This window comes from Toxorhynchites rutilus, chromosome 3 (assembly GCF_029784135.1).
Source record: "Toxorhynchites rutilus septentrionalis strain SRP chromosome 3, ASM2978413v1, whole genome shotgun sequence".
In the NCBI taxonomy this organism is placed as follows: Eukaryota; Metazoa; Arthropoda; class Insecta; order Diptera; family Culicidae; genus Toxorhynchites; species Toxorhynchites rutilus.
Window position 1 is genome coordinate 253,272,363 of NC_073746.1, and position 63,012 is coordinate 253,335,374.

General features: G+C 41.0%; 2 protein-coding genes and 1 long non-coding RNA gene across 3 annotated transcripts; 1 reads left to right on the forward strand and 2 right to left on the reverse strand.

Annotated features, from left to right (window-relative positions):
- The first annotated feature begins 37,596 nt into the window (after positions 1–37,596).
- On the forward strand, positions 37,597–40,272 carry LOC129776952 (protein claret segregational). The gene is made up of 3 exons (XM_055782918.1): positions 37,597–37,793; positions 37,852–39,386; positions 39,448–40,272. Exons 2-3 carry the CDS (start codon positions 37,857–37,859, stop codon positions 40,090–40,092), a joined length of 2,175 nt encoding a protein of 724 aa, XP_055638893.1. The 5' UTR covers positions 37,597–37,793; positions 37,852–37,856; the 3' UTR covers positions 40,093–40,272.
- Positions 40,273–42,062: 1,790 nt separating this feature from the next.
- On the reverse strand, positions 42,063–59,029 carry LOC129777749 (trafficking protein particle complex subunit 10). Its single transcript, XM_055784212.1, has 4 exons — positions 58,737–59,029; positions 56,920–58,679; positions 43,093–44,482; positions 42,063–42,358 (listed from the first exon to the last, which is right to left on the reverse strand). The coding sequence occupies exons 1-4, from the start codon at positions 58,759–58,761 to the stop codon at positions 42,129–42,131; spliced, it is 3,405 nt and encodes a 1,134-aa protein (XP_055640187.1). The 5' UTR covers positions 58,762–59,029; the 3' UTR covers positions 42,063–42,128.
- Positions 51,168–53,287, reverse strand: LOC129777751 (uncharacterized). Its single transcript, XR_008743287.1, has 3 exons — positions 53,175–53,287; positions 52,999–53,111; positions 51,168–52,931 (listed from the first exon to the last, which is right to left on the reverse strand). It is a non-coding gene; the product is annotated as an uncharacterized LOC129777751 (long non-coding RNA).
- Positions 59,030–63,012: the final 3,983 nt, after the last annotated feature.

Below are 63,012 nucleotides of genomic sequence, written 5' to 3' on the forward strand. Positions count from 1 at the left end.
TATTTCGCTCGGTTTATATCATTAATTCTGATCGTAAATTGAAATATTGGGTCTTATTCCCATATTCACTTCACGGTGAAAACGAAATGAAGTGTATTCGCGATGACAACGATACGGTGTCGACATCTGTATACGAAATCAGTATTTCACTAAAACTAATCATTATAGTATACGAGGGTCACTATTTATATTTCGGGAATAGGAACAAAAACAAATAGTTAAGCTGCGAATATATTTTTATTGTTTTTCAAAGTACTCGCCACGATGATCGATACACTTTTGCATGCGCTTAAACCAATTTTCAAAGCATTTATTTCAATCGACACGAGCCTTTTTTTTTTGAGCGATTGTCAAATTATGTGGGATCCAACGTGAACATAATTTTCGCACAACTAAGTGTTCATGTAAAATCGCATATATGCTGGTGGAACTAATGCTTAGGGATGCCTCAATCTCACATTAGGTTACATGACGATCTTGCTTAATCATTTCGTGCACAGCATCGATGTTTTCTGGCACTACAGTCGATCTTGGACGACCTTTACGAAACTCGTCGGACAGCGAACTACGACCACGATAGAATTCACTATACCAGCGATACACAGTGGTTTTTGATGGAGCTTCATCGCCAAAAGTAAAATTAAGTTGATTGACGCACTCTTGTTGTGATAATCCACGTCGAAAGTCGTAAAAAATCGTCGCACGAAAATGTTCACGATTCAGTTCCATTTTTGACGTAGGACTACGTCTAACCGGAAGATATAGGGGGTGGAATGGAAATCTAGGCACTGAACAAGTAGAAAAAAATGCAAGATTTGGAACGCTTATAACTCGAGCATTTCTCAATAGATCGCAAAGGTTTTTGCATCAATTGATAGGAAATATATCTACGCATCTAGCATAATGAATAACATTTCATTTTTCTTGAGATAAATAATTGAATAATTGTGAAATATCAAGCATTGTCCAAATCCACTATGTGCCCATTTTTGATTGGTCCATTTTGTGCTCCTCAAATCGTACCGACCAAAACGTGCAACCAGAGTAGCAATGAAATAGAATGAAGCACGATTAGAAAGGAAAAAGAAAAAAAATGAACGAAACATTGGTCGCAGTCTCACACATGCGTAATTCTCGAGCCAGCCAGTCAGCTTAAAAATCCTCGCTCCGCTGCCGTAACGATCATTCTTTGTGTGGACACCGACTGGACAACATCGTTGCTGGACGAGCTGGACGGCGAGGGATCGAGTGCCTTTCTCAAGGCAAGAGGGTGGAGGTGGTAGCGCTGGAGTAGAGTAGCGTAGAGTTTTCAAAGGGCCTTTCTCAAGGCTAGAGACGAATGAACTGCAATAGTTTCAAGTCTCTATAATACAATACCTTCCTTCCTTCCGTAACGATCATTCTCATTCAAACCGTACACCACATCGGTTCGCATCACAACACATCAACAAACCAACCCAAGCAACCATGTCTGGACATGGCAAAGGAGGAAAAGTGAAGGGAAAGGCAAAATCCCGCTCGAACCGTGTTGGTCTGGAGTTCCTCGCAAGGGTAGCTAGGCCGAGCGCGTTAGTACCAGTGCACCAGTCCACCTAGCCGGCGTTATATAGTTTCGGCCGCTGAAGTGATCGAGTTAGCGGGCAAAGCTGCTCGTGACGATAAGAAAACCCGCATTCGGAACAGAACACATTCGGTTCGGTGGACATCAAGACAACAGGCAGTTGCAGCGAGTGGCGAGAGGCAAACGCAATCGCAAAACGGCATCAGGTAGCAGAAGAAAAAAGTTTGTTCTTTATACAAACTGCTTTCGTGGAAAATCCAGAACAAGGCGGCATCGAGTGCGTTCGAAATTGTTTTTTTTCAAAACCACGCTGTGGCGAGTGGTAAACGCAATCGCTAAACAGGAAGGTTTAGCCGAACAAGATGGGGATATCGAATGATAGCAAAACAATAAACTCTTTAGATTAAAGATAATTTTATGATCTTGAAAAGGACGCTTTTTAGCCTGCATGTGAATCCAACGAGCGAACAAATCGTAATGAATGTATTTTTTTACGATCGCTGCCTTTTAACGCTCATTCGTTCGTCTCGTTGGACTCGCCCCTTTGGCTGAGTCTGCCGATTTGTCTCTATCCTGTGAGCGTATACCGCTAGAGTACAAAAGGCACGGATCCGCTGAAAAATATATCTTTCTCTTCCAAACCGTAAATCAGTGTGGTTGTATGGCATCGTTCCACATCACATCGCATCAACGGATTGGTGCCGGAGCACCAGTATACCTAATAGCGGTTATAGAATTTCGGCCGCCTGAGTGCTCGAGTTGGCTTGCAAAGCTGCTCACAACAATAAGAAAACCCACCTACAGAACAGAGCACATTCGGTTCGGTGGCAACAACTAGTTTCAGCGAGTGGCAAACGCAATCGCAAAACGGCAGCAGGTAGAAGTAGGAAAAAGTTTGTTTATACAGACTGCTTTGGTGACAAAACCAGCCACCGTAAAACACGGCGCTTTTCAGGGCCATTAAACCTTTCAAAGAAGGGTTATTAAAAGTTTTTCACAATACCAATGCATTCTAAAGTGACATAATATGACATATAATATAAACTGATTTATTTTGTTTATGCTTGTTCTTGAACTTATTGGTGGTTGGGGTCTTTTAAATTGATCATTCAGTTTTCACAAACCCATGCATGGTTTCCGAATTGAAAGTGGCTTCAAATTACAACACATTGTATGCAGGATGGCATTAACGAATTCTCTCGGTAGCAAGAGCTGCTTTCTTTGGTTGATAACTGATGTTGAAAATTGACTGACGTTACATCTGCATTGTATAGAAAATTAACTAAGGAGCAACATGATGAGCTATGTATTTCCTGCTGCTCTGTTCTTATTTCAAAGGACTTTAATCCGAAGGTCATCCGTCCCTGTATTTACTGTTGTTTTTTCAGAATGCTTATAGTTCGTTTTTTCTCGACAGATCGTAGAGTTCGTCTCCAAAACCTCAATTCTTTTTTATTTTTATTTACTTTGTTTGCGGAGACTACAAATCTTACAATTCATTCGTCTCCGAAACACGGAAACAGTTTAAGGTACGGTAATGTGCTCAATAGTGAAATATATGATAGTGAATGAGCTGATGACCACCTATGCATCCCCTATCACAGCCATCATTTTGATTGTACGATATGTGCATACGCCGAAAGATGCCCGGCGTTGAACATTTAATAAGTACAAAGCCTTCGGAAAAAAATCAAGAATCAACTATAAGACAGTGAGAAAAAATAGAGAAAGTTTGTAAAACAAAAACGCAAAAAACACAACACCAAAGGTTCTTTTCAGAACCCCCAACATGTTCATAAAGAGTAAACAGTAAACTAATCCATTTTTCAGGTAGATAGGTAGGTATTCACGTAGGAGAAGAAAATAAAACAATATATTTAAAATATATATTTAGCAAAAGCTGTCCCCTTTGTATAGTCCTACGTCACTCCGGTTATGTCCCCGACATTACCCACCCGTCTTTTTTGCCGAGACCAAACTTTCAACTAAATATAAAATAAACAAATAGCGTCCGTATGACAAAATGTTCTGAGTACGTATATCGTCAAAAATGTCAAACTTTAAGATGGAACCGTCAGTTGGACTCACATGACATCAGTGTTGCCAATTCTCGAAATATAAATAGTGACCCTCGTAATATACCTTCAGATACAATTTTTGTAAGGAATTATTTTATTACATGAAGAAAACAAGGTTTTCCATAATACTAATTTGACACGAAGAAGCTAATTTTCATTCATAATTACTACTTGAATGGTTCATCCTGTCTGAAAACCGATGATCATCTTTGACACTTCTCTAACTCTTAAAACGTAGTTCAGTTGCGTGCAGCTCATTTCGTTTTCACCGTGAGGTGTGTACGGGAATAAGGCCCATTGGTCAAGAATGTCGTAACTTTTCATTAAAAACGGATGGTGCCTGGTACCTCGAATCAACGGCTTAAGATGTAGATTGATTCATTGATAACCAACCGTGTATGAAGTCTTCATATCATCGCGTTAAATTTCCTTCCACAAATTATGTAAAACTACCCTCGACAACCGAACGTCAAAGAGGCAGTAATGTGGCTGATGCCAATCAGAACCCTTGATCCACAGTACTAGCATCATTTTCTTGTGATTTATCCTTCAGTTATTACTACATCAGAACAAGTAGAAGATTTTAATATAAACATAGGGCTCTTAAGCAATATATTCATATCATGCCTTCGAAGAAAAAATTGTGTTATAAAAGTGTAATTACAATTTGCTTACGGTTTATTAGATGTTTTTTTAAGGTTCTGTCTCTGGAGATGTCAAAATGTTAATTTGATTTGATGCTACGTATTTATTTCATTAAACTACTACAACCGTTGGATACAAATTCATATTTAAATATGCTGTTTGCATATGAAGTAACGAAATGTTCACCTGTAGTAGATGTGTTAAAACCAAGTTATTTGATAGCTTTCCAATTTCAGTACATAAAACTGGTGATCAATCTAGAATTTATCTCCGAGATGAAGATAGTTTCAATGTTAATGCTGTATAACTTGTAATAAAGTATTGTGCATTGTTTGTTCTGTTGCATTTTTTAATGTTTATTTACATAGTTGCATTATTTTCCAATCAACCACCCTAACAGAAATATTGAAAGATTGGAACATGATGCAATAATTAAAAAATTGATTGAAAATAAAACTCCGATCACTCCGATGTATATGTTTCTAAGAGACGAATGAACTCCCAGAGTTTCAAGTCTCTTCAATTCGAAACCTGAACCTGTATATGTATATGTAACTACAACGTGAAATTCATTAGTTTATGAGTTCATTCCGTATGTTCTTTCTGATTGTTGTCAATACTACGTGAAAAGTTCGATGGATCAAAATCACGTATGTGACAAGTGACATCAACGTGTAATTTTTTTTGAGTAGATATATAACTCTCCATCTCGGGTTGTAAGATGGGGAGATTTTTAACATAAACAAAATCTGTGACGTCACAGATTTCGATTTTGTTATACCACTTTCCTTAAAATAATCCACTACATAAGAAAAGTATTGTTATTTAAGGTAAAAATAATGGGATAAAAATGAACGAACTATAATTTAAAAAAAAAATATCATAGCATTTAAAATCACAGGAGCCCAGCTGACATTTTATCAGAAACTTAAATTGGGGTGGGGTTGAGGTGTTCTAATCTTATTTACAAGTTAATTTTACTTCTCGTAAAATGTTAAGTTTTTATGATTCTCAATGCTAGAATTATATTATTTGAACTTTTATTCTCATTGAAACAGCCAAAAGAAATCCACAAATAATAGATATTATAAAACTAATTCTGAAATAAGAAGAAATCAAAGAAAAAATAAAACATTTAAGTTTGTGACACGTTCAGTTTTTTTTCAAATAATGAATGTAATGCAAAAAATATTTTCGGCAAATATGTAATTAGTTTTTGTATATCCTTTTTCAACGTTATTTGTTTACTTATTCAATTTTGTACCATTCGAGTAACTGATGGTATGCCTGATATGTGAACTTCCTATCTTCCTGGCTAAAGTTTGATACAACCAGGGATGCAATGTTTGAAGATATGTTTTCAGTTTGAAGACATTTGACTTACTGTGAAGACATTTTGAAGACATTATGAAATAAGCGAAGACATTTCAGTATGATAGCGTATGTGAATTTTGCGGGATATTATTTCCATAAAATTCTATCCATTGGCCGAAATATTATCAAAATAAGTAGGGCTTTTGTCAGAGTGTCATTCGCTCTCTCGTAATATTCACTCAATCAACCGTATATCAAACCATTTATCATTCCTAAACTCATAGAATTTAGATCGCAGTTGCGGAATATATTCTTCGTTCACATTTATTGTTATTTGAAATGTGCTATATAAGAATGCCAGATCTAATAAACATTGAATAAGCTATCAAACTTGGTTCAAAAGCAAGTTATGAATTTGAATTTTCTTCGACATGATTGTGAAGACATTTGAAGACATTTTTTCGTACCATGTGAAGAAAACGTAAACGATCGGTGAGACATCTGGATTCTGTTTTTGAACTAAGAAAATGATGATAAGGTAACCTAAAACTCAAAAACAAATCACGAATATTTTACTTCCGGTATTTCGAAGGTAATTTTCACATGCAGGAACCATGCATTTTTCAAGTTGTTTTTGATTGTTCTGTCGAATTTCCTTTTTTGATTCAACCATTGTCAACATTTATACAATTTTCACTACTGAAAGAGGTAAGAAAATGACATGTTATATATAAAATTGCGCAGAATTAAATTTCTTCCAAACTCATCGCAATCAAATAATCTTTTATGACTATAAAATTGTGATTTATGGAATGAACTACAAACCTTCCATAAACTCACATTTTTCCTATTTTTGGGGGTTCCACCTGGGACCCATTTACTATTTGGTCACTTTTCTTTCCACTATTGAAAAACACTTCTCTTTTGTTTCTATAGAATAACACTTCCGTTTATTTAAGTAGGAAAAGGACTTAGCCCTTTATTAGTTAAAAACTCCACGCGACCGTTCGCGCGAAGTGTGTCTCTAGAACTAACTTAATAATAAACATGAAAGTCTTAAGGTAACCGTTTTTCCAATAATTGGGTAGAGTTCTTTAATTTGTTGGGAGGAGCCAAGGCATAGAGAAATAGCCAATCAATCGAATGCAGTGTTCGATGTGATTGGGGTCAAGAATAAAAAATGTTTACTGCGCGTAAGCGCGCATATCGCCTAGTGCATATCGATTTCATGGGAAATCGTAAAGTGTTACGACTTTGTAAACTGTCGCATATTTCATCGGAACAGAACTAGGTCTGTTTTGGTTTTAAGTTTATCGCCATCAACTGCGCGCGATATGATGTAAGAATGCATTCATACCGCTAGCGCATGTGGCTAGTTTTTATGGGTGATGGATATTTGTGGGAGAAAAGTAATTAACGAAGTTATGCAGTTATGCTTGTGGGAATGGTAAACATTGAAGTGCTTGCGCATGAGTCATTTGTTAGAAAACAATTAACTGCTTATGGGAATGAGTTGACAATGGAATTTGGTATGGGATTTAGAATGGGTTTTGAAATGGGTTAGGAATCGGATTTGAAATCATGCTACACCATCCCTCTATAGGAGAATGATGTAATGCAATGAAATCATTCATGGTATTCAGGTAAATTCATGGTAAATAATTATTCCTTGGCTTCTCTCAACATTACAAAATGTTTGCTTACTACTAAAGGTATATAGTTTTTGAAGTAAACAATGTATTCAAAATGAGAAAGTTTCTGTTGAATATATTTTGGAATGAAATACAAATAAAAAGAATTTTGTTTAGATTTTTATTACTCTATTTTTGTGTACTACTGCTGTATGGTTTGTTCTGGGGTTTAAAATTTTACAGTTTGGATCTAATAATTCTTGAACTATATATGGTCCATCGTAGAAAGGATCTAATTTTCTTCTGTTTTCTACTTTCAGATAAACGTTGTCATTAATATTTAAATGAATTGGGTTACTATTGTTTTCTGAGTTGCTTGCTCTTTGAATTTTCTGCTTAATTAACTTGTCTTTTGCTATTTCGTTAGATCGTTGTATTTTAAATTTTAATTCTTTACTATATTGTTCAAAATTATATATTGGCTTTTTCGAATAATTCATGTGGTAGTTTAGCTTTATTTCCAAAAATAAGTTCATGAGGGGTAAATCCATGATCTGAATGTGGGGTTGTATTATAATTGAAAGAATAGAATTTTAACCATTCGTCCCAATCAGTTTGATGTTCGTTAACGAAAGATCTCAGGTATTCATTTAAACACCTGTGATTTCTCTCCAACGATCCTATCGTCTGAGGGTGATAAGCTGTACTAAATTTTTGTTCGACTTTAAGCATTTTACAGATCTGCTCAAAGACTTCATTATTGTATTCAGTTCCTTGATCAGAGCGTAAAATTAAAAATGTTCCGTAAGTTAAAATAAAATTGTCTACTAACGCCTTAGCAATTACGTTAGCTTCTTTTGTGGGTACCGGAATCAATACGACATATTTTGTCAAATCGCATTGAATACTAACTGCATATCTATTGTTGTTGTGACTTCTAGGCAAAGGTCCAACAGTGTCTATGGAAATAACTTCGAATGGGTAGGATGACGTTGTTGTTACCACTTGTTTTTCCTTGGTATACTTTATGATTTTGTTTCGTTTGCATAATTCACAGGCCTTAATGAATTCTGCAATCGATCTTTTCATATTGCTCCAATTGTACATTTCTCTTACTTGAAGGTATAATCTATGTTGACCAATATGTCCTCCAGTAGGGGTATTATGATAGTTGTATAATATTTTTTGAATATTTTTTGCTAATATTTTAAAGTTTTCAATTGATATCATTTTAAAAATTTCATCTTTAGTTGACAGCGCTAATTTCCTTTGGTTCATTTTAATCATTGATTCTTCGACTTTTAGAAGTGCAGATTCTAATGTCTGACTTCCATTGAAAATTTGTTGCTGCACTAGCGCAAGAATTTTATTATTTTTCTTCAATATAAATTTCATTTCATTTTTGTCAACTTTTGTTTCAAGTTTGATTAATTTGTTGGTTTCTGATGGGTTGTTTGTCATGTACGTAGAGAAGTGATCAAGTTCTCTTGGTACAGAAATCTCTTTATCAGATGATGTTCCTATACTATCGTCGTTTTTTATGTTACGAGTCATTGCTCTCGTGCTTACTCCTAATATGTTTAATTTCTTTAGTTCGTTATTATTCTTGACAAAGCATCGGCTCCTACGTTAGATTTTCCTGATATATATTCAATTGTAAAATCATATTCTTCTAAATCAAGACGCATTCTGGTTAATTTTGACGTTGGGTTTTTCATTCCGAACAGATAAACCAATGGTCTATGATCTGTTCGCACTAAAAATTTTCTACCGTATAGGTAAGGTTTGAAATAATTTATAGCCCAATGTATAGCTGTTAATTCCTTCAGAATAACTGGTTTATTTTTCTCGCCGGGGGTAAAAGTTTTACTTGCAAATGCTATTGGTAAATTTCCGTTTGGTGTTTGTTGTGACAATACAGCTCCACAACCTATGTCTGAAGCATCTGTTGTTAATATAAATTGCTTCGTAAAATCTGGATATTGGAGTAATCTAGGTGACATTAATGAATTTCGTAATATGTTAAATGCATTTTGGCAATTATCTGTCCAAATAAATTTTGAATCCTTTTTCAGAAGTTGGTTAAGAGGATTTGCAATCAATGCAAAATTTGGTACAAATTTTCGATAATAATTACAAAATGCAACGAATCTTCTAACTTCATCTGCATTTTTTGGAATTGGATAATTTTGAATTGCTGAGAATTTAGTATCATCCGGTAACATGCCATATTCTGTTATTTTATGACCTAGGAAGGTAACTTCTGTGCTAAAGAATTTGCATTTTTGAGCGTTGAGCTTCAAATTATAAAATCTTAATCGTTCAAAAACTTGAGTCAAATTTGAAATGTGATGATTAACTGAACATCCCGTGACGATAATGTCGTCGATATAAATGAAAGATATTTCTGGAGTTAAACCGGCCATTGCTATGGTCATCATGCGTTGAAAACTGTTTGGACTTATATTTAATCCAAACGGTAATCTCGTAAATTGATAATGTCCGTTTTGTGTTGAAAATGCTGTAAATTTTCTAGACTCAGTATCCAAAGGTATTTGATGAAATCCTGACATGAGATCTAAAGTTGAAAAATATTTTGCTCTTCCAAGTTGGTCTAAAATATCATCAATTCTTGGTAGAGGAAATTTGTCTGCTAAAATTTTCTTGTTTAATTGTCTGAAGTCGACAACTAAACGCCATTTCTTGTCATTATCACAAGATTTTTTTGGTACTAAAAGAATTAATGAATTATATGGTGAAACCGAGGGTTCGATTATATAACTCTCTAACATTTTATTCACCTGTCTATTTATCTATTTATTTCATTATGTTGAGCATGAATTGTCTTGTAATTAGGAATATATACTGGAACTTTGTCGTTCAGAACGATATTCTGCGAATAGAAATTGTTTTGGGTCACTTCCTCTTCCGGAAGACAAAATATATCTTGATATCTACTAATTAAATTTTTAAACTTGTCTTTAGCATATATGGGAATTTTTCCTGTATCAATGGTTTTGATAATTTCATCGAATCTATTACTATTAAATTTTTTGTTATTACTATTAAGTATTGAGTAATTATTTAAAATACTTAAAGTAGGTTTAAATTCTGAATAGTGAGTGTATATACAAAGGTTTGCTTGTTGTATTTACAAATTTTACATAGGGTTTTGCTGGTGAAATTATAGTATTTCCACAGAAAACTCCTGGATAAATTTCTTCTGAATGAACTACCATATCTTCTATAATATTCAAATACGGTATCCTTCTAACTACTTCACTTCGGCTTGGTAACATGAAGCCTTCTTTTAAATTATCTTCAATTGGTATTGAAATTTGTACATTAGCTATATTAAAGGTAAGTAGCCAATGTTCGTAATCTATTGAGCACTTATAATTTGTTAAAAAATCTCGTCCTAGTATACCGTCTGCTTGTATTGGTAAGTCTGCGGTAACTAGATGAAAATCATGATTTAAAGTTAAAGTATTATTAAAACACATAGCTGTAGTTGTTATTCCTATAGTTTCTACGCTATTTTCCGTAATTCCGGTTAATTTTATTTTATTATTAATATTTACAAGTTGATTTGGGAGAATATTTCGTGCTTTAAACAACGAAATATCTGCACCGGTGTCTATGATCAGATTGCATACTTTGTTTCCAGTCATGTGCACTTTGACCTGAATAAAGTTTGATGCATTTAAATTTATTGTCAAAATCGGTGAGCCTGACCGTAACAATTGCCCAGTTAGTCGACATCTGTGCTCAATTGTTACTGGTTGGCTAAAAAATAATCGGGATTGTAATTTCCTGATTGTGTCGGTTGATTGTTATGGTTATTTGTATTATTGTTGTTGAACGGTATCAAAGCTTGGCAATTATTATCTGATTCGTTCTGTGGATAAAATCGATTATTGCTTGTATGATTATTCAGTCGAGGAATGTCATGCTGATTAGCAACGTACATTCTTGTTGGAATGCTGTTTCTATTGAAAGTTCCGTTAGGGTTTCTATTAATATTTTGGTTGAAATTTCTTTGAGAAGGGTATTGTTGTGAGCCTTGGTTGAAATTTATACTAACGGGATATTGTTGCCAATTACGATTGAAGTTTCTGTTGTTATTTGGATATCTATTCTGATATCTGCCTTGAAAATAATTTCTCTGGTTAAATCTGTCGTTCATCATCGAATTTCTATGGCTAGAATTGCGATTTATATATTTGTTATTATTCTGACCATAATTGTTCGGTTGACTGTTTTTAGTCGAATGCAGTACTACTGCATTTGTGTCTCTATTTTCCGTTTTCTCATTCTCCACCATGACATTGATGGCTTCTTGGAGATTATTAAATTTACCAATCTTCAGCATCATTTTTGTTTCCTTATTTGATGTTTCATTTATAAGGGTCTGAATGGCTGTCTCTTGAGACTTTTTCTTAGCCACATTGTCAGGAATTTGTTCTCTAATATAAGTGTCTTTCAATTTATCTGTTAGAACCTCGAGTTGTTTTGTAAAATTCTCGATTTCATTAACAGATTTCAATTTCAAATTTTTCAGATTAGCTACTGCTAGATCAGAAGTCCATTTTTCTTCACAATTTGATTTTATTCGCGTTGTGATTTCGTCATAATCAGTTGGGGTGGCGGAGAATAAATTTCTCGCTTTACCACTCAATTTCGTCAAGATTATTTGAATAGCTGCAGCCTTATTTTCCTCTGGTACTATTGTACTAGTCAGATTAACTGCATCTATAAAACATCTTACTCCACCTGGACTTCCATCATAGGTGGGTATTAGTGTTGCCAATTCAGCAGCTGTTTTAATGCTTAATGCCATTTTGCTTGGTTTACATGTTTTAAAATACCAAATTAAAATTTTTACTAGTATTTTTAATTTGATTCTCTTTTTAATCAAATTAATTTCGCTTTTTACTCTTAATAATGAGTCTTCAGTGTTTAATTTAAAAGGGTGTAACGAACAACTGGATTTTCCATATGTTTCCGGTTCACTATCGTATTCCCTTTGTATTACTTCTGATTCATCTAAAATCTTTATGGCTTTCTGGTATATTTGCTGCAGTGCCCCATAAGTTTCAACTTCATCATTCCAAACTGATGCTCCAAGTCGATATTCAAACGATTTTAATACAGTTCTATATTTGGCTATATTTTCTTGCAATTGTTGCCTTTTAGATTCTATATTATGCAATGTTCGTGGTCTGTTTTTATTTTTATTTAAATTCTGGTATTCCTTTTTAAGATATGATTCAATTTCCTTCAGTTGGTCCATTTAACACACAATTCCAACAAATTTCATTATACGACTCCAACACAACTCATTATATATTTACTTCGTATAGTATTTGTTCTTTCATAATAATAAAATACAAGATATTGCGATTATAATGCCTTTTCTGTTTATTAACTAGTATTTCTTTTGATTCTTATTTTGTTTGTTAGCTAATCTCTGCTTTCTTCTTTCCTTTTGCCCTGGGAGTTTTAACCAAGTGATTGGATCATCTCCAGGTAATTCATCGATTCTATCTAGTACATCTTCCCATGTATTAGGATTATTGCAGTGTTCAAATACTTGATTATCGGGTTCACTGACCGCTACTCTCGCTTTCGTACGATCCATTGATATTTTATGCTCTGATTTTTGTTTAATTGAATGCATATTCACTTCACGTTGCATACACACAAAGACTCACGCATCTTGGCGATTTTCTTGTCAGTTGTTGTTTTTTTTGTTTTTAAATCACTGCTATTGTCTTTCATTCACTTTTCTTCGGTCTTCAACGCAATTCACTTCGTGCGTCATATGTGTTCTTTAACCTGTCAGCTTTCAACTATTCGGTTAGCGAATTAGCGCACTTGTAGATCAGCGTCTATCACTCACTTTGTTTCATATCTACTTGCTTAGACTTAGACTTTCAACTATTCGGTTAGCGAATTAGAGCACTTGTAGATCAGCGTCTATCACTCACTTTGTTCCATATCTACTTGCTTAGACTTAGACTTTCAGCTATTCGGTTAGCGAATTAGCGCACTTGTTGATCAGCGTCTATCACTCACTTTTAATTTTTCAAAAAATTTTGTTTCATCATTCAATGTATCACGACACCACAGTTCACGTCTACCCGTGTGGATTTGGCTGATTGCTTTGCTCGATGTCACACGGTCGCCATTTCCTATTTTTGGGGGTTCCACCTGGGACCCATTTACTATTTGGTCACTTTTCTTTCCACTATTGAAAAACACTTCTCTTTTGTTTCTATAGAATAACACTTCCGTTTATTTAAGTAGAAAAAGGACTTAGCCCTTTATTAGTTAAAAACTCCACGCGACCGTTCGCGCGAAGTGTGTCTCTAGAACTAACTTAATATTAAACATGAAAGTCTTAAGGTAACCTTTTTTCCAATAATTGGGTAGAGTTCTTTAATTTGTTGGGAGGAGCCAAGGCATAGAGAAATAGCCAATCAATCGAATGCAGTGTTCGATGTGATTGGGGTCAAGAATAAAAAATGCTTACTGCGCGTAAGCGCGCATATCGCCTAGTGCATATCGATTTCATGGGAAATCGTAAAGTGTTACGACTTTGTAAACTGTCGCATATTTCATCGGAACAGAACTAGGTCTGTTTTGGTTTTAAGTTTATCGCCATCAACTGCGCGCGATATGATGTAAGAATGCATTCATACCGCTAGCGCATGTGGCTAGTTTTTATGGGTGATGGATATTTGTGGGAGAAAAGTAATTAACGAAGTTATGCAGTTATGCTTGTGGGAATGGTAAACATTGAAGTGCTTGCGCATGAGTCATTTGTTAGAAAACAATTAACTGCTTATGGGAATGAGTTGACAATGGAATTTGGTATGGGATTTAGAATGGGTTTTGAAATGGGTTAGGAATCGGATTTGAAATCATGCTGTCGCAGGTCGCAGGATCGCCGTGTGGACACCCAGTAGTTTCTTTCGGTTATATGAAAAGACTTTCACGTACGCATTCATACTGAGTCCGCCCAACTGGGTCAGACTCCCTTTTATTCAATTCGTTTATTTCTTACAACTAGCTACAACCTAAATTCTATTATTATGCGTGGTCAGGCGAATTGTAGTAAAACACATAACACATGTGTCCGAAAAGATGTCAACCGGAATCGAAAGCATAAATAGGAAACGTTTGCGCATTTGCGCAAGCATGTGTTTGTCATTAAATTCACGCTAGCGAAGCTAGCGAAGAAGTGCAAAAGTAAACAAAGGAAGTTAATGGTCAGCGCGTCATATTATGCAATAAATAACCATCGGAACCTTGGCCTGAATTTACGACATGGTTCGCATGTTTATTTTGGTTGCACAGCGTGACGCACTTGCTAGAATTTTGTTGCCATAAGGGCATGTGTATCGGGTTGTAGGTGGTCCAGTGATCCTGTTACACCTTCCCTCTTTTTGAGAATGATGTAATCTAATGGAATCATTCGTGTTCAGTAAATTTCGCCTAGAATTCGTCTGACCTTACAATTATTCTGGTTTTTGTATGTATAAACATGTTTGTTTAATATTTGGAATATGTACATTTTTTTTTGTATTCGAGTTAATTAACTAACTAATTACTAACTTGGTAAACTGTTGTAGTATACAATACAACATAGGTATTTGAATAGGTAATATTATAAACTCGTGATCGTCTGGGAATTTAATTTAGTTATGCATTCCCTTCCCCCTAATGGAGATGGGTTGCTCATTAGTTGCATTTTATTATGCGATTTTTATGTATAGTCTGTTTGTTTTTAGTTTTAATGTCTACAATTGTGACATTGGGATGCTCAATTGATATTATTTGGAATGGTCCAAGGTATATTTTATCTAGTTTTCTTCTGTTCTCATTCGTTAACAGGACTGAATCTCCTATTTTTATTTGTATTGGTTTGGCAAGTTCACTTTGTTTATCTGTACGCTTCTTTTTTATTTTATCAATTAACTCTTTAGTAGTCTTTGCTGTAACTTTTAGTTTGAACTGTAGCTCTTTGTGGTAGTCTTCGAGATTGTATATTGGTTCTATATGTGTAGGATTTTGGATATTGAAGGGTAGTATGGCGTTTCTGCCAAAAACGAGTTCGAAAGGTGTGTAGGAAAAGTCTGTGTGAGGAGTCGTGTTGTAACAGAATGTGTAGTAAGGCAGCCAGTCATCCCAATCACTTTGTGTAGGGTTGACAAATTGTCTTACGTATTCATTCAGACAACGGTGATTCCTTTCTAGTCCTCCTATGGATTGGGGGTGATAGGGTGTCGAAAAATTTTGTTTTATCTGTAATAGTCTAGATATGTTCTCGAATAATTCATTCTTGTATTCGGTTCCTTGATCTGTTTGGATAACAGAAGGAGTGCCGTAAACAAGGATGCAGTTTTCGACGAAAGCTCTTGCTATTGTAGATGCTTGTTTGTCGGAGGTTGGTTTTATTATTACATATTTGGAAAGGTTACATTGGATAGTTAGGGCGTATCTGTTTCCGGAATTTGATTTATTGAAGGGGCCAATCGTGTCCATGGATATATGGTCGAAGGGTTTTTGAGGGGTTTTGGTTTGTATATAATTTTCGTTAGATGTCGTTAAGTATTTGTTCTGTTTGCACTGTATGCAATTTCTGACGTAATCATAAATTTCTTGTTTCATTTTTGTCCACGAATAGAGTCTACTGAGTTTTTTGTATAGTCGGCTGGCACCAACGTGTCCGCCTATTGGTGTGTTGTGAAAATTTTTTTAGGATACTTAGTTTTTCTTCACTGCTTTCTATCACACGCTTGGGTGTGTAGAGCACTATTTGCAAGTCTTTTAGTGAGTCGTTACAAGTCTTCTTGAAGAGTTGAACGCTGCATAATTGGAATATTGCGCTCGATAACGCTAGAGCTATCACGCTTATTCTCAGTTTCTTGGTCATATTTTCAATTTTTTGTAATAAGTTTCCTAGGGATTTTTCGTCATTGCTTGCAATTTCAGTGTATGTCGACATTTTTTCTCTATATCCTGTTTTGTTTGTTATTGCGCATTTTATTATTTCAGTTTCATTTTCACAAGTGATTTCATTACTTTCAAATGCGCGTCCGCATTGAAGTTTGGGTAGACTCTCCCATTCTCTAGGTTCGACTGCCTCGTACACTTTAAGTTGATCAGACTCGGTGTTGTCGAGTGCAGTGAAATTCGCTTTTTCGGGGTTATTTTCAATTCTTTGTGTTTTCCTAGTCATGGCTCTAGTTTGCATGGCCATCACTGTTTTCAGTGTTTCAGAGTCAATTTTTATTCTTGATAGGGCATCAGCCGTTACATTTAGTTTTCCTTGTAAGTATTCTACGTCGAAATTAAATTCCTCTAGATCCAGCCTCATTCTAGTGAGTTTTGATGAGGGGTCTTTCATAGAAAATAGGTAAACTAAAGGTCTATGATCTGTCTTCACAGTGAATTTTCTACCATAAAGATAGGGTCTAAAATACGTTATTGCCCAGTGAATTGCAGTCAATTCCTGTTCAATCGTTGATTTATTTGCCTCACCTTTCGTGAAGGCTTTGCTCGCATAGGCTATTGGAAGTTCTATTCCGTCTTGTTCTTGGGTTAATACTGCGCCACATGCCACTTGCGAGGCGTCAGTTATTAGTTTGAATTCTCGTGTAAAATCAGGAAATTGAAGTAACGTTGGTGAAATGAGTTCATTCTTTAATTTATTAAATGCTATTTGACATTCGGGGGTCCAGTCAAATTTTACGTTTTTTCTTAGCAGTTTGTTCAATGGGTGTGCTATTTCTGCGAAATTCGGTATAAACCTTCGATAATAATTACAGAAGGCTACAAAACGCCTGACTTCATCGGGAGTCGAAGGTGTGGGGTAATTTAATATTGCAGAAAATTTTGTTTGGTCGGGCTGTATGCCGACAGCTGAAATATTGTGTCCTAGGTATGTCACGTCGGGTCTAAAAAATAAGCACTTTTGGGGATTTAATTTTAGGTTATACTTTTGTAGTTGTTGAAATACATTTTCTAAATTGTTGAGGTGATGAGTTACAGAACATCCAACAACGATTATGTCGTCAATATAAAGAAATGCACATTGGGGAGGTAGTCCGCTGAGAGCTATGGACATCATTCTCTGGAAACTGTTTGGGGATATATTAAGGCCGAAAGGTAACCTAGTGAATTCGTAGTGGCCGTTAGACGTTGAAAATGCTGTGTATTTTTTTGATTTGTCGTCAAGTTCTATTTGGTGAAAACCTGACATTAAATCTAATGTGGAAAAGTATTTTGCTCTACCTAAATTATCAAGGATTTCGTCTATTCTTGGAAGTGGAAATTTATCTGGTGTAATTTTTTTGTTTAGTTGGCGGAAATCAACCACCAATCGCCATTTCTTATCTTGGTTGTTAGATTTTTTTGGGAACCAGTAATATTGGTGAGTTATATGGTGAGATGGAATGTTGAATTATTTTATTATCGAGCATGTGATTAATTTGTTTATTTATTTCTGTTGTTTGGGCTTCAGGTGTTCTGTAATTTTTTGTATATACTGGAGTTTTGTCTTCTAAACATATTTTTTGCTTGTAGAAATTGTTTGTTGTTAATGTATCTTTTTCCAAAGCGAAAATGTCGTTATAAGTTGTACAAAGTTTGATAAGTTTAGTTTTCGCATTGTCTGGTGTGTTTTCCAGTTTTAATTCTTTGAGTAGTTGGGTAATTCTATTCGGAGAATCCTGATTTATTGTTGTGTTAAGTTGATTAATGGAGTATTCGCTTAAAGGTATTGCTAGTGGTTTGAAATCTGTTGGTATTGTTGTTTCACTTGTATTAGTGTTTATGAGATTAATATATGATGAATTTTTAGAGATTATTGAGTTTGCGCAGAATAGGCCTGGTTTAATTTCTTGTGCTATTATGACGGTATCCTCTTCTATGTTCGGTAAGAAAAATTGTTTTATTAACTGACATCTTGGTGGGATAACGTAATTATTATCCCAGTTATCTTGAATTGGTATCTCTATCTGCGTATTATCATAAAAGAATGTCATTAGCCATGTTTTCAGACATAGGTTACATTCAAATTTGGTTAGAAAGTCTCTACCTAAGATGCCATCAGCTTTTATTGGAAATTTATTGCTGACGATTTGGAATTGATGTGGAATTTCTATGTCATTGAATATAATGTTTGTGCATGTGCTTGCAATTGTTTCTATTTTTCCTTCTGTAACTCCGTTAATAATGCATTTATTGTTGGTGTCTATTATTTGCTTTCCGTTAATTGGGTCTTCTTTGATTATAGAGATGTCCGCACCTGTGTCGATTATTAATGTGCATGGTCTTTTAGTCATTTGCATTTTTAGGGTGACGAACATTGAACAAGTTACGTCACATTTGTAAATGTTTAACATCGGTTTCCTAACTGTTGGTTTCCCTCCAATGACATAACCGGTTCGGACTGGAGGTCGTCCGTCGGAATTTCTTCGTTTCCCGTCAATCGGATGTATTGTACCGGACGGTTAAAATTAGCATTGTGTTGGTTGTTGTGATATCGCTGCGTGTTATTATTTGTAAATTGACCTCGAACTTGGTTCTGTCGGCCCTGGTTGTTATTATTTCTTTGAGGAAAAGTTGAGTTGTTGAAAAATTGTGCGTTTCTGCGTTGTTGATTATTAAAGCTGTGTTGGTTTCTACCTCTGTTGGTAGAATTAAATGGATAACGCTGATAATTGCCCCTGTTAGCAGGGTGGTTGAAATTGTTATTGTATCGATTTGTGTTTCTGTTAATTTGCGAATAGGAGAGAATGTTAACGTTCGAACTTGTGGAATTTTCTTCCAGTGCTTTTGTTGTTGCATCTGAAAATGAGTTGAAAGTACCCGCTCTGATGATTAGAGAGGTTTTTTCGTTTTTCAGTCCGTTAGCTAGGCTTTTTATTCCTTCCTTTGTTGCCAATGATTTAGCAACCTGTGTTGGAACTTCAATTCCGATGTACGCATTTTCTAATTTGTTGACCAGTATTTCGAGATCTTGGCAAAAATTTTCTATATTACCATTTTGTCTCAGACCGGTCATTTTTGCTATTATTTGAGCGGGGGGTGTGGATTTAATTGTCGATTTAAGGGTTTGAATGATTTCTTCCAAAGAAGATGGTGTGTCGGGGAAGGCATTTCTAGCTCTTCCTTCGAGTTTTGTTAAAATAACTGTTATGATAGTCGTTTTATTGTCATTTGTTTCTAGTGTTTTTACTAGGTTCAGTGCGTCCAAAAATGATTTTAGTTTGTCGATTGTTCCGTCAAATTGAGGGACTATGGAGGAAGTGAGTTTAATAGTTTCTGGAAGGTTTGCCATTTTTGATTTTATTTTGTTCAATCCTACTGTAAATAAAACCGCTAGTCCAATCTCTTTTAGGCTACGTCTTTTATACTGTTTATTACTAGTTATAGTTTCTCTAATATTTTGGATAGCTTCTTTAGCTGTTGATATGTAGTGGGTGCAGTCCGATCCCTTAATAGTATTTATATTTAGTTTTAAAATTCGTTTTACTTCGGCATATAATTGCTCTGCTTCTTGTAGTTTAGCCCTCAATGTAGTTTTTCTAAGATTTTTTACTATTTCTTGTTGGATCGTCTTGTTGATTGTTTGTAGTTTTTGGACGTTTTTATGTAACTTAGCTGTAGTTTGATCCATCTGGTTTTATACTAGGTCGGACGCCGCTTGCATTTTACGTGCCGCCTCCACAGCTTGAGCTGTTACCCATGTTTTGTAGGCTTTAAAAAGTTTCATGAGCGTTGTTATGATAATTACGCCTAGAAGAATACAAAGGATTGTTCCTTGGTATTCGTGCATTTGACCATGATTTTCTAAGTGGTTCAATATTTGGACCTGAGGGTCTCCTGTATTTGCTACAGTTTTAGAGCTAAAAAGACCCATGCTGGTCTCAAAACACATTGGGCAACAACTATCTATGTATTTATTTCGTTTTTTTTTTTTTTTTTTTTGGCAGACTTATCTCACTTCTTAACTAGGCGAACCTAGCCAGAATTTTCACCTGCCCCCGGGCTTCTGAATGCCAAAGGGGGACTAGGCTCTGCGGAATGCACGTATCTGCATGCTCGTGCTGTTTTAGTCCTGACCGAGGAATTGTCGGACAATCGCGCAGGTGCTAAGGATGACCGACTTTTGGATGCCGGCCAATTCCTTCTCGATGTTCAACACCTTTAGCGCTTCCAGAAGTGTCTTCGGGATAATTCCAGTTCCAGAGAGAACGACTGGAACAATTCTTGGGACCTCCCTTAGCCCCCACAGTTCCTTGAGCTCCACGGCCAATGGTCGGTACTTGCAGATTTTGCGACCGTGGGTCTCCTCCAGATTCTGGTTCAGTGGAATAGCGACATCGATGATGGTGACTTTGCGGTCGCTCTTGTCGTAAACCATTATATCTGGGCGGTTGTGGTGGATCGAGAGGTCGGTCAGAACAGTGCGATCCCAGTACAGCTTGAAACGGTCATTTTCCAGGACAGGTGCAGGCAGGTACCGGTAGTTTGGTACGTTGTCTTCCAGTAGAGCACATTGGAGCGCCAGTTGTCGATGAACAATACGGGCCACGTTGTTGTGGCGCTCGGTGTAGGCTGCGTTGGCCAAAACGGGACAGCCTCCCATAATGTGTTCTATGTTTTCACCTGGTTGATGGCACATCCGGCAAATGTCATCAACGTCTTGATGCCAGACGTACCGCCTGCAGTTTCTCGTCGGCATTATCCTGTCCTGGATGGCTATCATGTCGGCTTCTACTACTGAAGAGAGTTCACCACGCGTTAGCCACAGATTAGATGCGGCCTTGTCGACGTGTGGCCGGTCCAGTTGATGGGGGTGGGCACCATGCACTGCCTTCTGCTTCCAAGCTGCAATCTTCTCCTCCACTGTCTGCAGATTGCAATTTAGTTGGTACTCCGCTTGCGCCAAGTGCAGAGCGCTGTATCCTCTGTCAGCGGCGCAGACAGCCCGGTATAGCGCGTTTTGGTTGGCGCGTTCTGCGAAGTATTCGCGCAGTTGTCGTACCTGGGCAACACACAGTGCAGAAATATCGACGATTCCAAGTCCCCCTTCTTTGCGTGGTAGTGAAACTCTCTCCAGTGCCGATTGAGGATGGTGCATTCCGGCCTCTTTGAATGCTTTCCTCATCCTCCTCTCAAGGTCCTCTAGGTCAGTTTTGCTCCATTTGACTACACCAAAACTGAAGGTCAGCAGGGGAACCGCGAATGTGTTGATCGCGCGTACCTTGTTCCCCGCGTTGAGGAAAGTCCTCAGGACACAGTTCACTCGACTCAAGAACTTGTCTCGCAGCTCCGTCTTGATGTCGGAGTGGCGAATCCCGGTGAGCTGTCGGAATCCAAGATATTTATAGGATTCGCCACGAACCATGTCTCTTATAAACTCGCCGTCATAGACCTCGTAGCCTCCGGATTCGGTAAGTTGTCCTTTCAGCAGGTGGACACAGCGACACTTGTCGAGGCCGAACTCCATACAGATGTCCCTGCTTATGTCTTCGACAACCCGGATAGCTACACCTAGACGCTGACGTGAATCAGCGTAGACCTTGAGATCGTCCATGTAAAAGGTATGGGTCACTTCTTCGTGGGCGCCGTCGCCATACCTTATTTTATAGCCATGACCGTTTCTATTGAGCGTCCTACTGAGGGGGTTCAGTGCCAGACAAAACCAAAGCGGGCTGAAAGAGTCGCCTTGGAATATCCCCCTCTTTATCTGCAGCGTTCTAGACTGCAACACATTTTCCCCATCACTAAGGTGCAGAGACGTGCTCCACTGCCTCATCGCATGCTGCAGGAACCTAACGACGACGGGATCAATTTTGTAGAGCTCCAATACCCGGACGAGAAACGAGTGAGGTATGGAGTCATAAGCCTTCCTGTAATCGATGTAGGCCATACTTAGGTTCCGCTGGTTATATACCGCCTGGCCGACTATGGCTGCGTCGATGATGGCCTGGTCTTTGCAGCCATGCGTATTTTTCCTGCATCCTTTCTGCTCTTCTGCGATGATGTGATGCTGTTCGCAGTGAGCAGAAACTTTGGCGGTAATTATGCTGCTCAGTATTTTGTACAGACTCGATAGGCACGTTATCGGTCTGTACTTTGATGGGTTCAATGTGTTGCTGTCTTTCGGGAGGAGGAAGGTGACGCCACGGGTGGCGAATTCAGGAAGGTTGTGTGGGTCACGTAGCACCTTGTTGAAGCACTCAGCTATCTTTGGATGTGCGACGGTCAGCTTCTTGTGCCAAAAGTTCTGGACACCATCGGGGCCCGGTGCTGCCCAGTTCCTCAGGTACCGCGAGGCTTCGCGGACATCGTTCTCTTCGACGATGATAGCTGGCATCTCTCCAATTTCACCACAACTCTCCTCCTCCCGTCTTAACCACATTTGCCCGTCGCGATGTTGTACTGGGGTCTCCCAAATACCAGCCCAGAAGTTCGTCACATCGCTAATATCTGGCAAACCTTCGCGGTAGTCGGGCTTCTCGTCGCTAATGTGGTCGTAGAACGCTTTTTCGTTATCTCTGAACATCCGATTTTGTTCCTGGCGCTTTGCAGAGTCAGAGTAACGTTTCAGCCGTTTAGTTAGGACGCTCAATTGCTGTACCAGTGTGTCGAGTTTTTCCGTCAGCTGGTGAGCTCCCAGCTGGCGAAGTTCAGTAGGCCGCACGATCACAGCAACTTGGCGACATAATTTCGCCGATCTGCTGCCTCTTTTGTACGCCATCAGTCTTCCAATTGCGGCGCGCTTGTTTAGGATCCGTTGCTCCAATCTCCTTCGCCATGGAGGCTCACGCCTTTCACGGAGATGTTGGAGCAGTCCGCCTCTTGGCCTAATACGGTATCCTAAACTTTTGGCGGTCGCCACAGCAGCACAGTAAACTTTCAGTTGCAGCTCCTCCATGTTCTCAGCATCAACCAAGTGCAGCGGAAGAACGTGCTCGTTCATGAGCTTTACTGCACTTGTCAGCCTGCGGGAATGCTGCAACTTCGGGATCCTGGGGCGCGACAATGGGTCTGTGTCGCGGAACTGTGAGATCGCCTCGTCGTAGTGGAAGACCAGATCGCGTAGTAGTTGTTGATCTGGCTGTGGGTCTTCCGGCTCAGGGGGTTGTAGTACTGTGGCCTCCACTGGTGCTGATTCGCGTGCCCCACTCGCGAATGAATTGCTCAGCCGTACTGAACTTCGTCTCGACACATCGCTTGCTCTATTGTTCCTGGAGCTTATTTCTCTCTGCACCTGCTGCTTGATCTCGTCGATTTGCGTTTGGGAGAGCATGTTGTTGCGTACTATCGCTCTACGCCTCGCGTTCATCGCGTTCTGATCAAGCCTCCCGACGAACTCTGGATACGCTTCCTCGAACATTGTTAGTATTCGAGGGCGACCGCTCATGTCCGTCTCCAAAGCAGTGCAGATGTAATAGGCGCGGATCACGAATTCGTTCATTTCGTGTGTCCACATGATCCGGCGCCTAGTTGTACCCACAAGTGTGGACGACTGTCGTCTGGCAGTCGCAACACGTCTCGTAGGCGCAGCGTTTCTTGGGTGATGTCGATGGCTGCTGTTTCCGTGTGGCGGTAGCTCTTCGGGTTGAACCCGGCTGGTGGCCCGCTCTTGCACATCGCCCTCCAGCCGCTGGCCGCTCGCTCTTACGCCCGTTCCAGGACCAGCTCCAGTTCGGGGACCCTCCTCGGGCGATCGCATTCTAAGTATTCTTCGTGAACGTAGCTCCATTTTCTGGGTGTATCTCCTTTGCCCGGGAGACAGCGGGTATGCAAGGCCTCCATGACCCGGGAGGCCTTCCCCGGGAGAGATATAGCGCTCTGACTCGCTCGCACCCCCTCACTTAGCCACTTTCGACACCCGTTCTCGGAGCCAAGACCAGGTGTGTGTTTCCAGTTCACGCCCGATCTAAAAATGTCGTCATATGATCTTCGTGGAGGCGTGAGATAGGAACATTTGAGACCAACGGGCAGGCTCCTACCCTAGTGTTGATCCCCATTTGAGAACCTTTTTTGAGAACACAACAACAGATTTGAGAACATTTTTTTTTTTTTGGCAGACTTATCTCACTTCTTAACTAGGCGAACCTAGCCAGAATTTTCACCTGCCCCCGGGCTTCTGAATGCCAAAGGGGGACTAGGCTCTGCGGAATGCACGTATCTGCATGCTCGTGCTGTTTCAGTCCTGACCGAGAAATTGTCGGACAATCGCGCAGGTGCTAAGGATGACCGACTTTTGGATGCCGGCCAATTCCTTCTCCATATTCAACACCTTTAGCGCTTCCAGAAGTGTCTTCGGGACAATTCCAGTTCCAGAGAGAACGACTGGAACAATTCTTGGGACCTCCCTTAGCCCCCACAGTTCCTTGAGCTCCACGGCCAATGGTCGGTACTTGCAGATTTTGCGACCGTGGGTCTCCTCCAGATTCTGGTTCAGTGGAATAGCGACATCGATGATGGTGACTTTGCGGTCGCTCTTGTCGTAAACCATTATATCTGGCCGGTTGTGGTGGATCGAGAGGTCGGTCAGAACAGTGCGATCCCAGTACAGCTTGAAACGGTCATTTTCCAGGACAGGTGCAGGCAGGTACCGGTAGTTTGGTACGTTGTCTTCCAGTAGAGCACATTGGAGCGCCAGTTGTCGATGAACAATACGGGCCACGTTGTTGTGGCGCTCGGTGTAGGCTGCGTTGGCCAAAACGGGACAGCCTCCCATAATGTGCTCTATGTTTTCACCTGGTTGATGACACATCCGGCAAATGTCATCAACGTCTTGATGCCAGACGTACCGCCTGCAGTTTCTCGTCGGCATTATCCTGTCCTGGATGGCTATCATGTCGGCTTCTACTACTGAAGAGAGTTCACCACGCGTTAGCCACAGATTAGATGCGGCCTTGTCGACGTGTGGCCGGTCCAGTTGATGGGGGTGGGCACCATGCACTGCCTTCTGCTTCCAAGCTGCAATCTTCTCCTCCACTGTCTGCAGATTGCAGTTGAGTTGGTACTCCGCTTGCGCCAAGTGCAGAGCGCTGTATCCTCTGTCGGCGGCGCAGACAGCCCGGTATAGCGCGTTTTGGTTGGCGCGTTCTGCGAAGTACTCGCGCAGTTGTCGTACCTGGGCAACACACAGTGCAGATATGTCGACTATTCCAAGTCCCCCTTCTTTGCGTGGCAGTGAAACTCTCTCCAGTGCCGATTGAGGATGGTGCATTCCGGCCTCTTTAAATGCTTTCCTCATCCTCCTCTCAAGGTCCTCTAGGTCAGTTTTGCTCCATTTGACTACACCAAAACTGAAGGTCAGCAGGGGAACCGCGAATGTGTTGATCGCGCGTACCTTGTTCCCCGCGTTGAGGAAAGTCCTCAGGACACAGTTCACTCGACTCAAGAACTTGTCTCGCAGCTCCGTCTTGATGTCGGAGTGGCGAATCCCGGTGAGCTGTCGGAATCCAAGATATTTATAGGATTCGCCACGAACCATGTCTCTTATGAACTCGCCGTCATAGACCTCGTAACCTCCGGATTCGGTAAGCTGCCCTTTCAGCAGATGGACACAGCGGCACTTGTCGAGGCCGAACTCCATGCAAATGTCCCTGCTTATGTCTTCGACAACCCGGATAGCTACACCTAGACGCTGACGTGAATCAGCGTAGACCTTGAGATCATCCATGTAGAAGGTATGGGTCACTTCTTCGTGGGCGCCGTCGCCATACCTTATTTTATAGCCATGACCGTTTCTATTGAGCGTCCTACTGAGGGGGTTCAATGCCAGACAAAACCAAAGCGGGCTGAAAGAGTCGCCTTGGAATATCCCCCTCTTTATCTGCAGCGTTCTAGACTGCAACACATTTTCCCCATCACTGAGGTGCAGAGACGTACTCCACTGCCTCATCGCATGCTGCAGGAACCTAACGACGAAGGGATCAATTTTGTAGAGCTCCAATACCCGGACGAGAAACGAGTGAGGTATGGAGTCATAAGCCTTCCTGTAATCGATATAGGCCATGCTTAGGTTCCGCTGGTTATAAACCGCCTGGCCGACTATGGCTGCGTCGATGATGGCCTGGTCTTTGCAGCCATGCGTATTTTTCCTGCATCCTTTCTGCTCTTCTGCGATGATGTGATGCTGTTCGCAGTGAGCAGAAACTTTGGCGGTAATTATGCTGCTCAGTATTTTGTACAGACTCGATAGGCACGTTATCGGTCTGTACTTTGATGGGTTCAATGTGTTGCTGTCTTTCGGGAGGAGGAAGGTGACGCCACGGGTGGCGAATTCAGGAAGGTTGTGTGGGTCACGTAGCACCTTGTTGAAGCACTCAGCTATCTTTGGATGTGCGACGGTCAGCTTCTTGTGCCAGAAGTTCTGAACACCATCGGGACCCGGTGCTGCCCAGTTCCTCAGGTACCGCGAGGCTTCGCGGACATCGTTCTCTCCGACGATGATAGCTGGCATCTCTCCAATTTCACCACAACTCTCCTCCTCCCGTCTTAACCACATTTGCCCGTCGCGATGTTCTACTGGGGTCTCCCAAATACCAGCCCAGAAGTTCGTCACATCGCTAATATCTGGCAAACCTTCGCGGTAGTCGGGCTTCTCGTCGCTAATGTGGTCGTAGAACGCTTTCTCGTTATCTCTGAACATCCGATTTTGTTCCTGGCGCTTTGCAGAGTCAGAGTAACGTTTCAGCCGTTTTGTAAGGACGCTCAATTGCTGTACCAGTGTGTCGAGTTTTTCCGTCAGCTGGTGAGCTCCCAGCTGGCGAAGTTCAGTAGGCCGCACGATCACAGCAACTTGGCGACATAATTTCACCGATCTGCTGCCTCTTTTGTACGCCATCAGTCTTCCAATTGCGGCGCGCTTGTTTAGGATCCGTTGCTCCAATCTCCTTCGCCATGGAGGCTCACGCCTTTCACGGAGATGTTGGAGCAGTCCGCCTCTTGGCCTAATACGGTATCCTAAACTTTTGGCGGTCGCCACAGCAGCGCAGTAAACTTTCAGTTGCAGCTCCTCCATGTTCTCAGCATCAACCAAGTGCAGCGGAAGAACGTGCTCGTTCATGAGCTTTACTGCACTTGTCAGCCTGCGGGAATGCTGCAACTTCGGGATCCTGGGGCGCGACAATGGGTCTGTGTCGCGGAACTGTGAGATCGCCTCGTCGTAGTGGAAGACCAGATCGCGTAGTAGTTGTTGATCTGGCTGTGGGTCTTCCGGCTCAGGGGGTTGTTGTACTGTGGCCTCCACTGGTGCTGATTCGCGTGCCCCACTCGCGAATGAATTGCTCAGCCGTACTGAACTTCGTCTCGACACATCGCTTGCTCTGTTGTTCCTGGAGCTTATTTCTCTCTGCACCTGCTGCTTGATCTCGTCGATTTGCGTTTGGGAGAGCATGTTGTTGCGTACTATCGCTCTACGCCTCGCGTTCATCGCGTTCTGATCAAGCCTCCCAACGAACTCTGGATACGCTTCCTCGAACATTGTTAGTATTCGAGGGCGACCACTCATGTCCGTCTCCAAAGCAGTGCAGATGTAATAGGCGCGGATCACGAATTCATTCATTTCGTGTGTCCACATGATCCGGCGCCTAGTGGTACCCACGAGTGTGGACGACTGCCGTCTGGCAGTCACAACACGCCTCGTAGGCGCAGCGTTTCTTGGGTGATGTCGATGGCTGCTGTTTCCGTGTGGCGGTAGCTCTTCGGGTTGAACCCGGCTGGTGGCCCGCTCTTGCACATCGCCCTCCAGCCGCTGGCCGCTCGCTCTTACGCCCGTTCCAGGACCAGCTCCAGTTCGGGGACCCTCCTCGGGTGATCGCATTCTAATTATTCTTCGTGATCGTAGCTCCATTTTATTGGGTGTATCTCCTTTGCCCGGGAGACAGCGGGTTGGCAAGGCCTCCATGACCCGGGAGGCCTTCCCCGGGAGAGATATAGCGCTCTGACTCGCTCGCACCCCCTCACTTAGCCACTTTCGACACCCGTTCTCGGAGCCAAGACCAGGTGTGTGTTTCCAGTTCACGCCCGATCTAAAAATGTCGTCATATGATCTTCGTGGAGGCGTGAGATAGGAACATTTGAGACCAACAGGCAGGCTCCTACCCTATGTTGATCCCCATTTGAGAACCTTTTTTTGGCAGACTTATCTCACTTCTTAACTAGGCGAACCTAGCCAGAATTTTCACCTGCCCCCGGGCTACTGAATGCCAAAGGGGGACTAGGCTCTGCGGAATGCACGTATCTGCATGCTCGTGCTGTTTTAGTCCTGACCGAGGAATTGTCGGACAATCGCGCAGGTGCTAAGGATGACCGACTTTTGGATGCCGGCCAATTCCTTCTCCATGTTCAACACCTTTAGCGCTTCCAGAAGTGTCTTCGGGATAATTCCAGTTCCAGAGAGAACGACTGGAACAATTCTTGGGACCTCCCTTAGCCCCCACAGTTCCTTGAGCTCCACGGCCAATGGTCGGTACTTGCAGATTTTGCGACCGTGGGTCTCCTCCAGATTCTGGTTCAGTGGAATAGCGACATCGATGATGGTGACTTTGCGGTCGCTCTTGTCGTAAACCATTATATCTGGGCGGTTGTGGTGGATCGAGAGGTCGGTCAGAACAGTGCGATCCCAGTACAGCTTGAAACGGTCATTTTCCAGGACAGGTGCAGGCAGGTACCGGTAGTTTGGTACGTTGTCTTCCAGTAGAGCACATTGGAGCGCCAGTTGTCGATGAACAATACGGGCCACGTTGTTGTGGCGCTCGGTGTAGGCTGCGTTGGCCAAAACGGGACAGCCTCCCATAATGTGCTCTATGTTTTCACCTGGTTGATGGCACATCCGGCAAATGTCATCAACGTCTTGATGCCAGACGTACCGCCTGCAGTTTCTCGTCGGCATTATCCTGTCCTGGATGGCTATCATGTCGGCTTCTACTACTGAAGAGAGTTCACCACGCGTTAGCCACAGATTAGATGCGGCCTTGTCGACGTGTGGCCGGTCCAGTTGATGGGGGTGGGCACCATGCACTGCCTTCTGCTTCCAAGCTGCAATCTTCTCCTCCACTGTCTGCAGATTGCAGTTGAGTTGGTACTCCGCTTGCGCCAAGTGCAGAGCGCTGTATCCTCTGTCGGCGGCGCAGACAGCCCGGTATAGCGCGTTTTGGTTGGCGCGTTCTGCGAAGTACTCGCGCAGTTGTCGTACCTGGGCAACACACAGTGCAGATATGTCGACTATTCCAAGTCCCCCTTCTTTGCGTGGCAGTGAAACTCTCTCCAGTGCCGATTGAGGATGGTGCATTCCGGCCTCTTTGAATGCTTTCCTCATCCTCCTCTCAAGGTCCTCTAGGTCAGTTTTGCTCCATTTGACTACACCAAAACTGAAGGTCAGCAGGGGAACCGCGAATGTGTTGATCGCGCGTACCTTGTTCCCCGCGTTGAGGAAAGTCCTCAGGACACAGTTCACTCGACTCAAGAACTTGTCTCGCAGCTCCGTCTTGATGTCGGAGTGGCGAATCCCGGTGAGCTGTCGGAATCCAAGATATTTATAGGATTCGCCACGAACCATGTCTCTTATGAACTCGCCGTCATAGACCTCGTAACCTCCGGATTCGGTAAGCTGCCCTTTCAGCAGATGGACACAGCGGCACTTGTCGAGGCCGAACTCCATGCAGATGTCCCTGCTTATGTCTTCGACAACCCGGATAGCTACACCTAGACGCTGACGTGAATCAGCGTAGACCTTGAGATCATCCATGTAGAAGGTATGGGTCACTTCTTCGTGGGCGCCGTCGCCATACCTTATTTTATAGCCATGACCGTTTCTATTGAGCGTCCTACTGAGGGGGTTCAGTGCCAGACAAAACCAAAGCGGGCTGAAAGAGTCGCCTTGGAATATCCCCCTCTTTATCTGCAGCGTTCTAGACTGCAACACATTTTCCCCATCACTGAGGTGCAGAGACGTGCTCCACTGCCTCATCGCATGCTGCAGGAACCTAACGACGACGGGATCAATCTTGTATAGCCCCAATACCCGGACGAGAAACGAGTGAGGTATGGAGTCATAAGCCTTCCTGTAATCGATGTAGGCCATACTTAGGTTCCGCTGGTTATATACCGCCTGGCCGACTATGGCTGCGTCGATGATGGCCTGGTCTTTGCAGCCATGCGTATTTTTCCTGCATCCTTTCTGCTCTTCTGCGATGATGTGATGCTGTTCGCAGTGAGCAGAAACTTTGGCGGTAATTATGCTGCTCAGTATTTTGTACAGACTCGATAGGCACGTTATCGGTCTGTACTTTGATGGGTTCAATGTGTTGCTGTCTTTCGGGAGGAGGAAGGTGACGCCACGGGTGGCGAATTCAGGAAGGTTGTGTGGGTCACGTAGCACCTTGTTGAAGCACTCAGCTATCTTTGGATGTGCGACGGTCAGCTTCTTGTGCCAAAAGTTCTGGACACCATCGGGGCCCGGTGCTGCCCAGTTCCTCAGGTACCGCGAGGCTTCGCGGACATCGTTCTCTCCGACGATGATAGCTGGCATCTCTCCAATTTCACCACAACTCTCCTCCTCCCGTCTTAACCACATTTGCCCGTCGCGATGTTCTACTGGGGTCTCCCAAATACCAGCCCAGAAGTTCGTCACATCGCTAATATCTGGCAAACCTTCGCGGTAGTCGGGCTTCTCGTCGCTAATGTGGTCGTAGAACGCTTTTTCGTTATCTCTGAACATCCGATTTTGTTCCTGGCGCTTTGCAGAGTCAGAGTAACGTTTCAGCCGTTTAGTTAGGACGCTCAATTGCTGTACCAGTGTGTCGAGTTTTTCCGTCAGCTGGTGAGCTCCCAGCTGGCGAAGTTCAGTAGGCCGCACGATCACAGCAACTTGGCGACATAATTTCGCCGATCTGCTGCCTCTTTTGTACGCCATCAGTCTTCCAATTGCGGCGCGCTTGTTTAGGATCCGTTGCTCCAATCTCCTTCGCCATGGAGGCTCACGCCTTTCACGGAGATGTTGGAGCAGTCCGCCTCTTGGCCTAATACGGTATCCTAAACTTTTGGCGGTCGCCACAGCAGCACAGTACACTTTCAGTTGCAGCTCCTCCATGTTCTCAGCATCAACCAAGTGCAGCGGAAGAACGTGCTCGTTCATGAGCTTTACTGCACTTGTCAGCCTGCGGGAATGCTGCAACTTCGGGATCCTGGGGCGCGACAATGGGTCTGTGTCGCGGAACTGTGAGATCGCCTCGTCGTAGTGGAAGACCAGATCGCGTAGTAGTTGTTGATCTGGCTGTGGGTCTTCCGGCTCAGGGGGTTGTTGTACTGTGGCCTCCACTGGTGCTGATTCGCGTGCCCCACTCGCGAATGAATTGCTCAGCCGTACTGAACTTCGTCTCGACACATCGCTTGCTCTGTTGTTCCTGGAGCTTATTTCTCTCTGCACCTGCTGCTTGATCTCGTCGATTTGCGTTTGGGAGAGCATGTTGTTGCGTACTATCGCTCTACGCCTCGCGTTCATCGCGTTCTGATCAAGCCTCCCGACGAACTCTGGATACGCTTCCTCGAACATTGTTAGTATTCGAGGGCGACCGCTCATGTCCGTCTCCAAAGCAGTGCAGATGTAATAGGCGCGGATCACGAATTCATTCATTTCGTGTGTCCACATGATCCGGCGCCTAGTGGTACCCACAAGTGTGGACGACTGTCGTCTGGCAGTCGCAACACGTCTCGTAGGCGCAGCGTTTCTTGGGTGATGTCGATGGCTGCTGTTTCCGTGTGGCGGTAGCTCTTCGGGTTGAACCCGGCTGGTGGCCCGCTCTTGCACATCGCCCTCCAGCCGCTGGCCGCTCGCTCTTACGCCCGTTCCAGGACCAGCTCCAGTTCGGGGACCCTCCTCGGGTGATCGTATTCTAATTATTCTTCGTGATCGTAGCTCCATTTTATTGGGTGTATCTCCTTTGCCCGGGAGACAGCGGGTTGGCAAGGCCTCCATGACCCGGGAGGCCTTCCCCGGGAGAGATATAGCGCTCTGACTCGCTCGCACCCCCTCACTTAGCCACTTTCGACACCCGTTCTCGGAGCCAAGACCAGGTGTGTGTTTCCAGTTCACGCCCGATCTAAAAATGTCGTCATATGATCTTCGTGGAGGCGTGAGATAGGAACATTTGAGACCAACAGGCAGGCTCCTACCCTATGTTGATCCCCATTTGAGAACCGGCTTTTTTTTTTTTTTTTTTTTTTTTTTTTTTTTTACGAACTGCTTATATATATAATGATTTCAGGAGCTCACCCGCCTTGCTTTTCCATCCGGCACCTCTGCATGTGATGGCTGCTTCCTGTCTGACTTAGTTGATTTCCTTCTATGTTGACGAGGGGGTAACACTTAGCGATGCTGTGGTGAAGTAACGCTACTGCTGCAGGTGGTACCAGTACGATTGCAAGTACCAACGGAATCACTGTATTGCGGGAACGCCTCTTTAAATGGGAATGCCTTGCTGACCGTTGAGGCTACCCAGTGGTGTGTTTTAGCGTCATGCCCTCGCGCACCTGTTTTGCTGCTTTCAATATCGATTCGCTGATTCTGTCATGCGTCTCATTTATCAGCACTCACAAATCACAAATCACTCTCTTTTTTTTTTTCACCAGCACCAGCTAAAATAATTTTTTTGTCTTTTTGTCTCGCGCTGGGCCCCGACGGCTCGGTGGTTCTGATGTAAGGATAGGTTTGTTCAGTTAATGACTCTTTAAGGATTAGAGCACTTGCAGTTCAACGTAAACATCGATCGTGAATCAAACTTCTCAGCAGACAACGATGGCACAAACAAATGAGCTTCTCCAACCGACTCCGTGCAGGAATCATTTTCCTTCAACATGCTTTCCACTTTGCTGTATATGCTCGACAGCATGTCTTTATTGTTCAATCAATCCGGAACAAGCGATTCATTGTCGGAATTTTCTTCTTCTTTCACTACAATCTTTGACCAACGTCTATCACTCACTTTATTCTTTCGAGAGAAATAAATTTGTAGATCACTGTTTGCACCTTAATTTGCTTAATTGGTTTCTGTTCAGTCGCACAACAACACTTTCCGGCTCACCCTTAGTACCGCACAGATCACACTAGTCCTGTCACGGTCGCCATGTCGCAGGTCGCAGGATCGCCGTGTGGACACCCAGTAGTTTCTTTCGGTTATATGAAAAGACTTTCACGTACGCGTTCATACTGAGTCCGCCCAACTGGGTCAGACTCCCTTTTATTCAATTCGTTTATTTCTTACAACTAGCTACAACCTAAATTCTATTATTATGCGTGGTCAGGCGAATTGTAGTAAAACACATAACACATGTGTCCGAAAAGATGTCAACCGGAATCGAAAGCATAAATAGGAAACGTTTGCGCATTTGCGCAAGCATGTGTTTGTCATTAAATTCACGCTAGCGAAGCTAGCGAAGAAGTGCAAAAGTAAACAAAGGAAGTTAATGGTCAGCGCGTCATATTATGCAATAAATAACCATCGGAACCTTGGCCTGAATTTACGACATGGTTCGCATGTTTATTTTGGTTGCACAGCGTGACGCACTTGCTAGAATTTTGTTGCCATAAGGGCATGTGTATCGGGTTGTAGGTGGTCCAGTGATCCTGTTACAATGCTACACATTGCAAAATTCAAAACCATCATCACTTTTACCGCAGCGCCGCCTAGGTGTAGATTTGTATGTTAGATCGTCAATATTGGCAATTGAGGAATTTACGTTATATTTACAACCAGATGGCACAGCGAGTAAAGTGTTACAGCGGATGGGCATCTGATTCTAGTGCGTTGTTCAACCCTGTAGAATAGTCGCCGCAGGACGGAAACGTTGTCTGACTTCCGGACCACGACTATCGAGTTAGGAAGGGCAGCATATGCAACTGGTCTCTTTGGACAATACACTGGACGGACGTCGGGCTTCAGGTAGAGTTTAACCTTCGCTTTGGTGCACCGGCCTAGTGTACTCTGGAACACTTCAGGAAACTTCGTACGCAGGTTTTGCTCAGTGTCTTCCGGTTTATGATGGATAGCATTAACCAGCGAGCTGAATGGAATTGACCACAGATCGAATAGGTCGATTGTTTCAATTCCGAGGACATCCAAATCGGAGCTAGATGACACGTAGACAATGCCTGCTTTCGTCACGCTTTGGAAGGTTAATTCAGCAAGGAACTCAAAAGTCATGTCGATCTTATTTCCGGAAGCGCTGATGGCGGTGATTTCGGTTTCGCTGATGGCTGGTTTTCCGATCGCCTTCCAGGTTTGCGTAGAAATGATCGTGATATCGGAAGCGCAATCCAACTGGAGAACAGAATCGTTGCCATTGATTCCGACGGTAACGTATTTCCTCTTCCCTTGGAGATCGATGCGTTTCACCGAAATTCCTTTAGACTTCACATATTCCTTGGATTTCGGTTTTTCGAATTTCTTTGCAGACTTCGGTTTTGATTCCACGGATGAGCAGTAACCTTCTTTATGCCCCTTCCGTTTGCATTTGCTACAGCTGTGGTCTTGATAGGGGCATTCCTTCACAAAGTGTAAATCACCGCAGAACCAGCACGGAGATTTCGGTTGCTTCTTCTTAGCAGGCTTGGTAGAAACGGCGTTGACGACGGATTTTTCCGGAACGGGCTTCTCTACCATCTTGGTGTCCTTCAGATTGTTAAACCGATGGCACTCCTCGACGAGATTTTCCAGTGTGAGCTTCGCGCCGTCTGCTGGCGGAGCATGCTCTTCAGCTTCTAACTTACCGATCAATCGAGTTCGGATGTCTGCATCGCGGGGAGATTGTAGACCGCAAACAAAACGTAGTGCCTTCAATTGGTCGTCGGTGAGCTTGGTCAGCTGGAATGCTTCGCAGTGCTTGTTCACAGAGGCAGCGTAACTTGAAAAATCGTCTGCTTCGTTCTTGACATATTGTAGACAACGGTAGCGATCGTTAAACAGCGAGGTTTGGCGGCCAAAAAGCTTCTTAAGTTTCTTCACCGTGTCGTCTAGGCTGAAATCGCGGGGATGCTTTGGCAGGATACAGTTTACGTACCGCTCATGGAACTTGGTGCCGATCTTCCTCAAGAGTAGCCTCACCTTCGTCGGATCGTCCAGATTCTTGCCGTCAACCTTGAAGATATCCTCGTAGCGCGCGAACCATGCATGGAAAAACACTCCACCGTCAGGATCGCAGTAGAAGTCTTCAATTCCCGTGGCCAACGATTCGATGATTTTCTCACTTCCCGGTTGGTTGGCTTGACCGGTTCGGTTGAGAAGTTGAATCTGCTCTTGTTGGCTAGCTACCAGTTCAGTGAGCCGGAGAATTGCGTTCCTCAAATCCTGGTCGGACATCTTTCAAGTGCTTGATCTGGATCGTCTTGAAGTGGGTTGAAATGACCTCGTCGCCAAAAATTGTTCCAGACTCGAGCAAATGGAAAGACCTGTTTGTTAGTATGTCTGTATTCTTCGGAGGTTGGAACAATACTCCGTAATGAAAATTATCCTGTCAACCAGCTTGATTTTTCATGGGCTTCTAGGATGATCGTCTAATGTGGTTTCTAATGGAACATAAAGTGATGATGTTTTGTTTTTTTTTATATGTAATTCGTTTGAATTTGTTAGAAAAATCCGAATTTTCCTTCAAATTTCCCGGATTCAAGTATTCTTTCCACGCTGAAAAGGTTAGAAAATCATTATTTTACAATGTGGTATGTATATTACGAGGAATGGCTTGTTATAAGTATTGTAACTTTGATTTTTTTCTACTAAGTAAACGATGAGTAGCGTGTTTTGCGCTAAAAATACTGCAAATCCTTCTCGTATCGGCCTTTGCATAATCAATGATATCAGCCAATTTGAGATGATATTCATTTCATCGCAATTATCCATAGTATCAATAACCGGTATGCATTATCAAATTTAAAATTTTTGAAGATTATCTATGACTTTGGTCAAATCGTGTGTTGAAACCATCCTAAATATGCAAAACTCCAACTTACTTACCATATACTAATGACATTTAATGGCTGAAATGAATTTAAATTGAAATAAAATGAATGATCACAACCGAATTTTGCTTTTCAGTGCGTAAAATAAACAAACACCCTCACTATTGTGGTTCTGAGCTTTAATGTAGATCAAGATGTTGAACTATAGGTGTTTCGTTCTTGACACTTTCAGGACATGACGTGAGACGAGTAGCGAGACGTAACTTTCAGAATTATTTACTTTTTGTTTGGGTGTGTGGTTATGATTTCAATGTCAACTCGCTAAGGAAAATAATTGAAGGAAAAAATAAGCAAATATATATTCGTGGAATATAGTGCAAAACCTCCTTTTGCTCTAGCCAATTACTTGTAACGGCCCTTTCCGGATGTTCTTCCCGGTATATGCACAGCATTCTCCTCCTCCCTGAGCGAAATCAGTGGAGCCACAATCAGCGTTATTTTTTGTCACCATCGCCGTAAGCTGAAAGTACTCTTTTCCCCGCCGATGGGAGCCAAACAGAAGTACAGTAATCGCTCACTAACTGGTCCTGGTTTAACCGGTCTGCTTTTTAACAGGGCGAACGTTAACTGGTCCTTGGACCAGTTAAAAAGCCGAATTTCGTAAACAATTGACGCCATTTTCAAATGGAAGATTTGCTGTGAGGGGCTTCGAATGTAATTTGGAATGTTATGAAAATTGACATTATTTTCGCATGACAAAAACATTGATTAAATTACAGTAAAATCATTTCTTCAAATTATATTTCATATCTGTTGTCGCACTCATCTTCCATTGAAATGTCGCGAATCTTCCATTGAAATCCTTTTGTTTATCCAATTTCATGATTAACGCGAATCAAACAATTCATTGAAGTTCCCCTCGATTTTATTTGACGTTTTACACGCCGGACCAGTTAAAACGCGAATGTCGATAACTGGTCTTCCCTTTTCGCCCAGTTACCGAATGTTTACTGTACATTTTGCGTGGAAAGAAAGGCGAAAAGATATACTAAAACATCCTTCTGCACTGTTATGATTCGACAATAAAGCGCGAGCAGCTATTTTGCCAACGAATGCATTTGTAACCAAAAGATACGACTTGTTTTGTAAATAAATTTGTTTTTTCACGAGCAATGGCCGAACAGCAATTTTGACATTGCGATCCACCTATAGTACAACGCCTTGATGTAGATGTCGCATGAGCTGATTCAGCTTTGCGTAAATTCGTCACATCTGGCACCTCTGTCGCAATCCGAGTTCCAGCTTGCGCTGCTCACCGCTAGCTGTGCTAACATATTATTATGACGGTTGAACAGTGAGTGACTCGAGTGTTGAATTTTGATTTTTGCACTCCCCGCTTGCGAGCAAAGAAAACGGTTGTTCGCGAAATAAAACGGTCAGGCGTCGACAGCTTGTTATAAACAGTAGGCGCGAAATAGAAATAAAAACAGATTATTCTCAATACAATTGAATGAAAATAAAAGATACATTAGTGGGAGTCCTAGTTAACGGTATTTTCTTGTAAAGTATGTTTATTTGAATATAGATGGATGTATCAGTGTACTAAATAAAAAACATTTTTAGGTAACATGGAGTCAAAAATACCCAAACCATCGTTTTTGAAGAAGCCTACGGGAATGGCCAGTTTGCCTGGTAATGCTCGATTGCCTTTGACAGAATTGCAAAATGCACCGATGGAATTGGATTTTCATGGGAAACGTGTTGCTTCTCCAGAACTTGTGAATGTGGCTATACTGAATCGACACAAATTGCGTCGGAGCCGCTCAGCCACCGATCTCAGTAGGCCTAATTTTCACAGGCAAAAGTTTGTGCCTAATTTGGAATCAATTCCTTCCACAAAGACAAATTTCAATCAGGCGAGCATTTCTCAAATGGTGAAAAATAATTTAGTGAAACAGGTGCAAAAATCCACGAACCTACGAAGGAGCCTTTCGACGGGCGACATCCGGAAAGAATCTACTGCGAATTCCAGTACCAGTTCCAATCCAGCACAGCTCAAACGACAACTGACAGCGACTAGCAATATTATACCACAGAAAACTTCTAAGTCGAGCGGAGGAACAACTGCTACTGGCAAAGTATTTGGAACAACAAAACACATTTCTGCCCCGGTTGCTGCTAAAAAACCAGTTATGAAAATCAAACCCAAAGCCGTCGTAACAAAATCATCGATAGCAAACTCTAGTGTTTCCAGCGAAAAATCTACATCCTCTAGTGGGGGAGCTGCAAAAAAAATCATCAACAAAAGAATCCCGCCGTATGATTACAAGGCGCGCTTCGCCGATCTCACAGAAAAACATCAAGTTCTTAAAGAAAAATATGAGAATCTTCGACAGGCCAATGCCGACTTGGAGTCGCTTCCTCAAAAGTACGAAGAGTGCCTCAACCAGTTAAATAAACTCAAAGAAGAGCACTCGTGTCTACAAGAGGATCATCGGTCTGCGATGCTTGACAATAGTAATCTCAAGGTGAAAAATTCTGCACTGACCGCCAGTCTTAGTGAAATCGAGGCTGAGTTACGTTTACTTAAAAAGCAATACACGGAGGCTGATAACGAACGGTTACAGTTGCGTGAACTCGTTAAGGCTCTTCAGGAGAAATCCTCCAGTCTGGAACAACGCAATGCTTCTCTGCTTCAAGATAACGAAAAGAAAGCCGAAATGCTTTTTAAGGCAAACCTCGAGAGGAAAGATCTGCACAATGCTGTCATGGATTTACGTGGTAACATTCGCGTCTTCTGTCGTGTCCGTCCTCCTCTTGAGTCAGAATTGGACCGACTGCAATGTGGATGGAAATATCTGGATGAGCAATCGGTGGAAATTTATGCAGCGGATGCCAACAGCAAGCGAATGGAGTTCAGCTTCGATCACGTTTTTCACTCGAAAACAAGACAAGAAGATATCTATGAAAATGTGGCCCCTCTGATACAATCCGCGCTTGATGGGTACAATGTGTGCATTTTCGCTTATGGTCAAACCGGAAGTGGTAAAACTTACACGATGGATGGCGTGGCTGAAAACATTGGTGTTATTCCGCGGACAGTGGATCTTATTTTTAATTCTATCGATGATTACAAGCGGCTGGGCTGGAACTATGAGGTGACTTTACTTAAGTGTGTGTGCTAGTCCATTCACATTAATGATATTTCTTCACTCACAGATCCGAGTCACCTTCTTAGAAATCTACAATGAAATTTTGTACGATTTGCTAGACTCCTCGGGGACAACAAAGGAGTTGGAAATTCGCATGGCTAATGCAAAAAACAAAACCGAGGTGTATGTTTCGAACATAATCGAAGAGACGGTAGAATCGAAGGACCAATTGCGCTTACTGATGGATATCGCGAAATCTAACCGAGCTACGGCGGCCACCGCTGGGAACGAGCGTTCGTCGCGATCACATGCAGTCACCAAAATTCAGCTCATCGGGACGCATCAAGAGAAAAGCGAGATCAGCGTGGGCTCAATCAATTTGGTCGACTTAGCGGGTTCGGAAAGCCCGAAAACGAGCACTCGAATGGATGAGACGAAGAACATCAATCGATCACTCAGTGAACTGAGCAACGTGATTCTAGCCTTGGTCCAGAAGAACGAACACATCCCGTATCGGAATTCAAAGCTCACACATCTGCTAATGCCCAGTCTGGGTGGAAATTCGAAAACACTTATGTTTGTAAATGTTTCCCCCTTCCAGGACTGTTTCAACGAAACGATAAAATCCCTACGGTTCGCTTCACAGGTGAACTCATGCAAGCTCCAGAAAGTGCGTAAGAACAAGATTCTGAACAATTCTAATCTATTTTAAAAGCAATATGCAATGTTTTCATCCAGCGGTTCGAGGCATTTTCATGATATATTATTGTTTGAGTTTTAAGATAAATTTATGTATCCTTAAGTTATTCAAACCACATTATCTTCTGACTTTGTAGCGAAACCAAAATTGCAAGACTCGTTTAAATCGTTTAATAAACATGTGTTATGTATACATTTCCTTGTGCAGTTCTATTATTGGAACAGTTTGATTTTTGCAAGTCTCTGGACGTCTTATTTTCACTGACCGGACAATTCACATCTCGCTAAAGAAAAAAAAACGATATTTCTCAGAACATTTCGAAAATAATAGATAAATGGAATACGTTCAAAACGGCTGTCTGTGAAGAATAGCGGCCCAGAAAGGTTTTCCGACGCTCGGTAACATACCAGTACAGTAAACATTCACTAACTGGGCGAAAAGGGAAGACCAGTTATCGACATTCGCGTTTTAACTGGTCCGGCATGTGAAACGTCAAATAAATTCGAGGGGAACTTCAATGAATTGTTTGATTCGCGTTGATCATGAAATTGGATAAACAAAAGGATTTCAATGGAAGTTTGAGTGTAACAACAGATATGAACTATAATTTGTGGAAATTATTTTTCTGTAATTTAATCAATGTTTTTGTCATGCGAAAATAATGTCAATTATCATAACCACCCTTATTCTTGTTTACGGCCGTATCTGACTTTCGTTCGAAAGACTTGATTCGAACAATTTGAAAAATACTTTCTTGTTTTCGTACGAATCCGTTCGAACAAGACCTTTTTCGAACATAAACATTAGATGCAAGATTTTATCAAAGCAACGGTGAAAGTGTCGCCCATACAGTGATCGTTCGTTAATTTTGCCGGAAAATCAACCCAATTATTGAATTTTACTAACTGGACTGCAAAACAGCAAAAACAATAATAAAAAGTATACAAAGAAATGAAATATTAATAATGTTCATGAATCATATTCATAATCCTCAATGACTTAATTCCTTCTATAATAGATTGAACAGCAGAATCAGTACGACTTAAGCTCAAATTATCCGAAAAACATGAATATGTACTGATTTAACAATCGAACGGAATTCGCAAGAAAAAAGTGACGTTTAGAAACCACGTGAAAAATACACATTCGTACGAAAACTAGAATGGCCGATTCGTGCGAATTGTTCAATTTTCGAAAGTTCGAATGAATGGATTTGATTCGTACGAAAACAAGAATACAAATGGTACATTCTTTCGAACGATTTCTTATCGTTCGAAAACAAGAATGAGGGTGAGCATTTCAAATTACATTCGAATGCCCCTCACAGCAAATATTCCATTTGAAAATGGCGTCGATTGTTTACGAAATTCTGCTTTTTAACTGGTCCAAGGACCAGTTAGCGTTCGTCCAGTTAAAACGCCAGTTAGCGAACGATTACCGTAATAAGAACAAAAGCTCGGAAATTCTACCTATAATGGAGTTTAAATTTTCTGATAGTTTAATATTCCCTACTTTTTTTCATACAGAAACAGGTAGGAATAATCGTTAAGATATGTTCTACATGCGATTTTTACATCAAAAGGGTGTTTTTATTACTATTTCATGTTATGAAAATTTTCTATCGTGTTATAAATTTCGTAAGCCGCATAGAGTTTTGATCACCAGTCAACTAATCTGCTAAAAACATTATAATTGGTAACTTTGAAACCAATACCGTTTGACCAATTTTTGAAGTATCTTCAAAAATTTGTCACAAATCGCCTGAAAATGGCAAATAAGCCTGTATTAGCGTAAATAACGACGACGGTAGCTTTCCCATTATTAATGGTACACCCACGATTACTGGTGCATCTACCCTAGTACTTATCTCAACTTGGAATTGTACATGGAATGGTCTTGTTGATTGAGTATTTTTATAACTACAAATTTCTCAATATTAAATTTCTTTGCTAGGAAAAAAACAATTTTTACATTTACGTCTCGATAATATATTTTATACTGGTACATATAACATAATTACTTGATAAATATAACGGAACAAGAACAAGTTAAGCATCTGTATTGCTGCTAGCAAGCACATGAATTTGCATACTTTTTGTTGAGTTGTAAATCTGGCCCGGTGGAAACGGTTGCAGTCGGGGATGGACATCCGCCTTCGATTTGCTGGTGGAAATGTATTTCGACAGCCGTATGTTGGGCAGTGGCAGAAAACCCGCCGAAAGGGGCAAAACGTCCAACGTAATGCTGTGACTTTCGACATCCTCCATTGAGATAACACCTAAAAGAAAAAGTTTTCAAAGTTGAATTATAAAGTAAACGATCGCAAAATTCATGAGTACTCATGAGTCAAAAACAGTGAGATGTCTCAAGCATGTTAGTACAGGCAAACCTTTTTTTGTGCGGGGGATATGGACCGCACAAAAAAAGTCGCATAAAAAAAATCGTGCAAAACGTCACCTGCGGCTTTAAAAAATCGTGTTCGATACACATTTTGAAAAAAACTTTTTTTGTGCGGTAGATAGGGACCGCATAAAAAAAGTTTCCCCCAAGAAAATAACTCAAATCCACGCCATTCACCGTTCAATTTCCGTTTGATTCCCTACTTTACGATTGGACACTTTGCCTTTTCGGTTGCGCGTGGCTGTTTTGTGCTTTTAGTTGCATGTCGAAACGAGATGCTGTTAGATATCTTGTCATGCAAAAACTTAGAAAAACTTAGAGCATTTGATGAGAGAAGGGGAGTGATTTCAGAAGTGGATAATTGAGACGCAAATATGCTTTTTTCGCACTGAAATGCATATAAAACATCGGAAAAAACTAAATGGAGGATAACTTCGTCGAATATGCTTCTTTTCAAACACCGCACAAAAAAAAACCGCTCAAAAACAGTTTTTACTGTAGTCGTTTTCGCTTACAAATCTGGTAGAAAATTCTTGATCTGGCAAGAATCTGCGATCACCGTTTGAAAAACAACTATTTGTGACGAAACGAATGAGAAAAAACAGAACTAACCTGCTGTTCGTCCAACAACCACCCACATGTTTTGGTCTGCAAGTACCTCGTACATAAGGTCGGTGAATGGATTCTCGTGCACCTTCGTTATTCGCAAATTGAGATGACAAACTGAGTTGACCCTGCATAGCTCGGACGGTTCTACCTTTGCGCAAATTGTGAACAGCGTAGTGTAATCCATCACATCGAATGTCACCACGTAAGGAATGTAATATCGTTTATTTTCGGGCATGCTTACATCAGCAAACTCCATTTTGTAGTCAACATGAATTACCGGTAGCTCCCGTTCCGCCTTCAGCGCTTCCACTTGTATCTCATAAAGATATGATATTGATAAGGCTTTACTCATGGTGATCTCATTTTGGGACTTTGGATTGATATCAATAATTGTCACACCTTCCGCAGCACATACCATATGTGCATTTCTGAGGATAAGCTTGTGCTCACTGACTCCTTTGAGGATGACCTGGAGAAATTTTTTCGATCCTGAAGAGTGTAAGCGACAGGAAGCCGTCAGTGCTGGAAGGAAGTGCAGGGGAATCTGAATCTCATTTCGACTCCACGGCACTTGTAATGTAACCTTGTGTTCCATCGGTTTCTCCTCCCGTCTTCCTGGAAGGTCACAGAGAGCCTCCAATTCTATAGTTCGCTCTTCGAATGATTGGAAATTATGGAGATTAACCAACAGTTCACGATCGAATGCTGTTTGTTGACCATTGTCGTTAGCCAAAATTCTCATCCGCAGATTTTTTGAGCATTTGAGCACAATTTGGGCATCTTTTGGAAAGCGGAAGCTACCACCGGAAACTATGAGTTTGACCGGCTGTTCAACACCCGCTATGAGATTCATAAAGTTCAGAACAGCTGACGAAGCTTTCGTAATGATTTCAAAGCTGGGTACTCCTGGTGGAATACTTTCCGAGAGAAATTCAATACTGTCTACCTGAACGGATAGTTGCTTGAAGGACCAGGAACCTACGCGTTTGGCTTTCGTTTTCAGCTCCAGCACATTCATTCCAGGTTGCATCAGCAGATTTTCGCAAGCCACACGGTTAGTGAAATCCGAACGCTGCGTCGGAGAAATTTTCCGACGGGTGCTGCTGGTTCTCCTGACCGGTTGTTTAGCTTTGTTATCGCATGCAACCGACGCGCAGCTTAGTGTCCGATCTTGCTTGTAATCGAGATGCAGAGTTATCGGGAGCAGACCCAGTGGTTCCGTGGTGGCCACTTGTGATGGGACTGAATCGGCGCTTGATTTCGGATCCATTTCGTATGAGAGCAACAACTGTTGACATAGTATTTCTCGCGGAAAATTGCTTTCGATTCTCAGAACAACCGATACCATATCATCCTGGATGACGAAAGTGTTTGCCACATTTATATCCACGATCTGCAAAGAGAAAATAAAATATTGTGTGGACTACAGATCTGTTTTCTTTCATTTTGTAGTTTAGTTGAGAATAGGGTGAGCATCTGTCCTGATTTAGCAGGACATGTCCTGATTTTGAGATCTATTCGGGACGTCCTGATTTATTTTTCACAATTTAGCCTTTGTCCTGATTTTTATGAGAAATTCAATTTTGTTGTGGAATCAGGATTATTTTCAGTGTACACCAAGGTTTTTTTACGCGGGGATACGTACCTCGTAAAAAAACGCGTTAATTGGAAAATCCGCGTTAATTCGAAAATCCGCGTAAAAAACCGCGTTGATTGGAAAATCCGCGTAAAAAACCATATCAAAACCATATATGATAGATATGAAATGGGACTATCTTTACATAGAACGGGAGTAAAAAGTTGAGCATTGCTCGCTTCCGAAAACCCGTAGTTTTTTTCCTGTAATTTCGTTGGTTACTGGTAGCTATAGTTCGGTTTTCCTCACGAATGAGGCCACCTGCTGTTGCTAGAGGATTTCCTAGTAATTTGTACACTCTTTTGCCGATGCACGTGTAGTACCACTGTTAGACCATACAGAGCTAAGTAGCCAGGGAAATACATTCACGAATCGCTGCCCGTAAAAACCCCGTCCCGTTGTACCGCCCGGCGAGCTCCCCGTTACCCAACACCTAAAACCCACCTAAGAATCCACCTAAGGTGCGGCACTAAGCGCTAAGCTCCGTTACAAGCGCTAGTTACCATAATTTGCCCTGAGAAAACATGAGAGAAAAATGTAAGCTGGGGGGGAGATGTGATATTGCACTGGTCTGGACCGCGTTAATTGGAAAATCCACGTAAAAAAACCGCGTTAATTGGAAAATCCGCGTAAAAAAAACCTCGTAAAAAAGTCACAGAAGGGTTGTGTCCGAGACACGATCGTAAAGTTGACGTAGGATTCCGTTAGGCTATCTGTTGATTTTGGATATGTTAGAAGAATTACATCGTTATACTCATTGTTAATGATTTGGTGACCCTGAAAAGGGCAATTTTGTTTGGTTGTTGGGTATTGTTTGTGCACTCCACCAGTGTTTATCGAGTGATGATGACAGAAGGATGGTAAACAGTCATTGGGTGGTGCGTATCAGATAGAAGAAGCCGCAGTAGAATGAGATATGATGAAATCCGCCCTCTGTGACCATGTACAAGATGGATGAAATAAAGAAAAAAAAGCTCACCAATGTAATATAATATAATTACCAATATCGAACACAATTATCAATTTTTCTCATCAGTAAAAACATGTTACTTTAATATAGCGAAAACATATCTGAAATGGAAATATTAATTTTGTTTTATAATTTTTGCTTTCTGAGTGTTTATTCAACCCAATGCGAATTTTAATTGGACTAACAACACCTAATACTATATGCAGAACATATGGGAAATAATTTTTTCGAATACTTCTTCACTTTTCCATTTTTTTCTCGCCGCATGAACTTTCCTTGGGTGAAAATGAACACAACAAAACGGACAGCTTAAATCGAACGACCCGTCTCGAGCGGAAACAAACCTTGGTTTTTATTTACGAAAAATTGAAATAAATCGTTTCATATAAAAATGTCCCCGACTTGCATATATTGCGATGCTGATTTCCCTCGGGCACCTTGGTTTTGATGTCTCTGTTAGGGAACACATTTCGGTGGGAACAAAAGCTACCCCTACTTTCATGTATTTGCAATGTCGATTTCCCCCAGGCAGCTTGGTTTTGATGTCTCTGTTAGGGAACCGCCGCATGTGTCGCCAATTTCAATCAATCAGAAGTGGATATTTCCGTTAGGATAGAGGTTGGGATTTTTCAATTGTTCGATAGTTAGGTTCATGACATATATTATTTTATTCAATATAAAAAAATGTTATGGAGTGCCGAAATCGATTGACTCAAAAAATTCATAAATCCATCATGAAATTACTGAGCAATAAGCGTTTGAAATTGGACAATTTTCACTATGTGCTCGATTTTCGATTTTCAATTTGTACCCTAATATGTTCCCGAAAGACGTAATCCTACGTCACAAAACCGCGCCAAAAAAAAACCCGTAAAAAACATGGGTGTATTATATTTTTCAGTAAAACCTTTTTTATCTAGAGATTTTGTTTTACTGACCACGGTGATGTTTTTGATCTTCCAAGTTATTTTTTTTTCAAATGTGTAAGTGGTCATTTGGACAAATTGAGCGCGCCAGAAGTCCCCCTTTTTCACAACAGAACTTAAGAATTATGAGGCCATCGCTGCATATGTAATTCATAAGTGTTGGTGGCTCATAGCGGTATTTAGATTTAGCCATTTTGTTGAAACAAAAGTTTGAAATCAACAATTACATTACATGTAGTTCTGATTAGGAAAAGAATACCCAAGCACAGAAACGTTGCCAGAATGTTCGATTGGGATCCACGTCCAAATGCTGAACTATGTGGTGCAGAAACTCAGCCACTAAGAATATTTGTGTTGCTGAAGGAGCTCTTGCGTTTCATACCCGTGGCTTGTACATCGGTACTATTGCACTTGATGTTTGACGACTATGAAACCTTCAAAAAATCTCCTGTGCTCAGACAGAAGTGATCAACTCCGGAGTATTTTCACCGCATGGATCACCCAAAAAATATGTTAAATAAATAAATTTCACATGGTTTTATTTATTTATATTTCAAAGAATCACAATGGTTTGGCCATAATCGTAACTGTGACAGGTGTGATTTTCAACTCCGACCAGATGGTATCCCTAGTTGAGAACATGATGATGATGGTCCCATCTCATACCCCCACAAAGGTTTGAACTAAACGATTTATCTATAAGATAATTAAGTTGTATTTAAGAATGTACATTGAAACCAGTATGCAAAACAAAACGGACTGGTCTTGATGCTGGCATAGGGCCCTATTTTGTAAAATGAATCGAAAAGTCGACACAATTCCTATTACTATCACACCGAGCAAAATTTCTTGTTTTGTAAATCGAGACAATCTCTTACCGAGCTCGAACTTCATGTGTTGCAAATTGCATATATTTAAGCATAAACAAAATAATTCTCTGAAGATATCAAATTGTTTGTATAAATTCTGATAGTTTTACCGATAGCATTCACGACGCTTTGACTCGATATTAATAATAACGAAAAAGAGCGAAATTCTTATCGACTCGATTTTATAATAGGGCCCATAAATTTGCTATCAATAGAACAACGGGCAATAAGCGGAAACTTAAAAATAGAATCCCATGGCTTGTCATGAAAACTCATCTGCATATACCTGCCACGTGGCACAATCCCGGAACTACGACGGAAGCTGCTCGGTCTAAAACGATGGCACGAATACTTTCCGCAGAGGTACCAGCAACACAACCATTGATATTTCAGCTGCCAGTCTCAACTCGGTGGGTAGGCTTTCCACCCTAGCCGAAGTCGACGATCGTCATGGCAGCGACAACCACCCGATAACCGCTAACTTCAGCGGTCCGGCACCGCTCACGGCTGGCAGACCTAGATGGATCATCGAAAGAGCTGACTGGACTGTCTTTCGAACAACCTCTGACTTCTTGCTCTCTAGGGACAACTCGACAACCATTGCCACCTCCAACAAAACCATCATGGAAGCGACCAAAGCTTCCATCCCGAAAGCGAAAACCACTCTAACGTTAAAGGGGAGGTCAGAAAACAGAGGAAGTTTCTCCATGCGGCTCAGCGACTTCCACTCGGAGAACCAATGAAGTAAGCTCCCATGAGCAGGTAGCAGCACATTAAAATACGGCGGTTAATCCGGAAGGCGAAACTAGACGGTTAGACAGATTTTCTGGAGTCTAAAGAGTATACCGCACAAAATTCATTCTCAAATTCGAGTATTCATCCGATAACTAGCTGACCCGGCAAACTTTGTCTGCCCAAAATTGTTTTTTTTGTTCTCAATACCATCAAACATTCACGTTTTCTTACTAAGCTCAAGTTCATGAGTCCAACCGCAGAACTGTTCATCGATTGGTCTTCTAATCGACCCCGTTGAATTTATCTTTTACTAAACAATTCCTAGTACTTCTACCAAAACTCATCATTATAATGTCAGATTATTTTCAGACACAATTCTCGTTCAAGATTTTTCAACCACTTGCAAATAACATGTTTCTCCGTTACATGGAATAAAACTCCTCTTAGAGAGGGGGAGGAGTGTATTCACCATAGAAACGTTTCGTGCCCCCTAAAATATTCACATGCCAAATTTGGCTCCATTTGCTTGATTAGTTGGGTAAACGATAAAAGAAGTTAACGTGTTCACATGTGCTGGCCGAATTTAATACTATTCTTAAGTTCTAAGTTCTATCAATATTTACACCTATACTTATTACTACAATCCTTATCATCTACATTATACACTATTATTTAGATTACCTACGATTAAACATAACCTAGAAAAATCTAGAAACAAAAGAACTAGATTTGGATCATGCTCTAAAATTAGATGAAATTATAAACTATAATAAGGGGACTAAACGTGAGTAAGCCTACGCGAATGAAACCTATACAGTTGTTATAATTTAACATACAACTAGAATTTATATAAACACTTATCTCTTACATGCAAATTAAAATTAATATTATATACACACGATACATATTGTAAACGAATTAAAACGTAGAAAACATATATGTACACATTTGAATTACAGGAAAATTATAATTGCTCTACGAGACGGGAGGAGTTTCTATTCGCCATAGAAACGTTTTGTGTCCCCTAAAACCTGCGCATGCCAAATTTGGTATATTTTATGATTAGTTTTCAAGTCATGCAGAAATTTGTCTTTCATTTGTATGGCAGCTCCCCCTCAGAGAGGGGGTTGAGTGTCTAACCACTGTGAAAACATTTATTGCACCCTAAAATCTCCATATACCTAATTTGGTTTCGGTGACTAATTCTCGAGTAATGCAGAAATTTGTTTCATTTTTATTTCTCGTCACAGTTTGGGAACTTCTGAAACATAAACATACGTAGTACAGCCCGAATTTTGGTATTCTGTACGAAAGTCTTGCTTACATGCAACTTTTTAGCCACATCTCGAACTGAGGCATCCGGTTTCCGTTTAGATGCCCCAACCAAGCGCTTGTAATCGTTCTCGTTGACCTTTTTCGGTTTTTTCCATATTATTGCTTCCGATCAACAGTCAGACGTTCTTCGAACCGTTTTATGATACCAGACACGATGGAATTCGAGATTCCCAACATTTTTCCGATGGCACGATGCGATTTATCATTATTCTCAAAGTACTTGCGCACCTGATGAAATCAATTACAGAGAAATTTCAATTAATTTTACTTAAAGGACTAAAAGTTAGAGCAATTCGAATGTGTGCGGATTTTAAACAGTGCACCATTTATTAACGAGGCCCAGTCCTCTGCGGATCTTTGGCGCAGAGTTAACACGCTGAAAGGAAAGAGAAGACCACAGAACCCCATTCTCCAAGTGGATGGTATAACCCTCAGCGATCCGGCAGATACTTCGAACATGCTCGGAGAATATTTTACGGGACTGTCCTCCATTTCCGAATATGACCCGAGTTCATCCGTCGACAGAGAGCGTATACCATTTCGGTCAGCAATTCCGAGGTTCCGGTGAGCCGTCCCAATAATCCTCTCAACCGGAACTTTACCATCGAGCAACTTTACGTCGTCCTACGTTCCGCCAAAGGTGAGTCAACCAGCCTGCCAGCCCTGATGGTATCGGCTATAGATTGCTGAAACAACTGTCCCTGCTTGGACGGTTCGTTCTTCTCAGCATCTTTAGCGATTCGTGTGTACACACGAATTTCCTGAGGGTTAGAGACACCTAAGATCACCCACATCTAAGATCGATCAAAGAAGCAACATCTTCAAAGGCTAGCCTTAGCCTCCTGTTTTATACAAGATTCTGGAAAGATTGACGAACAGACGCTTGGTCACCTTTCTAACCGAAAACAGGAAATTGGATTCAGTGTGGTTCACATACAACATCCCCGTTTCAAACTCAGGGCCCTCAATTGACCATCTTTGTGTTGTTATAGAATAACTACGTCCACGCAAACATCATCAGCGATGGAGATCGATCCACGGTCGAAATTAGATCGATTCATCCATACAACTGCTCTGCTCTGCAAGAAACATCGGGCTGCTGTTCTATAAATAACCCAACAATGATCAATATCAACTGTCTCCGCTGTCCGGTCTGCTGAACAATGGAAGAACAGAAAGAATACCCTTAGGGCGATTACACATTATCCGGTTTCTGCCGGACCGGTTTCAAAAAGCGCCGCTGGGTTTGGACGGAAAACCGAACAACAATGTGAAAGAGACCTCGCGCTACACAAAACCGTACATCTCTCACAAACACATATATGCATTTATTTATATGTGGATTTGACAGGTAAACATTGCTTCAAATATTCCGGTTACATGCAGCTGAGTGCAGACGGAAAACCTTAAACCCACAGACATAATTGTCTGCTGCTGCGGCAACCACGAGCGTTCTCATTAGGATTGGGCGATCTTTAGAAAAAGATCGATCTTGATGGATCGATTTTCTCAACGGCGCAGGGATCGATCCAATGATTAATTCGGTACCAAAGAATCGATCTTTACTGAATCGATTTTTGAAAAATCGAATGCCTTTTTCCAATTGATTTACTTGTTCTATATAAGTATTGTCTTTTCTTTAAACATGAAATAACCATTTTATATTTCTATTCAAACATCAAAGGCATTTCAGTTTGATTCTCAGAATGAAGGTCACAAAAAACAGGAAAGTGCTGAAAAAAGGATTTTGCAGGGCATTCATCTTGAACCGTCATGGAATTATTTAATTGAATAAATTAATTGAAAATTATTATTAGAAATTCAACAACCGATATTCATCTAGAACTCCGCTGACGATAATCCCGTTGAATCAAATCGTTTAATACGCTTGGCATTTAGTCGAAATATTGGCAACAGTCCCAGTTCTAGTAAAGAACGCTTCAGTCGGATCTGATGTCAACATCCCATTTCGTCACAATTTTTACTGTCAGCCTAGTGAATATGATGGTGTAAATATAACTTGTGACCACTTGTTTGGTAATGACCAAACTTACAAAACTGCTTCTCCTAAATTTACGACCACTAATTCAATGACATTGAAAGGGATCCAATGTTTATGAATTTGTCAAGCGGTTTTTGGTAAGAATCAATGTTCTCTGAAAAACAAATTTACAATATTTTGTTTTCTACGATCAGAAAGTTCGGAAGAAAAGATAGATTTTCACGATTTTTTTTCTTTCAGTAGGAAGCATCGACCGAAAAATCGGAAATCGGAGAGAAAAAGATCGATCTTCTAAACATCGATCCAAGATCGCCCAATCCTATTCACTATTACTAATTTGACATCCTCGAAAGTTATTCAAATGATTATAAAATTTGTCAGATGGGATTAAAATCGATGTACTAAAAACTCTAGGATCGAAAAAAATCGAAAGCAAAAGATCGATCTTTGCGATTTTTTCGGGTACAATGAATCGATTCAAAAAATCGGAAATCGAAATGGAAAAGATCGATCTTCTGAAAATCGATCCAAGATCGCCCAATCCTAGTTCTCATATGTTTGTTCCTTGGAAATCACATAAGGCCGAATGTTGGAGTGTAGCACACCATGAGCATGATCAAAGTGAGACCAGGCCTCACGGACATTACACACATCCTGCATCATAACGGCGTTCTTACCGTACCTATCGTGAATACTTCCGCCCCACTTCAGAATACGTTTAAAAAACTAACTTTAGTCCAGCTGCGGTTTATTCATTCATAGACATAATTATTTCGTTTCCAAGCATACACGAATAGTATGATTTATTTCACACGCTCTGTTGCCACATAATTTTTCAACAGTCTCAGAAACACGGTTAGATAAAAGTGCAATTTGTAGAACCAATAATAATAACATTCCGTTACAAGCCAGAGGCACTATTTATTTATATGTATAATGTGTTCACTTCCTGTGATTATTTTGGAATTTACCTACAAGAGAATGTATACACATCCATTCATTCTAGAGTTTTTTTTTATTTCATTAATACAGTAAACAAATTACGAATAAAATAACATAATTCGTTCAAACACTATTCCATTGCTGCTTCCGCTGATCCTCGTCGAAGAACGAGCTCAACATATACCGCAATTCCTCGAGCACGTAATCCTGGGGCATGGGCAGCTTCTCGAGACCAATTCGCATCACAGCTATCAGTACGCGGATCCGGGGCAAAGAATGACCGAATCAGATAAGCTGGAATTTCGTTCTGACAGAACCGATGCTTTGGCGTCGGGCATTGGAACATTTAGACCACAGAGCACATATCTGACTGTTTTGGCTGGAGTGCCTTGGTCTCGTCGTCGATCGCGTCGCCGGTCAGGTCAAACTGGAATACCCAAAGAATATTAGACGAGAGAATTATTTTTAGTGTGTTCAAATTAACAAAAACTAACCTTCTCATCCAGCTCGATAAAGCCGCTCGAAATCCACCCCTCCATGAACCGATTGAAGATTTGTTTGACATCCCCGAACTCGTTCAATAATTATTTCAGATAAGGGATGTTGCCTGTGAACAAAAAATAGAAGTCAATTAAATAACTCGATCTGCTTGTCAAAAAACACCACTCACCGTTAATAACACAGTCCGTGGCAATATGCTAAATGATGACATCGTGCACCTGTGACCATTGCTTCTCTTTGAGCAGAAACTTGCATCACAGAATTAGTTCCACAACACTGGTAGTTGTTGAAGAAGTGAAATAAAAATTTCATATCACTTGCAAATTATCAACTGGTTTCAAAATCAACAAACAAACGTCAATAGTGCACACATACTATTACATTAGACGAAAAATTGCCTGAATTGTACTAATTACTAACAGACATGACAAACAACTGTCAATTCGCTTTCATGGCATGGAGCTTCGTGCTCCGCTTTTGGGAAATGATAGTGATAATGGATTTTCAGGTGCATTAAACACATATCTTAAAATAAAAACTATGAATGAAAATTAACTTCTTCTCATGAAATGTGTTCTTTATGTAATAAGGTAATACGTTCTTTTGCAAGTTGGGAAACCTCCTGAACAATAATTATGTCTGATAATGATCGTATATTACAATGATGAGTTTTAGTTAAAATATCAAGAAAACTATACAAAAATGGTTAAGGAAGAATCAATACCACAGGTTCTGAGCAAGCAAATAATATGAAGTAAACGTTTTCATTAAAAATTTAAACAACTTAAAACTGTCTTGAGGTGTGATAATCTTATAGAGAATGATTTGCTTTCCCAAACCGATGTCTCCACCAGACGTCGACACTATTCTACGGTCATCGCGTATAATGCTTGTCCGGTCATCGGACATTGCAGTCGCTGTAGACGGCTGCATCACGGCGCCGTAAAAAGGTTGGTCCGATCGAAATTTGTCATTTGGGTTTCAAACCGGTCCGGCAGAAACCGGATAATGTGTAATCGGCCTTACGCCGAAATGGCTACTACTGTGTCATTTACCATAATGTAATGGAACAGAAAACTTAACGCCTAAATGGCTACTACTAACTACTGTGTAATTACAGTTTATAGAAACATAAACATATGTACATGTACAAGATTAAAACCCGGCTCTGTTACAGCTAAAATGCTAATGAGCCTAATAAATAAATAAATGGGATAAAAAAAATCCCCGTTAAGTTCACGTCCCGTCACGTCACGTTACGTCAATTATTATACCATGCAATTCTTATGAAAACATTCACATACACCGGCAACGTAACGACCCGTCAGCATACGTTCAACGAAAACGACCGGCAGGGTTTGTAGAAAAGAATGATTGACGGAGACGGACGGTTCGTTGGGTTTTTGTCTGGACTTTGTGTCTCGGCTTTTGTTTTGATTTTGGTTTTATTTTTTATGCCAACATATCTCTTTGTTCCAAATTTCGGAGTCAAAATCATTCGCGACTAGCTGAGGAAAATAGTCTATATATTATTATTGTTGAATATGGATCGGGACTACGGGGTTTAAGCATTTGAATAATATAATTCAATGATTTTCGTGAACCTTTCCAAATTTAGAACTAGTTCTGTTGTATGTGACGACACAATGAATAACATTGAATAAATCATTTGTTTGACATTTGACGTGACGGTGATGCTGCAAGCGTAGACTGCATGACGTTCTTTTCCGTAACGTTCTATGTGAATCGCACATCCATATCCGGCTCGGAGAAGTGATAGCCGAAGCCAACAGAAACCGTCAGCACATGGATATGATAGCACTGGACCTGGAAAAGGCGTACAATAGAACATGGATCCCGAGTTTTCCACGCCTGTCACCCGCTCTCTGCTTAACACCTTCCAGCGCCACGTTGAAGAGCGGACAGGAGAGTCCATCACCTTATCGAAGTCCCCTGTGAGGCTCAAACGATTTCGACAGATCGCCTGAGATCCGTACATTGCACCGCACACCGCTCATTGTTGCCTGAATCAGTCTTGCCAACTTTCGGGAAAGCCATGTTCGTCCTTGATTTTCCATAACTGTCGTCGGTCGATTGTATCATATGCGGCCTTGAAATCGACGAATATGTAGTGCGTAGGGATCTGATATTCGCGACACTTTTGGAGGACCTGCCGCGGTGTAAAAATCCGGTCCGTCGTCGAGTAACCGGCCATGAATCCGGCCTGATAACTTCCCACAAATCTACTTACTATTGGCGATAGATGGCGAAAGAGGATCTGAGACAGAATTTTGTAGGCACTATTGAGGATCATTATTGCACGGTAGTTCCCACAATCCAGCATGCCACCTTTTTAAAGATGGGACAGATTACCCTGTCCTTCCCCTCCTCCGGTAGCCATTCTATGTCCCAGATCCTGACTATCAAACAGTGCATACAGTCTACAAATTTTCCTGGACTCTATCATAGATTTACACCACTGAATTGTAGCCATACCCGTTATCGGTTAAGGGATTGCCATGAACGATAGGACAAAGTAGACAAAACAAGAACAACAATTCATCTTTTGTCATCAGAAAAAGTGATTGAACTAAATTAAAAATAATGAGAAATTTCCTTGATAAGAGCATTGAGCGGTGGTTGAATGTTTGCTAACCACATTGACCTGTTTCTTGCTACCAGGTATTCAAATGCGATATAGGTGTCATTAAATTGCCTTTATCGCTTGAGTCGCTCGTCGCAACATGGCGCTCGGCACTCGTCGTCAAACTATTCGTTCCTTTGTCCTCGTTCATACCCGATGACGGTCTCTGCTGTGCTGCTAATTGCTGTTTTCAAGGTGTTCCAGCTTTTCTCGAGGGGAGCAGCATCCAGTTCGTCTACCCCCGGTAACGCAGCTTCAAGACGCTGCGAGTATGTTGCAACAACGTTCGGCTCGGTTCGGCAACGTTCTGTTTGCTGAGATGATCTTCAGGTGTAAAGGTATTGGAGGCTGTGCTGGAAGGTGTTTCGTGTGGGCATGTTCTTTGAGGCAGCGAAGTCGATAAGTCTTAGTCCGTTTTCGTTGGTTCACATACGAGCGCTGAACCTACCAATCACCGCTTTGAACTCCTCCTCTTGGCTGACCTGAGCGTTCAAATCACCGATGACGATTTTGATGTCGTGTTATGGGCAGCGATCGTATTCACGCTCTAGATGCGCGTAAAATTCGTAGAATTCGGGTACTCGTAAGAGAGTTGAGAGACTTGCAGTTATATGTTCCGAGTTTCCAATCTCTAGTCCGTGTTCTTTGCGTGGGTCTAGTCCGATTGTCCTGTCTCGAATTTCTTTGCGTTTTTTCCTGTGCGTTTCATTTTTACGGATAGCTTGCAGGGCCTGCATCAACCAACGGAGGACCGTCGCGCACAGCTCTTTATAGTGTCCCCGCTGGCACGAATATTGTTATCAGTCGCCTCTGACATGGGGAACCGGCGCTGTGTTGACCCGCACTTCCATGGTAAACAGACCCACGAATAGGCCCCCTTCCCTGTCAGTATATGACCGAGATTCCCCCGGACTCGGTTACCCGATCTTCACTATAGTTACTCGTACCCCAACCGGCAACGTGGGGAGGTAGGGATAGGAGGTAGTGGACAAGAAGCTAAGGACCACGAATAGGGTCTCTTTGTTATAGATGGGGACATTTTCTCTTAATATGTGTACTTGGAATCCAAATCCATCCATTATTTGAAGAGATGTCCACGTTCAAAATCTTTAACTTTTCTTGGTCCTTTGAAATGGTCCCCTATATTGAAAGGTTAGACGCAGTTCCACGTCAAAAACAAAATACCGTTCCCACACGATTGTACACAATAGATACTGAATTTAACGGAGCACAATTCGTATACAAGCTACCATGTTTGCAATATACGCACCTTGAAGTGTTCTTCCAGAACAGCAATTACGCTGGGAACGCCATTGTTGCTTATCTCTTTAGTCTTTAGCGATTTAAGGAACTCGTCGAAATAAAAGGTCCTCACGAGCATCTCCAAATCAAGGCAGCAAGATATTGCGCTGCAAGTTTTCACGTAATTTACATAGTCATTCATTTTTTTGTAGCAGGATGCCAATTCCAGCAGCGTTTGACTTGCTAGATGGTGCCAATTTTCGGTTTTCAGCTCTCGCAGCAGGTCCGTGAAGAACACAACAGCCTTCTGAGGTTCGTTCAATGTAATGTAGAAGTTTCCCAAATCGAGACCAACCAATCGGGCGGATCGCAATCTCGACACGTGTTTGTATGTGCTGATAGCCAATTCGTTCAGTTCCAGATACAATTTGGTGAATGCTTGATTTGAACCGAGGGCTTCTTTCAAGCTGTCTGTTGCACACTTCTTCGGTTTTCGCACTGGAGAATGCGCCGTTCTGCGCAGTGCTTCCGTCTCCAGGAGCGTGCTACTTTCGGTTTCGGGAACACTATCGCCCATCCCCGCGGAAAGATGAACAACCGTGTGAAGTTGCTCTGAGGTTGGAGTACAGCCTGGCAGTAAACCACATTGCTTCCCAAGACTGTACAGTTTGTCCTTGGCTAAATTCCATATGGCAGCCGAATATTGAGAACATTTGTGCATATCCTTCGACTCTTGAACCTTATCGCAGAGGTTAAGCACCTCCAGAGCGCAGATAAATTCCCAACAAGCTAAAGCACCCTCGGGCGTTTCCAACTTGAGTGCCTCAATCTCTCTCAACGTGGAAAATAAAAAAGGTAGCAAACGTTCGGCGATTTCCCAGGGTGTTCCACTCGCGTCCAGCAGCAAACATTGTCGCTCGAAAAGATAACTTCTGAACTCTAATAAATTCACCGATTGGTTAATAATCTTCTTGCGGGTTTCCTCCATCTTGGTCGCATTCAATGAAATACCATGGAAAGCATACAACGGCTGGTCGAAGATACTTAGCCACTTTTGTTTCTCACCATACACAGAGTTCAGGATGAATTGTGAAAATAAAGCATCCAGCTCATCATATTGCACCAGCGCTTCGGAGTGCTGTCCAAGCATTTCCAAAACGAAGGCTAGTTGTTCTTGGAGCAGAAAGTAATCTATGAAGTTCCAATTTTCTTGGATTCGATTCTCCCGATTCGAACGTATAAGTTCTTCATACTTCACAATGTTTTTGTTGTATCCAGCCAACATCAAGTGTCGAATTCTTTGCAGCAAACAGCGAAACGATTCAGTTGCTTTCATTTCGAACTTTGAAGGGTTCAGAATAGATAGACAGCGATCGCCATTTTTCGACGCAAAATCCAATCGTATTTTATCGAGCACAGTTGTGCGTGGAAGTATGTTTTTGGATTTTTTTACGTCCAATGTTTCTACCAGCAAAATCATCCAGTCAGCTACGTTGTAATTATTCAAAACTTTAAGCCATTGATCAATTTCTTCCTTAACCGAGGCACGGTATGTTTCGACGTCGTTGCACTCCGTCACGAATATGTGAATAACAGGGTGATCTATGATGCTCCACTTGCCATCCCGGTACTTTTCTAGGACGGCTGAATCGAAAGGCTTGAAGCTTGCCTCAACGCGTACATTTTTTACCGGACGACCATATGAGCGTCTCCATTCTGCAGTGTCCAACGGGAGAGCGCTGGTGATGTGTGGCTCTAAGCTTTTAAAAAGACGAGAGTCGCCAGAGTCTACAAATTTGAACAATTATTTTCATCATCGAACGTCTAGTACCTTTTTCAACTTACATGTTAAAATTGGTTTGCAATTCATAGTTTACGATTACCTCGAGGCTAATATTGTTTGTTTTTAACAGCTACACTGAAGGGATAACACAATCCTAGTATGTTGACAACGTTTTTATCGATTTAAAAACAGCAATGCATTACAATCAGTTGATAACAGTAATGTGAAAGTGCATATCAAAGCAATGAACTATTTTTGTTTACGTCTACATTTGCACACACCAAACAAGAATTGATGAAAACATATGTTATACAGCAATTCCTAAATGAACAGAAATAGATATTATTATGAATTAGGCTCTGTTCTCACTGCAGCGGAGCGTCAACATGGCTTGAGCGGAGCGTGTTTATTTCTCGCCACGATATTTTAATTCACTCACATCGCACCGTGCCAGCGGCATGTCTTTGGCGTGTTTTATCAAAATTGTCAATGTGTATGTGTAAGAAAGAATGACATTTGGTTTTGTTTTGAAATATTCCAGCGCCGTTTAACGTATCCGGATATCCGACGATGGAAAACATAGTTTGAGTAAAGCAAAAGGGTTTTAGAACATGCATTCGGCGTCCTCGCTTCATGTTGTCGAAAATAACACGATACATGCAAATTCAGAAGATATTGATTTGTATTGTGCGTCTCTGCCACATCAGAATGAATCAAAACAATAACAAACTAGTTCGACTTTTCCTCAGTCCCGCATACAGGAGTACCAAGTGATTTTTAACACAATATGGAAAATGTGAATGTAACAAAAATAGGGAAGATTTCATAGTATATTACGCAAAATCGTAATTTCGATATGTTATTAGGCGTCGTGCACAAATTACGCAACGCTAAAAATCCGGATTTTGGACCCCTCCCCCCTACGTAACGCAATTTCCTATCTTTAATACACAGAAAGTAACGCAACCTCGACCCCCCTCCCCCCTTATCACGTTACGTAATTTGTGCACGACGCTTTATATAGATATCATTATACGGAAATTTGTGTTAAATATAATCAACTATATTATCAACACACAAACTTACAAAGCACGAAAAATAAAAAATAAGAACACATTGTTTACTTCAACGACTCAGATAACGTCACTAAAAAAATACTGATCCGGAGTAGCTAGCCTTGTCTCTGTAAGCCGTGGTGGCAGCTAAGCTGTCACCCGTAGATGCCAGGGGTACGACTAAAACGTCAAATCCCTCATATTGCCAGTGTACCCAATATTGCTGCGGACATTTTGGTTCAATCAATTACTGTTGTGTATATGTTGATAAACAAATGACGCCATATTGATTTTGATTTTGGGTAGCCTATATTCAATTGATGTCTTACCCCTGGTAGATGCACGCAACAGCATAAACAAAACAATAACAGTGCAAGTCTGTCATCGTTCAATGTCGTCTGTTTTTAGTCCGTTCATATATAGTTTTAATTTATTTTGTGTTTACGTTCGTGCGTGTTTCATTTGTACGTTATGTACATGGCCATCCCGACGCCGCGTACGTTAAACTAATCAATGTTTTTATCATACGAAAATAAAGTTAAAAGTTAAAAAGTTAAAAAGCTGCCTACGATAATTGTGAATTGTAATGAAGTAGGATTAGAATTCTTGAAAGCAGGTCTGCATTTTGAAAAATGTATAGCTGTTTCTTTCAGTTTGGCTAAAAAATCAGAAACACGAAAGTGTATCTGGCTAGCTCCTAGGCTTTCCAAATCATTCCATAGTAATGTATTTTTTTCTTCCAAATTGACGATTCGCTGATCGAGATTGAGTTTGTCAAAAAGAATCCAATGTCAAAAGAGATATAATAATCAGGAGGGGAAAAAAGGTGTTACTTTTTTATAATGGTACACTTCATAGATAAAGTATTGTTATCAAAGGCAAAATAAATCAAAATTAATAAAAATGAACGAACTACCTTTTTGCATCAATTAATGCTAACGTTCAGAATCAGAAAGATCTAGTTTATATTTTGGCAGGAATTTCAGAATTATTGAGATAACATAATTTCATTTTCCGCCAAAACTGATTATTTTTTGTGTTTTCAGCCGTTATAAAAACATTTTTCTCTCATTAAATTTCGACTTCCAATTACTGAGCTTTCTATCGCCACATTTCGTTCAATTTGTAATTAGAATATTCTGAATGTACCAATCAGGATTTTAGTGTTTTAAATTTCCCCAGGCCGATGGGTAGGGTTTCGCAAAGCTTTTTAAAAATTTTCGGAATTTCACATCTAGATTCTGCAATGTTGTCTCCACTCTATGGAGGACGTTCTTTCCGGATGAAAATAGCGGCAAAACCCTAGCAAACATTAAATCGCATAACAAGCGTATATATATAACATCATATGCCCTAAAATTTGGTTGGCATATAATGCGCCTAACTGCATGCAAAAGTGGAGGCCATATACATACATGGCAAATGCTTAACGAATTTGTTTGGATGAATATGCAACTTTGACCGGCTATAATAGCGATTATGTTGAATTGAATTGCGATCTAATATGAATATATAGCACCAAATACGACTTTTGCCATACTATACTCATATACGATTTATTACAGATATAGAAAAAAACAAATGACGCAAAATATTTTCGTGAAATGTTTATTATAGCCTCACGAAGCGCGATTTTTATATATGAGTATTTATGTTTGTGGAAATAATAATCGTTTGATTGACTTGTGTTGGAGTGGAATATGAATGTTTAAAATGGCACAGACTGATGTTTGGTGAAAACTGCTGCGATGTGGATTCTAACTCCGGTCGTCTGAATTATCATCCACCAGCTATCTCGCGCGGCTATCTGAAATTTAATTCAACAGCAGTTAAAACTTTCGAGTGCATCAGCATTTCATTGACATTTCAATATGATGTAATATGTTCTTTATTAGGATCTAAGAAGATTTACTGTTTCATGATTTTCTTCAGCATGCAACACGATTTACTACAGTACTGAATCGATTTAAATTATACGCTTATACGACACACAAACTGTATCGTAATATACGCATATGATGCGGATTAAATATATTTCACGACAATGTACATCATAAAATTGATGTTTATTATACCGAATTGCGACTTAATTTGATAATGGTATATAAAATCGAGTTTTTACAATTTATGCGATTTCAAATATACACGATACATACTTTGATTGATATCATAAGCGATTATGATTTATTCGGATTTCTTGACTTGGCACGTGCAAAATTATACGATTTAATGTTTGCTGGGACATAACAATAGCGGAATATAGCGGCAAAACAATCTGCGTTACTTGTTGGAATGGATGGACGTAGTCTTGTTGCTGGACAATCGGCCTAATTGTTGGAAAGCGTTTCGAAGATTCACCAGGTTTCCTTTTCGGTTGAAATGGAACAACTATTAAAATAGTCCTGCAAAAGTAAATGAAAACATTGCAACACTTTTAGTTTATAATAATTCAACCATTGCGCTTACTCCACAGACGCGGGTATCCTTGTTCGGAGTATGTTTATCCTCTTTACGAAAACCGATTCAGTGCATTTGTAAGAACGCATCCGAGGGGAAATGATGGAAACATACGCGAGTATTTTTTACTCGCATTCGGACAGTCTTTCACTGAACAACGTATTTTAAATCAAACTGACCACTTTCTTGAATAAAATTTTGCTTCGGATACAAACGTAAATAAACTAAGTTCGAGTTACGAAAACGTTTGTTTCTTTGATCGGAGCAGGGATGCCAGGTGGTCTTTTCAAATGTCTTCACATGGTACGCAAAAATGTCTTCAAATGTCTTCACCATCATATCGGAGGGAACCAAAATTAATAACTTACTTTTGAATTTAAAAATGTAGAACCCTAGGGTGATCACTTGAAATGTATTATTATATTATAATGTGAACCAAATTGAGAAATAAAAAGAATTTAAGTGAAAAAAAAACTTACTTTTGAACGAAGTTTGATAGCTTAATCAATGTTTATTCTAATTCGTATTGTTATATAGCGCATTTCATTAAATTTTCTCGAGGTTTTGGAGTTTATTTCAATAAATGTGAACAAAGAATACATAGCGAACTAAATTTTATGAGTACAGAAATGACAATTGGGTTGATAAACCGTTGATTGATTGATTATAGCACCAGTTCTTCCATAAAAACAAAATTTGATGACTCCATTTGTTTGTTTAAGCTCTGAAGTTTTTGTTGTGACTCAGACCATTATTATTGAAACGTTATGTAATCGGAAAACCTTCAATTTGTGAAGTGATCGTTTGGAAGGTTCAGGTCAAAACG

Bases quoted from the DNA above. Each gene is read 5' to 3' on its own strand.
- LOC129776952 (XM_055782918.1), top strand. From the start codon at position 37,857: ATGGAGTCAAAAATACCCAAACCATCGTTTTTGAAGAAGCCTACGGGA. The intron at 39,387-39,447 runs GTGACTTTACTT...CTTCACTCACAG, and splicing joins GGCTGGGCTGGAACTATGAG to ATCCGAGTCACCTTCTTAGA.
- LOC129777749 (XM_055784212.1), bottom strand. From the start codon at position 58,761: ATGAATTGCAAACCAATTTTAACAT. The intron at 58,680-58,736 runs GTAAGTTGAAAA...TCAAATTTGTAG, and splicing joins TTGCAAACCAATTTTAACAT to ACTCTGGCGACTCTCGTCTT. The intron at 42,359-43,092 runs GTTAGTTCTGTT...TTTTTCTTTTAG, and splicing joins GGTTGTTGGACGAACAGCAG to GTGTTATCTCAATGGAGGAT.